This window comes from Nerophis lumbriciformis, linkage group LG24 (assembly GCF_033978685.3).
Source record: "Nerophis lumbriciformis linkage group LG24, RoL_Nlum_v2.1, whole genome shotgun sequence".
Taxonomy (NCBI): Eukaryota; Metazoa; Chordata; class Actinopteri; order Syngnathiformes; family Syngnathidae; genus Nerophis; species Nerophis lumbriciformis.
Genome location: NC_084571.2, coordinates 29,099,165 through 29,171,253, shown reverse-complemented (window position 1 = coordinate 29,171,253; position 72,089 = coordinate 29,099,165). Strand labels below are relative to the sequence as shown.

The window sequence follows — 72,089 nt, the reverse complement described above, 5'->3', positions numbered from 1 at the left end:
CAGGAGAGAGATTGAACCCTTCTGATTAAAAGTTGAATTGAAAGAGTTTTAATTACTGCTCCGGTTTGGATTTTATGAGCTCTCAAAGTCGATTTAATACTTCTATTCTTTTTACACTGAATTTTTACACATTGAATTTCAAAACACTCTGTTGTAACAAACTGCATTTCTAAACACATATTTTGTTTTATTCAATTACATTTGATGTAAAAATTCAGTTACATAAATTCAGTGTAAAAAAAAAAAAGCTTTCATAATAAAGACACAAATTAGTTTCCATAATTTTACGGGGGTTTTTTTTGTTTGTTTTGTTATTAAAATGCAATTGCCTCTTGCTCAAGCTGAAAATAAACCGAAACTCATGCACTGAAAATTTCCCTACCCACTCATTGCAGCAAAACAATATTGTTTATTGGTTCTACTTCATTGTGTCATTTCCTCTAACCTGTACTAATATAACCGGCATGAGATTGTATTCTGCAGGTTCTGTGAGGTATTGGAATGGTAATAGCAGAAAAACAACCTGCACGTCGGCCATTTCTCAGTGACAAAGCTTACGTTTACTGCAAACTCCATCTAAAAATCATGGCTTTATTGTCAGTAAATGTAATAATTGTCTTTCCTGCCTGTTGCCAGACGACAGAATAGGCCGTGTTATGAAACCAAAGGGCGGCTGGCCCTATAGTCCACTGTCAATCACTCGGAGAAGGCCTGTGTTTCCATGGCGATGCGAAAGGCTGGAGATGACTTGCCTTTATAAAGTGATATGACCACTTGTAGACTCACTGGCTCCTTGCGGCGTGTACGTGTGTGTGTGTGTGTGTGTGTGTGTGTGTGTGTGTGTGTGTGTGTGTGTGTGTGTGTGTGTGTGTGTGTGTGTGTGTGTGTGTGTGTGTACGGGGGAGTTTGGACAAGCACACCGCTGTGCACCTTCTGTGCTTTTCTGCTCGCCAAGACATGCAAGAAGCCCGAGAATGTTGCGCCGAGCAGAATTACAACCAGCTCTTTTCTTGTTTCCCAACAGCCACCACTCCACCCTAAATAATTCACCGCCAATATCTGCTGATCGATCTTTGTGTATTGATCACGCGGCAAACAATGGTGCAACGCTTCCTTCCAGCAGGATGCTGTACTGGACAGGACATATGGGCAGAGATGTATGGCTGTGTGGATGTGAAGATATATTGTAGGATAACATAGACAAATGTAATAAATGTCTCCCTATTAAGCACAGATGTCAATGTGGCCCGCAACATCATTTATTGTGGCTCGCCATGTCATTTTATGGTGGCCCGCTACTTAATTTAATTGTGGAAAGCCACTTAATTTTACATGGTCTGCCGTTACAATTTAATGACGACCACCAGTTAATTTAATGTGGCCCACAACATCATTTAATGTGGCCCACCACTTAATTTATTGTGGTCCACAACATCATTTAAGGTGGCCCACAATATCATCTAATGTGGCCCACCACATCATCTAATTTGGCCCACCACATCATCTAATGTGGCCCACAACGTCATTTAATGTGGCCCACCACATCATCTAATGTGGCCCACCACATAATTTTATGTGCCCCACCACATCATTTAACTTGGCCCACATCATTTAATGTGGCCTGCCACATAATTAATTGTGGCCCACCACATCATGTAATGTGGTTCGCCACTTCATTTAACTTGGCCCACAACATCATTTAATGTGGCCCACAACATCATTTAAGTGCCCCACAAGGTAATTTAATGTGGCCCACCACGTCATCTAATGTGTCCCACCACATCTTTTATTGTGGCCCACAACATCATTTAATGTGGCTCACCACATCATCTAATGTGGTACATCATTTTATGTGCCCCACCAACTCATTTAACTTGGCCCAACATCATTTAATGTGGTCCACCACATCGTTTAATGTGGCCCATCACATCATTTAATGTGGCCTACCACATCTTTTATCCTGGTTCACAACATCATTTAATGTGGTCCGCCACTTCATTTAACTTGGCCCACAACATCATCTAATGTGGCCCACCACATCGTTTAATGTGGCCCGCCACATAATTAATTGTGGCCCATATCATTTAATGTGGACCACCACATCATGGACATCGTTTAAGTGGCCCGCAACATAATTTATTGTGGCCCATCACATCATCTAATGTGGCCCACCACATCTTTTATCCTGGTTCACAACATCATTTAACGTGGTCCGTCACTTCATTTAACTTGGCCAACAACATCATTTAATGTGGGCCACCACATCGTTAATGTGGCCCGCCACAAATTTATTGTGGCCCACCATATCATCTAATGTGGCCCACCACGTCTTTTATTGTGGCCCACAACATCATTTAAAATGGCCCGCCACATTAGATGATGTGGTAGGCCAAATAAAATGATGTGGCGGTCGTCATTAAATTGAAGGAGCAGACCACGTAAAATCAAGTGTCTGTTCACAATTACATTAAGCCCACCACGTTATTTTATGTGGTCCGCCACTTCATTTATTGTGGCCCACAACATCATTTAAATTGGCCCACCACATCATCTAATGTGGCCCACCACATCGTTTAATGTGGCCCGCCACATAATTTATCATGGCCTACAACATTATTTATTTTGGCCCACCACATGTTTTATTGTGGCCCACAACATCATTTAAAATGGCCCACCACATAATTGTATGTGGTCCCCTACTCCATTTAACTTGGCCCAAAACATCATTTAATTTGGCCCACCACATCATCTAATGTGGCCCACCACATCATCTAACATGGCCCACCACATCATCTAACGTGGCCGACCACATTGTTTATTGTGGCCAACCACATAGTTTATTGTGGCCCACGTCATTTAATGTGGCCCACCACATCCTCTAATGTGGTCCACCACATCCTCTAATGTGGTCCACCACATTGTTTAAGTGGACCGCCACATAATTTACTGTGGCCCATCATATTAGCTAATGTGCCCCACCACATCTTTTATTGTGGCCCACAACATCATTTAATGTGGTCCGCCATTTCATTTAACTTGGCCCACAACATCATTTAATGTGGCCCACAACGTCATCTAATGTGGCCCACCACATCATCTAATGTGGCCCACAACATCATTTATTGTGGCCCACAATATCATTTAAAGTGGTCCTAAACTTCATTTAACTTGGCCCACAACATCATTTAATGTGGCCCACAATGTCATCTATGTGGTCCACCACATCATCTAATGTGGCCCACCACATCATCTAATGTGGCCCACAACATCATTTATTGTGGCCCACAATATCATTTAAAGTGGTCCTAAACTTCATTTAACTTGGCCCACAACATCATTTAATGTGGCCCACAATGTCATCTATGTGGTCCACCACATCATCTAATGTGGTCCACCACATCATCTAATGTGGCCCACCACATCTTTTATTGTGGCCCACAACATCATTTAATGTGACCCACCACATAATTTATTTTGGCCCACAACATCACTTATTCTGGCCCAATATATCATCTAATGTGGCCGGCCCACCACATCTTTTATCGTGGCCCACAATATCATTTAAAATGGCCCGCCACATTAGATGAAAAATCAAATGGCTGTTCACATTTAAATTAAGCCCACCACATCATTTTATGTGGTTCGCCACTTCATTTAACTTGGCCCACAACATCATTTAATGTGGTCCGCCACTTAATTTAACTTGGCCCACAACATAATTTATATGGCCCACAACGTCATTTAATGTGGCCCACAACGTCATTTAATGTGGCCCACAACGTCATTTAATGTGGCCCACAACATCATTTAATGTGGTCCACCACATCATCTATTGTGGCCCACCACATCGTTTAACGTGGCCTGCCACATAATTAATTGTGGCCCATATCATTTAACGTGGCCCACCACATCATCTAATGTGGTCTACCAGATCATTTAAGTGGCCCGCAACATCATTTATGCTGGCCCATCACATCATCTCATGTGGCCCACCACATCTGTTATACTGGTTCACAACATCATTTAATGTGGTCCGTCACTTCATTTAACTTGGCCCACAACATCATTTAATGTGGGCCACCACATCGTTTAAGTGGCCCGCCACAACATTTTATTTGGTCCGCCACTTCCTTTAACTTGGCCCACCACATCATCTAATTTGGCCCACCACATCGTTTAAGGTGGCCCGCCACATAATTTTTTGAGGCACACCACATCTTTTATCCTCGTTCACATCATTTAACGTGGTCCGCCACTTCATTTTACTTGGCCCACAACATCATTTAATGTGGCCAACCACATCACCTAATGTGGCCCACCACATCTTTTATCCTGGTTCACAACATAATTTAATGTGGTCCGTCACTTCATTTAACTTGGCCCACAACATCATTTAATGTGGGCCACCACATCGTTTAAGTGGCCCGCCACATAATTTATCGTGGCCCACAACATCATTTAATGTGGCTCACCACATCATCTAATGTGGCACACCACGTTAAGTTAAAATGGCCCACCGCATCATTTTATTTGGTCCGCCACTTCCTTCAACTTGGTCCACAACATCATCTAATGTGGCCCGCCACATAATTCATAGTGGCCCACGACATCATTAATATGGCCTGCAAATGGCTGGAAATTTAAAGAAAGCACTTTCTGGCTGAATGTATTTTTTCTTTCAATTTTGACAGAAAAATGATGCACATGCAATTGCATATGTTTTACATTTAAATATTATACGATCACACAACTAAATGTTCAAAGCATTTTTTTTGTTTTAAAAAATAAACACTTAAATATTTTGTCATGATCTTGACTTACAATTTCAAAGCAAGTTATCCATCAATCTGTTAGTAAAAATATATAATAATCAAAAACAAATTCCTTTGCAAATTGTATAACAAGGCTATCATATGTTTATAGTCATATATATTTTCTGACACATGTGACCCTCTGAGGGCAGCCAGTATTGCAATACAGTAAGAAGAATGAACTTTTGCAGCATATTCATGAGTACATACTAGTGACTATTTTTTTAAGCCAAAAAATAAAAAAAATACATCAAAATATGTTTTGGAAAGAAACATGTGGGCATGTGTGGAAGTCGCTTCCGAACGGTCCCACTGACAGACACTTCACAGGAGCCAAGCGTGCCGTTTTAACAAAGTTTTAATGCACATAGGTTTTTATCAAAGTCTTTCTCTTCAGTAGAACGTGACCTTTCAGTCACGCCCGTATCCTCTCCCTCTCTCTGCTCCCGGCTGCTCACTGTTAAAGACAACAGATGAATAGATTACCACGTACCACCTGTGAAATCTGATCACCTGCCAGCTGTGTCTCGCCGTCAACACATACCCCGCCCCTATCCGATGGTGCACCTTCACCATTTTGATCAACATTTTCTCTATGACTTAAGCTCCGGACTTCTATTGTTTGTTGGAGATTGTCATTACTGCTACGAGTGGTGGAAAAGTGACCATAGCTGAGAAACAAAAATTTTTGGGCGACCCTCTTGGGAGCGCGTGCAACCCAACAATGGTTAAGGCCATGTCTACACTAAGCCGGATAACCCCTTAAACAAATCATTATTTAGCTTAAGCCCCGTTTCAGCCACACTAAACCATCGTTTAAGGTCCCCCTCCTCGAACAATTTTTTACACGAGTAAGTGCGCCGTGTATTTCTTGAATTTCCGGCTCTTAGCTTTGTATGGACTCATCGATCGTTTACAAACTGAGTTCGGAGAGGAAGTGACGTCAGAAAGAACGCGCCACGGCCAGCCTCATAATAAAGCGGTTTCGTAACTCAGAGGTAACCACTGGAAATATGAAGGCGAGTCATCCAGACAAGCCCGTGTTTCTCCTTCCGTCTGTACAGACACTTGTGGAAATCACACATGAATACCTTAAGAGAAAGCGATTGCAGCTATTTGGGATACAACACTTCTCAGACGGCAAGAGAACATTCCAATGTCCGGGTCAGCTGTGATTCTACTTACCAAAAAACTTAGTCCATTTGTCGAAGGAGAGACAACGAGAATGCGGGTTCCCGTGGATGTGATAAAAAAAAGGGGGGCGTGCTTTGTATTACCTGGCCGTCTAAGGAAGATTACGGAAAACGGCAAATTCTTTTGGACTGGCAAAGCAGACTGTATCAGTTGTGTCAGGTTCTCTCGTCAGACGTGTTGGAATCCGGCTCGAAGGACCAAGAAGATGTCAGGTTCAAACACTGATGACATCTATTAAACAAGACAAGAAGCAAGGAATTAAACACAGACAGAATTAAATTTGGCTCAATGAGAACCGCGTACACCTGTACCCTTGCATAGTGTTCCACGATCTGATGAAAGATTGTACGCCTCCTCTTTTATTTGGACTTTCCCTGATTACATGGCAACAGCTGTTTCTAAAGGAGGGGGTCGTAAACAGCCACTGCCTTTGGTTACAAAACAGTTCAAAGAAAAGGTCGTAAAACAGTTTAAAGAAAAGGTCCCGGAGGGGAGTCAGGTCCTGCTTCCTCTCCGCTTTGTAGCTCTCGGGTCAAGACAAAATCTTTCTGTGAATTACAATACATCAAAGAAACAGAACACCTTCATGTTGCTTCCCATCCTACACAGTAGGAGTTTTAGGAGAACTCATGGCAACACAAAGTTTTGTGATAACTTAGATACAATTATTCTGACAAATTGGGTATCAGGTGGGATTAGGGTTGTACGATATACCGGTATTAGTATAGTACCGCAATACTAATGAATCATTTTCGGTACTATACCGCCTCTGAAACGTGCCAGTCCCACACAATATCGGACTGCCGATATTATCGGCCGATAAATGCTTTAAAATGTAATATTGGAAATTATCGGTATCGGTTTCAGAATTATCAGTATCGGTTTCAATATGTAAAATGTATGACTTTTTAAAACGCCGCTGTGTACACGGACGTAGGGAGAAGTACAGAGCGCCAATAAACCTTAAAGGCACTGCCTTTGCGTGCCGGGCCAGTCACATAATATCTACGGCTTTTCACACACACAAGTGAATGCAAGCATACTTGGTCAACAGCCATACAGGTCACACTGAGAGTGGCCGTATAAACAACTTTAACACTGTTACAAATATGCGCCACACTGTGAACACACACCAAACAAGAATGACAAACACATTTCGGGAGAACATCCGCACCGTAACACAACATAAACACAACAGGACAAATACCCAGAACCCCTTGCAGCACTAACTCTTCCGGGACACTACAATATACACCCCCCGCAACCCCCCACCCCCACCTCAACCCCGCCCCCCTCAACCTCCTCATGCTCTCTCACGGAAAGCATGTCCCAAATTCCAAGATGCTGTTTTGAGGCATGTTAAAAAAAATAATGCACTTTGTGACTTCAATAATAAATATGGCAGTGCCATGTTGGTATTTTTTTTCCCATAACTTGAGTTGATTTATTTTGGAAAAACCTTGTTACATTGTTTAATGCATCCAGCGGGGCATCACAACAAAATTAGGCATAATAATGTGTTAATTCCACGACTGTATATATCGGTATCGGTTGATATCGGTATCGGTAATTAAGAGTTGGACAATGTCGGAATATCGGATACCGGCAAAAAAGCCATTATCGGACATCTCTATTGAAAACTAGTTCTGAAAATTGCAAGGTGATTCAAAATTATTGAAAAAAACAAAAAAGCCTCAAAACATTGAACTTTTGCCGCAACTTTCTTAAAAAGCTGCCATGGATTTAGGCATTTTAGGCCTAAATTTAGGCATTTTAGGCCTAAATAAATGCCCCTTTTTTCCGCTTCTTAAACAAAACTATAACTGGTGTTTCCATTAAGTAACCTTTACTATGAAATGTAAGGAAACGCCTTACGTCTTATAATCGCTTGCTCAAACAAAGGCCTTGCTTTTTCCCGCCACTTTAAAACAAACAATAACCGGTGGTGCTACTTAGTATTGCTTTCACTATGACATGTGTGTTGTGGCAATAAACACCTTACCTCTAATAATCACCCGCTCAAACTGGTGCCTCTGTCAAGGCAACAACAACAAATACCAGATGGTGCCCCTTGAAAAAAATTTGGCATAATAATGTGTTAATTCCACGACTGTATACATCGGTGTCGGTTGATAGCGGTATCGGTAATTAAGAGTTGGACAATATCGGGATATCGACAAAAAAGCCATTATCGGACATCCCTAATGTTTAATGTACACTAAGATTTTTTGTTAAAGGGGAACATTATCACCAGACCTATGTAAGCGTCAATATATACCTTGATGTTGCAGAAAAAATACCTTTTTTTTAACCGATTTCCGAACTCTAAATGGGTGAATTTTGGCGAATTAAACGCCTTTCTATTATTCGCTCTCGGAACGATGACGTCACGACGTGACGTCACATCGGGAAGCAATCCGCCATTTTCTCACTTTCGTCGGTGTGTTGTCGGAGGGTGTAACGACACGAACAGGGACGGATTCAAGTTGCACCAGTGGCCCAAAGATGCGAATGTGGCAAGAAATTGGACGAAATTTGTTCAAAATACGAGGCTGTGGGGAAAGCCGACGAAATGGTCAGTCGTTTGTTCCGCACACTTTACCGACGAAAGCTATGCTACGACAGAGATGGCAAGAATGTGTGGATATCCTGCGACACTCAAAGCCGACGCTGACATCAACTCCAAAACTGGACAGATCAGCTTTCAGGAAAAGAGAGCGGATGAGGGTATGTCTACGGAATATATTAATTGATGAAAACTTTATTCATTACTCGCGGTTTTACGTAAATTATTATACATAAACTGTGTTTACCAGTAATTTAGCTTAAAAACATTTATTTTTTTCAATCATTCGAGTACATTCGGGTAGTCTTGTGTAATGCAGTATTTTGTGTCTATTTAGGTATGGTTAACCTGAGTGCTGAAATCGTGGAAAAATATATGTTCTTAGCGCGCCTGAAATGAGCTGTCTGCACTCTCAAAGTGCATGTTGTTGCCAAATGTATTTCATATGCTGTAAACCTAGTTCATAGTTGTTAGTTTCCTTTAATGCCAAACAAACACATACCAATCGTTGGTTAGAAGGCGATCGCCGAATTCGTCCTCGCTTCCTCTCGTGTCGTTTTCGTCGGTTTCGCTTGCATACGGTTCAAACCGATATGGCTCAATAGCTTCAGTTTCTTCTTCAATTTCGTTTTTGCTACCTGCCTCCACACTACCACCATCCGTTTCAATACATGCGTAATCTGTTGAATCGCTTAAGCCGCTGAAATCCGGGTCTGAATCCGAGCTATCCATCCATCCATTTTCTACCGCTTATTCCCTTTTGGGGTCGCGGGGGGCGCTGGAGCCTATCTCAGCTACAATCGGGCGGAAGGCGGGGTACACCCTGGACAAGTCACCACCTCATCGCAGGGCCAACACAGATAGACAGACAACATTCACACTCACATCCACACACTAGGGCCAATTTAGTGTTGCCAATCAACCTGTCGCTATATCTTGCTGTTCTATGCGCCATGTTTGTTTGTGTTGGCATCACTATGTGACGTCACAGGAAAATGGACGGGTGTATATAACGATGGTTAAATTCAGGCACTTTGAAGCTTTTTTTTAGGGATATTGCGTGATGGGTAAAATTTTGAAAAAAACTTTGAAAAATAAAATAAGCCACTGGGAACTGATTTGTAATGGTTTTAACCCTTCTGAAATTGTGATAATGTTCCCCTTTAAAATACAGCCAAAACTGCCATTTTTTTGTGGTCCCCCTTTATTTATAAAAGTACCGAAAAGTATCGAAATAATTTTGGTACCGGTACCAATATATTGGTGTCGGGACAACACTAGGTGGGATTTACCCTGTGTGGAAGGGGCCTAAGAAACACTGTATCAGACGTCATTATCGTGCGCAGGTGTGCCGCATGTTGTGACCTACAAGTCTGCGTCTACATCAGCACGCAGAGTGCGAGTGAAATTTGCACTCCTGAGCTGCATGGCGACAACGTTGCTGTCAAAGTCGTTGACGGGAGGCGTGCAAGGTGAATATCTGCCACGTCTCGCACAGACAAAAAGTTCTCGCCGAAAGGTCAGGCGCGCCTGCCCAACGTGACGTTGCATATATCATCGGAATTATTTCCGTTGATCTTATAAGACAGTGCGGTGATCACGTCACGGTGCAGGAAAAGTCTCGGATGAAGCGCCGGTCGCATCCGCCATGTCTACCTGCAGCCAAAGCTCAGCAAAGCACACTTGAAAGCACTCTGCCTTCATCCCTACCTTCCTCTCTCTCTCTCTCTCTCTCTCTCTCTCTCTCTCCCCCCATTGCGCTCTATAAATACATAGGGTGCTGTTTCCAAGGTAACAACTCTTTGGAGGATTGGCCACCTGAAATCCAGATGGAGTGAGAGGAGGAGGGTGAGTGGTCTGCAGGAAAATGGCCCCCACACTGCACCATCTGCCTCCACGTCAGGCTTTGTTGGCGCAACAGGCCGTGTTGATTCCATGCCTAGTGTGTACTGTACATGTTAGCCACTGTACTTAGTGATGCCTCAAACGCTGACTCAGCTGCTTTGCATGAGCACCTTTCTGTGCTGCGTCACCCTTACTGATCAACCCAACACCTGTTTTAACAGTAGAAAGGCGCTTACATGAGGTTGCAGGTGTTCTGGCGCCCTCTAGTGCCTCCAAAGAGAAACTGCAACAAATTGTCTGCATACATATGGCAGGATCCTGAAAATAAAATAAATTAGTTTATTCTTTCTGTGTGTATTTCAACATAATTATCTTCATTAAATAAATAATCATTCTTTTTGCAAAAGTCATGCTTTTGTTCTTTGGACCAAAAACCTTGGTAAACAGCGCCTATCTTGGGTGAGAGTAAGTACTGCACCCAGTTTTGCCTCTATTGCACAGTTCAAAACAATTATTTTAACTTAATGAAAATATTCCATCCATCCATCCATCCATTTTCTACCGCTTATTCCCTTTTGGGGTCGCGGGGGGCGCTGGAGCCTATCTCAGCTACAATCGGGCGGAAGGCGGGGTACACCCTGGACAAGTCGCACTAGAGGGGGCACTTTCAGCTCATGAGAAATGGAGAATTGTTTGTGTTGGGCGTTTTCCCAGAAATAAAAACTGTTGAAGGTTCCATTTATTTATTTATTTATTTGTGTCTTATTATATTTTGGTGTACATAATCATGTGGGGTTTTGAAGTATTGCATATTTTGTGCGTTTGCCATTAAAAAAAAAGTTTTCTTTGACAAAAAAGGGCATAATACAAACAAACAAACAAAAGGCAGCACGGTGGAAGAGGGGTTAGTGCGTCTGCCTTACAATACGAAGGTCCTGAGTAGTCGTGAGTTCAATCCCGGCCTCGGGATCTTTCTGTGTGGAGTTTGCATGTTCTCCCCGTGACTGCGTGGGTTCCCTCCGGGTACTCCGGCTTCCTCCCACTTCCAAAGACATGCACCTGGGGATAAGTTGATTGGCAACACTAAATTGGCCCTAGTGTGTGGATGTGAGTGTGAATGTTGTCTGTCTATCTGTGTTGGCCCTGCGATGAGGTGGCGACTTGTCCTGGGTGTACCCCGCCTTCCGCCCGATTGTAGCTGAGATAGGCTCCAGCGCCCCCTGCGACCCCGAAGGGAATAAGCGGTAGAAAATGGATGGATGGACAAACAAACAAAAAATTATTAAAAAAGTAAGCAAAAAAAAAAAAAACAAGAACAAAATAAATGACTTGTTTTTATCAGTTTTATAGGTCAGGCGTTTTTGGACCACCAATAATTTTAGTGCTCCAGAAATAATAATCAATTAAAATGAATTAAAATCAATAGTGTTATGAATGGGGAATATTGCACATTTGGTGTTTTTGCCATAAAAAAAAACAGTTTTGACAAAAAGGGCATAAAACATTAAAAAAACAAACAAACAAATAATAATGAATGGCTTATTTTTAACATTAAACTTAAGGGGAGCCCTATATATATATATATATATATATATATATATATATATATATATATATATATATATATATATATATATATATATATATATATATATATCAATGGACATATATTTATATTAATCCATTGGATATATATAATGTAAATATATATGTATGTATATATATATATATATATATATATATATATATATATATATATATATATATATATATATATATATATATATATATATATATATATATATATATGTATATATATATATATATCAATGGATATATATTTTATTATTAAATCAACATAAAAAAACACAAAATACACTCACAATTAGTGCACCAACCCAAAAAAAACCTCCCTCCCCCATTTACACTCATTGGGTCACACAAAAGGGTTGTTTCCTTCTGTTATTAATATTCTGGTTCCTAAAATATATATTGATACAGTCTGCAATCATGTGGGGTATATCTTACATTTGTAAACTGATATCACTAGACGACGTGATTTGCATTGTTGTCAATTTCAGAGTTTTCCGAACCATTTAACTCCTAAAACTGAAATACATTTGTATTTTATATTCGTTCTTACTTTACCTATTTCAAAAATCAATATCCCCCGTAAATTATAGTTTTCTCCTCTTAATTGAAATAACGTAAGAATACAAGCTGGAAGGCTGTTGGTTCTTCACTCGAAACATAATTTCCATTGTTTTTAAAAACACAATATCTGAACATTTTAACACATTAGAACTTATAAATAATGGATTGGTAGGTTCATAGTAGCACGCTTTGTGTAATATTCTAATAACCCTTTTTTGAAGTTTAATTATTGGTCTATGTTTGTTTTATAAACATTTCCCCAAACTTCAACACAGGATGTTAAATATGGGAAAATAAAAGAATAATATAACATATGCAAACATTTCTTATTCAGCATGGGTCTTACTTTATAAAGAATAGCAATGGATTTGGATATTTTTCCCTTTATTTATTCAATATGCGGTTTCCAACATAAGTCATGATCAAGTATTATTCCCAGGAATTTAGTTCCATATACTCTATCAATTTCCACTTGATTTCATTTTAATTTTGCTTCACAGTTTGTCCTTGCACCACTAAACACGTTATTTTAAATTGTATTGTATACGCTGTTACGTTTGATAACATCTTTAATGTCAAATGTTTATACTAACTGACTGAAGAATAAAAACACTATATACAGTATTTTAAAACATTTGGCAATTTTCTGAACTCAATAGATTCCAGTGTGCCATATAAAAGGCATAGCAATAAACATCCATCCACCCATCAATTTTCTACACCAAAAATGTAAACTTGTGTAAAAAGACACAAAAGAGCATTTGGTCTTTAAGTAGTGCAATTCTTTGCACCTGTGTACTAAAATACAGCCTGAAAGAACTTTAGATAAAACTGTTAGCAAGTTTGGGACAAATGAATGACATGCATTCAAGTAAAACTTTTAAAAACGTTCCTGAATGACATTCTGACAATAAATTGCATTTGAGTATAAATATTAGGGTTTTCTTAAGCTAATTTTAATTATGCAGACAGGCATATATGAGGGGGCAGTCCGAATTGTGAAGGGGGTAACACCTGTTCTGTCATGCTGCAGCACTTTTTTCTAGCCTATACAGTAGTAACATTGCTGCCTTCTTCGTTTAATTTGATGTTTAGCTCCAGTGTGTGTCCAACTCTGACCTGGAGAAGTGGACTTCCTCAGCTATATCCTTCATTCACCTTTTATCAACCATCACAACGTTTATCTTAACTTGATGGCATAATTCTTCAATTGAATTTAACCTTAAGTATGACTCCACACACAATAGTCAATATTTGTCAAACTGAAAAGTGCAGTAGTCGTATGAATAATACAAAAACATTCTTCTTAAACTAGTTTATCATCAGGTCAGCTGCCTCGTGCGTCATCTTTGTTGTAGCGGTGTAGCGTGCAAGGACGGGAGTGGAAGAAGTGTCAGAAGATGGAGCTAACTGTTTTAATGACATTCAGACTTTACTCCAATCAATAACGGAGCAGCATCTTCTCATCCGTGGCTCACTAGTGCAATAACAACGGCGGAAATATGTCCCGTGAAAAACCGTCTAATAACTAAAGTTCCTTGGGTGAATAATGTAAACTCACTACACCGGTATGTTTTAGCGCTTTCATGGCGGGTTTACTGACAGATATAAGTAAGAACTTTACACTACTTTATATTAGAAATGGCAACAGCGGAGGATGAATGTCCCATAACAAGAAGATAGAGAAAAAGAAGAAGCTAATCCACTACGGTGTCGCTACGGACTACAAAGGCGGACGCACGCAAATTATCAGGACTTATGCAGATCCCAAATACAGATCAGCAGGTACCAGAAGGTAAGAAAAGTTTTTTTGCATAATATTACAAAACAAAACGCCAGATAATATGTCTTACCTTATATATTGTACTCGTTTTTAAATCCTTACGTGGTCTTGCCCCACCTTACCTCTCTGAGCTGCTCCACCTCTATGCCCCGACCCGGTCCCTCAGGTCAGCTGATCAGCTGCTCCTGGAGGTACCCAAATCAAAGCGCAGGCTTAGAGGGGACAGGGCCTTCTCTGTTGCGGGTCCCAAACTCTGGAACGATCTCCCTCTCAATGGGAGACATGCTCCATCTTTGGCTACTTTTAAGACTCTTCTTAAAACCCATTTTTATTCACTGGCTTTTAACCCAACATGAGACTTTAAACTGTTTTTAACTTTTTTAACTGTTTTTAACTTTTTAACTGCTTTTATCTCACAAATTATTCTTAAGATAATTTGTATTTGCTTTTTCAATGTGTATTTTACCTCTGTTTTAAATGTTATTTTTTAGTCTGTCCTTTGCCTGTATTTATTTGTGGTGTACAGCCCGTTGTTCTTCAACTGTGCTTGTTTTTAAAGGGCTTTATGAATAAAGTTGGTACGGTATGGTATGGTATGGTATGGTATACACTATACACACACCATAATAATACTGGTATGTTGAAGCACAGTACAATCCGTCAAGCGGTGCGGCTTCTTAGCTTACCAAAGTCGTACTTAAACATTTTGATAGATTTTTGAGCGCCGTGTGTAATGTTCTATATTTTCAATGGAACATATACAATTTTGGGGTTGTTTACTTGAGTCATATTCCAGTCTACACATATCTCTTATGTGTGACCGCCATCTACTGGTCACACTTATCATTCCACCATGTACCAAATAAAATAGCTTTCGAGGTCGATCAGCACAACCAAAATTATTCCGTACATTAGGCGCACCGGGTTATAAGGCGCACTGTCCAGTTTTGAGAACATTTTAAGTGCGCCTTATACATACTTGCCAACCTTGAGAACTCCGATTTCGGGAGGTGGGGGGCGTGGTTGGGGGCGTGGTTAAGAGGGGAGGAGTATATTGACAGCTAGAATTCACCAAGTCAAGCATTCCATACATATATATATATATATATATATATATATATATATATATATATATATATATATATATATATATATACACATATATATATATATATATACATACATATATATATATACATATATACATATATATATATATATATATATATATATATATATATATATATATATATATGTATATATATATATATATATATATATATATATATATATACCGTATTTTCCGCACTATTAGCCGCACCTAAAAACCACAAATTTACTCAAAAGCTGACAGTGCGGCTTATAACCCGGTGCGCTTTATATATGTATTAATATTAAGATTCATTTTCATAAAGTTTCGGTCTCGCAACTACGGTAAACAGCCGCCATCTTTTTTCCCCGTAGAAGAGGAAGTGCTTCTTCTTCTACGCAAGCAACCGCCAAGGTAAGCACCCGCCCCCATAGAACAGAAAGCGCTTCTTCTTCTACTGTAAGCAACCACCCGCCCGCGTAGAAGAAGAAGAAGAAGCGCGCGGATATTACGTTTCATTTCCTTTGTGTGTTTACATCTGTAAAGACCACAAAATGGCTCCTACTAAGCGACAGGTTTCCGGTTCATGAAAAGACGCAATCTCTCCATCCGCACACGGACTACTATTTCACAGCAACTGCCTAAAGACTTTCAAGAAAAGCTGGCTACTTTCCGTGCATATTGTAAAAACAAGATAGCTGAAAAAAAGATCCGGCCAGAGAACATTATCAACATGGACGAGGTTCCACTGACTTTTGATATTCCTGTGAACCGCACTGTGGATACAACGGGAGCACGTACGGTGAATATTCGCACCACAGGGAATGAGAAGTCATCCTTCACTGTGGTTCTAGCTTGCCATGCTAATGGCCAGAAACTTCCACCCATGGTGATATTCAAAAGGAAGACCTTGCCAAAAGAGACCTTTCCAGCCGGCGTCATCATAAAAGCTAACTCGAAGGGATGGATGGATGAAGAAAAGATGAGCGAGTGGTTAAGGTAAGTTTACGCGAAGAGGCCGGGTGGCTTTTTTCACGCAGCTCCGTCCATGTTGATATACGACTCCATGCGCGCCCACATCACGCTGGTTTTTAATATATTATTAAAGTTTGACTGACCTATCTGACTGTTTTTTTGACATTCCTTTAGCGCAGTTAGATGCGGCTTATAACACGGGGCGGCTTATAGGTGGACAAAGTTTTGAAATATGCCGTTCATTGAAGGCGCGGCTTATAACCCAGGGCGGCTTATGGTGCGGAAAATACGGTATACACATCCTGAAAATATGCAACTGTGTTTAGATAATTGATACTTCAAACTTGCATAAATAAATCTTAAGGAATATAACATAACTTGGCTTCTGAGAGCTTCAAAATGTAATGAATAAAATGCTAAAGTTGTTGATAAACAAGCAATTACATTAATAATTAGATATGGTCATTTTAAATGAATTACTATGATCATTTAAAATTAATTATTTCAAACATGTTTATTTTAATGTATAATTCTATGGCTGGATGTAATAAGGAGTCAGAAAAAATACAAATAAAAATACAATTAATTTTGATGTTTTTATCAAAATATAGTAAACATTTATTTAGTTGTTTTTTTATTTTTAATTAATAAATATATTTATTTGTAGGTAAGATAAACATAATAATACAATTTATCTCTAGTCTGGATGATTTAGTTCTTGTCACCCTGTTGTCCTCCCGTCGTGAAAAAAGGCTGTCCTCACTCTGGTCCGCATGGAGCTGGAGGGGGCGTGGCCTCCAGCTCCGGCTGAAAATCGGGAGATTTTCGGGAGAATATTCGTCCCGGGAGGTTTTCGGGAGAGGCGCTGAATTTCGGGAGTCTCCCGGAAAATTCGGGAGGGTTGGCAAGTATGGCCTTATAGTCCGAAAAATACGGTAATTTGTTTATGAATGCGGTAGAAGCAGCAAGTACACTTGGTTAACTTACAGTTATGTAGATGTCTTGATCGATTGCTGGCCTGCTGATGGCATCATATAGCGTCAAATATAAAAGGTGTCCTCTTCACTATTCACATGTTACCACGTGGAACATGTTCAATCCACACATTTGTGTTTTCAACGTACTCATCTGACAAGGAAAAGCATCTGATTGGTTCTACTTCGTCACTTTTAAAGAACTGTGATTGGATATATTCCCAATTTGTCCCACCCATCGACAAGAATAAATTAAATATGATTTGGATTTTGTTTTGTGGCCAAAACTATTACTGAGAAATGTGTGATTGTACTTTGCTCTTCGGTCAACAAAAACTGTAGTAATGTGTCACTTCACATTCTCAGTAACGGCAACAGTGTTGCAACAAAGGGAACAGTAATTAATTAGATTACTCGTTCCTGAAAAAAAGAATGGCTATTTGTGGGGAGGCGTGGCCGGCAGACCAACAGCGAGGCAGGGCACGCCGGGGCCGAGGAGGCGTGGCCGGCGAGGCGGGGGGCGCGCCGGGATCGACGCCGTAATGAACCTCAGGTGTGTGAATCGCCCGGCTGGGCACAATTGTGTAATCCCCCCTCAGTGTGTAAAAGTGCGGCAGCCGAGAACGAGGGGAGAGAAGAAGTTGGAGAGCCAGCAACGGATGCAGCGCGGAAGAGAGCGAGAGGCAGACGGAGACGACGAGGGCGGCTGAAAATCAACCGGAAGAGCGAGCAGTGGGAAGAGGAAGGAGCTGAGAAGCGACCCGACCTGCACTAACGTTTTATTGAAATAATAAAAGAACGTCAAAACTGCTCCAGTCATGTCAGTCCTTGGTGGTCCATGGAACCCCGACAGTGAGAGACTGTCACACTGTTATAACCAACATTGGCAGTAACTCGCTTATGCAGCAAATTGACATACTGAGCTGCTGCATCACCTCCGAGTTGGTAAAAGTTCATTCATGATTATAAATCATGCCTCATATAGTTCAAGGTTGTGACCATAAACAGAGAAGTTGGTCAACTTGGGCATTCATCTTAAACCTGGAGACGGTGAGAAAGACAAAAAAAAAACTCTGGTAGATTATGATTAATTCTTTATCTAAACGGGACGATATAAACATACCATCAGCTGGCATCCCAGGTGAGAGCTGACATTGTACAGTAAGTGATTGTTTTGTTATGTTCATAGTTTATATGTCTTGTTTAGCACTTAGAAATACAGCTACTTTCTGGATCTGCTTATCGCTCAGCTTCTAAAACTTGTTGCGTATCCTCCTTATATTCAGGCTAAAAAAATATAAAGTTCTGATTCATAATTTTCCCCATGCATAATTTTTCCCCTCAGTAAATCGTTTATGATTAGTAATTGTTCTTGTTGACGGAAATAGAGAACATTGTGACGTGGCTGTGAAATTAATATGGCGCAATATACTTAAAATTTGCAAAATATGTAAATATTACATGTTAATATGAATTTGCCTGTTACTAAATTGCATATATATGTACAGCATGTACAAAACCCAAAACCAGTGACCTTGACACGTTGTGTAAGTGGTAAATAAAAACAGAATACAATGATTTGCAAATCCTTTTCAACCTATATTCAATTGAATAGACTGCAAAGACAAGATACTTAATGTTCGAACTAGAAAACGTTATATTTTGCAAATATTAGCTCATTTTGAATTTGATGCCTGCAACATGTTTAAAAAAAACTGGTACAAGTGGCAAAAAAAGACTGATAAAGTTGAGGAATGCTCATCAAACACTTATTTGGAACATCCCACAGGTGAACAGGCTAGTTGGGAACAGGTGGGTGCCATGATTGGGTATAAAAGCAGCTTCTATGAAATGCTCAGCCATTCACAAACAAGGATGGGGCGAGGGTCACCACTTTGTCAACAAATGCGTGAGCAAATTGTCGAACAGTTTAAGAACAACATTTCTCAACGAGCTATTGCAAGGAATTTAGGGATTTCACCATCTACGGTCCGTAATATCATCAAAATGTTCAAAGAATCTGGAGAAATCACTGCACGTAAGCGATGATATTATGGACCTACGATCCCTCAGGCGGTACTGCATCAAAAAGCGACATCAGTGTGTAAAGGATATCACCACATGGGCTCAGGAACACTTCAGAAAACCACAGTCAGTAACTACAGTTGGTCCCTAAATCTGTAAGTGCAAGTTAAAACTCTACTATGCAAAGCCAAAGCCGTTTATCAACAACACCCAGAAACGCCACCAGCTTTGCTGGGCACTAGCTCATCTGAGATGTACTGATGCAAAATGAAAAAGTGTTCTGTGGTCTGATGAGTCCACATTTCAAATTGTTTTTGGAAGCTGTGGGCGTTGTGTCCTCTGGAACAATGAGGAAAAGAACCATCCGGATTGTTATGGGCGCAAAGTTGAAAAGCCAGCATCTGTGATGGTATGGGGTGTATTAGTGCCCAAGGCATGGGTAACTTACACATCTGTGAAGGCACCATTAATGCTGAAAGATACATACAGGTTTTGGAGCAACATATGTTGCCATTCAAGCAACGTTATCATGGACGCCCCTGCTTATTTCAGCAAGACAATGCCACGCCACGTGTTAAAACAGCGTGGCTTCATAGTAAAAGAGTGCGTGTACTACACTGGCCTGCCTGTAGTCCAGACCTGTCTCCCATGTGTGGCGCATAATGAAGCCTAAAATACCACAACGGAGACCCCCGGACTGTTGAACAACTTAAGCTGTACATCAAGCAAGAATGGGAAAGAATTCCACCTGAAAAGCTTCAAAAATGTGTCTCCTCAGTTCCCAAATGTTTACTGAGTGTTGTTAAAAGGAAAGGCCATGTAACACAGTGGTGAAAATGCCCCTGTGCCAACTTTTATGCAATGTGTTGCTGCCATTAAATTGTAAGTTAATGATTATTTTCAAAAATATATATAGTTTCTCATTTTGAACATTAAATATCTTGTCTTTGCAGTCTATTCAATTGAATATAAGTTGAAAAGGATTTGCAAATCATTGTATTCTGTTTTATTTACAAATTAGACAAAGTGCCAACTTCACTGGTTTTGGGTTTTGTACATAAAACAATGGAGGTTTTTGTATGTTTTTAGAACGCCCTATAGGCGGAGCAGAGAGACTCTATTTACCTCCATTGTTGGCTGACTTTTGCTAATGTTTATTTACAAGTTAGAATTAGAGATGTCCGATAATATCAGACTGACGATATTATCGGCCGATAAATACTTTAAAATGTAATATCGGAAATTATCGGTATCGGTTTCAAAAAGTAAAATGTATGACTTTTTAAAACGCCGCTGTACGGAGTGGTACACGGACGTAGGGAGAAGTACAGAGCGCCAATAAACCTTAAAGGCACTGCCTTTGCGTGCCGGGCCAGTCACATAATATCTTTGGCTTTTCACACACACAAGTGAATGCAACGCGTACTTGGTCAACAGCCATATAGGTCACACTGAGGGTGGCCATATAAACAACTTTAACACTGTTACAAATATGCGCCACACTGTGAACCCACACCAAACGAGAATGACAAACACATTTCGGGAGAACATCCGCACCGTAACACAACATAAACACAACAGAACAAATACCCAGAACCCCTTGCAGCACTAACTCTTCCGGGAGGCTACAATATACACCCCCGCTACCCTACCCCCCCCCCCCCCCCAACCCCCCAACCTCCTCATGCTCTCTCAGGGAGAGCATGTCCCAAATTCCAAGCTGCTGTTTTGAGGCATGTTAAAAAAAATAATGCACTTTGTGACTTCAATAATAAATATGGCAGTGCCATGTTGGCATTTGTTTTCCATAACTTGAGTTGATTTATTTTGGAAAACCTTGTTACATTGTTTAATGCATCCAGCGGGGGATCACAACAAAATTAGGCATAATAATGTGTTAATTCCACGACTGTATATATCGGTATCGGTTGATATCGGAATCGGTAATTAAGAGTTGGACGATATCGGAATATCGGCAAAAAAATCCATTATCGGACATCTCTAGTTAGAATGCATAAAAAACAGATGTTTTTCTGTCTCACATAAGGATTGTGAATTATAGGCAATATTCTAAAATAAAAATAAAAATTTAAAAAGTGCAGTTCCTCTTTAAGTTGAGGTTAAACGTGATCAAGAAGTGTCTTCAGTCTGGCAGTCATTGACGCTGTTGGCCACCAGAGGGCGGCAAAGCTCCAATTCCAAAGTAATGAAATGGTCTTTTTAGTTCGCAGTCAAATTCGGAGTTCGCAGACTGACACGACAGAAAATAATATTTTGGGGTTAAAAGTGGAGATTTCGGAGCATAAAGGGTGCAAGCTGGGTGGTATCGTCCCGTGGGAGGGAAATACAAGCAATACAAGCGCAGGAGGATGCGTCACCCTAAAAAAAAACTCCCTCCCTCCTTGACTCCTCGCCTTCTCTCGTCGCCCTTCACCTTTAAAGAGGTGCGCCGACCAACACGGCTCGGACTTTCTCCTCCGGCAGGAATCAGCGCGATGACGAGCAGAACCGAGCCGGCACCATGCGCTCCAGGCTCCCTCGGACCGCCTGCCTCCTGCGGCTCGCTGCACTCTGCATCCTGCTCCCGCACGCCGCAGCCTACTTCGGGTCAGCAACTTCTTCTGTTTTTGAAATGTTGAAAAAAAAAAAAAAAAAGACTTTTTTATGCTTAAGTGTAGTTTGGACGCTAATTAATTGCTGTTGTGGTAACTTAAGTTAAAAAAAAAATTCATCTTTTAATGTTTTTTTTTTTTTTCTAAGGCTGACGGGACGGGAGCCGTTGGTCTTTCTGCCGGGTCCCTTCTCCAACGAGGCTTCCACGGGCAAGGCCTACCTGAAGCAGTGCGAGCAGATGGTGCTGTCCCGCCGCCAGAAGAGGCTGTGCCGCCGGGAGCCCGGCCTGGCCGAGACGCTGCGGGAGTCGGTGCGCCTCAGCCTGCTGGAGTGCCGGTACCAGTTCCGGAACGAGCGCTGGAACTGCAGCCTGGATGGCCGGGGGAGCCTGCTAAAGAGAGGTACCCCCCGGGGGGAAGTGGGGTTCGAACCTCGAACCAGCATCTGTCACTATTCCACTCACTCACCAGGCGAAAACAAAACATCAATGAAAGTTACATTTGAAATAAGCAATATGACAAAATATTTTTTTTTTTTAATGGAGGAAACAAAACATATTTAGGAATGAATATGATATTTTAATGTTTAATTCTTATACATGCAGGCCTCAATATCAGGTACACTCATTATGATGCAGGGTCTATTCCCCTCCCAAAACTCCTATCAGGCACTGTGCACATGCAAAAAGTCAATTAATGAAAATATTCCTAGCCTCTTCCTGCTCTGTCATTGACCCCCAAAAAATATGATGGCAAATTTGTTTGCGGTTATTGTTATTGTCCCCCATGGTGTGTACAAATAAATTATTCGCATCCAAATCGTGATTCGTATTTCTCCCGATTCTAAATCGATTCATAATTTGTTTTAAATCGATGCAAAGAAACATTTTATTTTTGTAAGAATTTTTTTTTTTTTTAAATTGAGGAAACAAAACAAATTTAGGAATAAATATGAAATATTCATAATTTTTTTTAAATCGATTAAAATATATATATTTTTTTGTAAGAATTTTTTTTTTTTTTGAGGTTTCAAAACAAATTTAGGAATAAATATGGTATTTTAATGTGTAATTCTTTTATTTTTGCATTCTATCTTATACATGCAGGTCTCAATATTAGGTACACTCATTATGATGCAGGGTCTGCCCCTCCCAAAACTCCTATCAGGCACTGTGCACATGCAAAAAGTCAATTAATGAAAATGAAAATGAAACCAAAAAATATGATGGTGAATTTTTTTGCGGTTATTTTTATTGTCCCCCGTGGTGCGCACAAAAAATTATTCTCATCCAAATTGTGATTCGTATTTCTCCTGATTCTAAATCCATTCATAATTTTTAAAAAATCTATGAAAATATATTTTTTTTTGTAAGAATCTTTTCTTTTTTTTTTGTAATTGAGGTAACAAAATAAATTTAGGAATAGATATATTTTAATATGTAATTCTTTTTTTTTTTTTTATTCTATCTTATACATGCAGGTCTCAATATTAGGTACACTCATTATGATGCAGGGTCTGCCCCTCCCAAAACTTATATCAGGCACTGTGCACATGCAAAAAGTCAATTAATGAAAATATTCCTAGCCCCTTCCTGCTCTGTCATTGACCCAAAAAAATATGTTTTTTTATTGTCCCCCATGGTGTGCACATTTCTCCTGATTTTAAATCGATTCATAATGTTTTTTAAATCGATTAAAAGAAACTTGTTTTTGTAAGAATCCATTTTTAAAAAGGCCCTCTCCATGCAAACGCAAGGAGTTTTTTTTCTAACCTATAAGCGGTCTGAAATTTTCCATATATATTTACTCTGTCTGATATGCAAAATTGTTATTTTGCACAAAAAAATATATTATTTAACTATTTATTTTTCATTAATTTATTTCCGTAAAAAACATGCATTCAAGTTTGATTAAAAAAAATAATTTCAAAATAAAATACAATTTTCTTTAGGGCCAGAATTTAGCCAGAGGAAGGGCCTGTTTATGGGCATTGGAACTCCCAAATTTTGGTGCTAATTTGTAAATATGATATTTCAATGTTTAATTTTTATATTTAAAATTATATTATATATTTAAAGCTTCTGTGAAAGGATTGCAGTCTACCATGTCTGTATGCACATGTGTCATATGAGCACGTTTTAATGTTGTAAATTTGATGTTTTATGTGTTGTTTACTGTTTTTAATGTAACCTTGCTGCTGCCCTCTTGGCCAGGTCTCCCTTGGAAAAGAGATCTTTGATCTCAATGGGATTTTACCTGGTTAAATAAAGGCTAAATTAAAAAAATAAACATTTTTTTTTATTCTATCTTATACATGCAGGTCTCAATATTAGGTACACTCATTATGATGCAGGGTCTGCCCCTCCCAAAACTCATATCAGGCACAAAAGTCAATTAATGAATGACAGGGTGCTTCCTTTGAAAATATTCCTAGCCCCTTCCTGCTCTGTCATTGACCCAAAAAAATGTGATGGCAAATTTTTTCGCAGTTTTTGTTATTGTCCCCCACGGTGCGCACAAAAAATGATTTGCATCCAAATCGTGATTTGTATTTCTCCTGATTGTAAATCGATTCATAATTTTTTTTAAATCGATGAAAAGAAATACATTTTTTCGTAAGAATCTTCTTTTTTTTTTAAATTGAGGAAACAACAAATTTAGGAATAAATATGATATTTTAATGTGTAATTCTTATATTGTTTTATTCTATCTTATACATGCAGGCCTCAATATTAGGTACACTCATTATGATGCAGGGTCTGCCCCTCCCAAAACTCCTATGAGGCACTGTGCACATGCAAAAAGTCAATTAATGAAAATATTCCTAGCCCTTTCCTGCTCTGTCATTGACCCCCAAAAAATATGATGGCAAATTTGTTTGCGGTTATTGTTATTGTCCCCCATGGTGTGTACAAAAAAAGTATTCGCATCCAAATCGTGATTCGTATTTCTCCCGATTCTAAATCGATTCATAATTTTTTTTAAATCGATGCAAAGAAACATTTTATTTTTGTAAGAATTTTTTTTTTTTTTAAATTGAGGTGACAAAACAAATTTAGGAATAAATATGAAATATTCATAATTTTTTTTAAATCGATTAAAATATATATATTTTTTGTAAGAATATTTAAAAAAAAAAATTTTTAATTTGAGGTAACAAAACAAATTTAGGAATAAATATGATATTTTAATGTGTAATTCTTATATTTTTGTATTCTATCTTATACATGCAGGCCTAAATATTAGGTACACTCATTATGATGCAGGGTCTGCCACTCCCAAAACTTACTTCAGGAACTGTGCACATGCAAAAAGTCAATTAATGCAAATATTCCTAGCCCCTTCCTGCTCTGTCATTGACCCCAAAAAATATTATGGCAATTTTTAATTTTTTTTAATTGTCCCCATGGTGCTCAGTGTTAGGTGTGCACATTTCTCCTGATTCTGAATCGATTTATAATGTTTTTTAAATCGATTAAAATAAACTTTTTTTTGTAAGAATCAATTTTTAAAAAGGCCCTCTCCATGCAAACACAAGGAGTTTTTTTTCCAACCTATAAACAGTCTGAAATTTGCCACAGATATATTCACTCTGTCTGATATGCAAAATTGTTATTTTGCACAAAAAAATATATTATTTAATTATTTATTTTTCATTAATTTCTTTCCGTACAAAACATGCATTCAAGTTTGATAAAAAAAAAAAAAAAAAAATCTAAATAAAATACAATTTTCTTTAGAGCCAGAATTTAGCCAGAAGGAGGCCCTGCTTATGGGTATTGGAGCACCCAAATTTTGGTGCTAATTTGTAAATAAGATATTTTAATGTTTAATTCTTATATTTTTTTCATTCTATCTTATACATGCAGGCCTCAATATTAGGTACACTCATTATGATGCAGGGTCTGCCCCACCCAAAAACTCGTATCAGGCATCATGTGCATGCAAAAAGTCAATTAATGAAAATATTCCTAGCCCCTTCCTGCTCTGTCATTGACCCCCAAAAAATATGATGTTAATTTTTTTAGGTTATTTTTATTGTCCCCCATGGTGCACAGTGTTAGGGGTTGCACAAAAAAATTATTCACATCCAAATCGTGATTTGTATTTCTCCTAATTCTAAATCGATTTGTAGTTTTAAAAAATCGATTAAAAGATATTTTTTTTTGTAAGAATCAATTTTTAAAAATATGTTTTACGTTTTAGTTTTTTCTAACCTATAACCGGTCTGAGATTTGCCTGGGATATATTTAAACTGTCTGATATGCAAAATTGATATTTTGCACACACAAAAATATTATTTACCAATTTATTTTTCATGAATTATTTTCAGTACAAAACATGCATTCAAGTTTGATAAAAAAAAAAAAAAAATTCTAAATAAAATTACATTTTCTTTAGGGCCCGAATTTAGCCAGAGGAGGCCCTGCTTATGGGTATTGCGGCTCTCAAATTTTGGTGCTAAATTGTTTTTTGTTTTTTAATATTTCTTAAGTTTGTGAATCTTAGGACAACTCCCAGTTCAATTCGATTCTGATTCTTGGGGTGATGATTCTGAATCGATTCTCGATTCAACACGATTCCCGAAACATATTATTTAGTATATAAATTATGATCAAATAAGCTTGTCTTGGCTGCTGACAAGGCATTGAAGCTTAAGGAAGGCTATGCAGAACTAAACTAAAACTTAACTGGCTACAAAGTAAACAAAAACAGAATGCTGGACAACAGCAAAGACTTACTGTGGAGCAAAGACGGCGTCCACAAAGTACATCCGAACATGACATGACAATCAACAATGTCCCCACAAAGAAGGATAAAAACAACTGAAATATTCTTGATTGCTAAAACAAAGTAGATGCGGGAAATATCGCTCAAAGGAAGACATGAAACTGCTACAGGAAAATACCAAAAAAAAAGAAAAAAGCCACCAAAATAGGAGCGCAAGACAAGAACTAAAACACTACACACAGGAAAACAGCAAAAAACTCCAAATAAGTTAGGGCGTGATGTGACAGGTGGTGACAGTACACCTACTTTGAGACAAGAGCTATATTGATGCATGCTTTTTTTTTTTTTTTTTGCAACGCAAAAAATGTGCCTCAGCTCAAAAAAGGTTGAAAAACACTGACTTACACGTTGCGGTTAATAGGATTCTATCTTCATTTGTTGTTATTTATACTTTCTAAATAAACTACGTGACAATGTGGTGACATTGGTGTTAATTTTCAATCCATCAAGATAAAAAAATAATATCAAAATCAAATTACAGTATGTTATTTATGTTTGTTTTTTTTTGTTTTTTTACATATGTAGCATAATCTACAAAGAATTGCTATTGCGACATCTAGTGGACATATTTAGAACAGCAGTTTCTTTCATTCAAAAATTTCGGCTTATTTTTATACTAAGCAAACTCATCCCGCGGGCCGGATAAAACCTGTTCGCGGGCCATACATTTGACACTAGAGATGTCCGATAATGGCTTTTTTGCCGATGTCCGATATTGTCCAACTCTTAATTACCGATTCCGATATCAACCGATACCGATATATACAGTCGTGGAATCAACACATTATTATTGCTAATTTTGTTGTGATGCGCCGCTGGATGCATTAAACAATGTAACAAGGTTTTCCAAAATAAATCAACTCAAGTTTTGGAAAAAAAAAAATGCCAACATGGCACTGCCATATTTATTATTGAAGTCACAAAGTGCATTATTTTTTTTGAACATGCCTCAAAACAGCAGCTTGGAATTTGGGACATGCTCTCTCTGAGAGAGCATTAGGAGGTTGAGGTGGGCGGGGTTTGGGGGGAGGGGGGTGTATATTGTAGCGTCCCGGAAGAGTTAGTGCTGCAAGGGGTTCTGGGTATTTGTTCTGTTGTGTTTATGTTGTGTTACGGTGCGGATGTTCTCCCGAAATGTGTTTGTCATTCTTGTTTGGTGTGGGTTCACAGTGTAGCGCATATTTGTAACAGTGTTAAAGTTGTTTATACGGCCACCCTCATTGTGACCTGTATGACTGTTGACCAAGTATGCTTGCATTCACTTGTATGTGTGAAAAGCCGTAGATATTATGTGATTGGGCCGGCACGCAAAAGGCAGTGCCTTTAAGGTTTATTGGCGCTCTGTACTTCTCCTGACTTTTTGAAACCGATACCGATAATTTCCGATATTACATTTTAAAGCATTTATCGGCCGATAATATCGGCATTATGCTCTATTTGACACCCCCGGTATAAGCAATCAATAATGTTGTTTTGCATGACGCAGAGCTGAAGTGCAGCTGCTGGGTACGTAGAAACAAACAGCACTCATGCGTACGGCTATCAACATGCGGCCTAAAAAGACGAACAGGTCAGCACAGAAGTAATGAGGGAGTGAGGATGCCAAGACATGGTGGCCAGCGGAGACTTCTTAAGGCACCGCAGTGGTTTATTTTTATCTGCAGAAAGGAAAGCGCCCAATTCCCCAGAGGAAAAGGGTGGTGCGATTGCCCGCTTTCATGTGGGAGAATACAGAAGAAAAAAAAATCCTTCCTAGTCAAAATAATAATTAATTGGATCAAAACAAGGCGAATAACAGCGTGTGACCTGGAAGGAGGGTCAGAGAGAGCGGAATCGTGACACAACACTGGCGGAAAAATAAAAACAAGACAACCTGGTGCGCGTTTTGCAAACATCCAGTCTTACAAGCTCCTTCAGGGGCATTAGGATGCTTGTAAATGTCACTATCTGCTAACACGGTGACCTTCTACATGTCAACTAAGCTCACAGCTGTAGGAAAATGTTAGCTGGCTTGCAGAATACAATTGCTCGGATTATTTCTCCTGGTCAGGTCAAATGTATTTTTTTTTTTTGGTGCTATAGGCAGACTATGAAAAAGTGCTCCCTAACCCAATTATTGATCACTAGAAATGTCCGATAATATCGGACTGCCGATATTATCGGCCGATAAATGCTTTAACATGTAATATCGGAAATTATCGGTATCGGTTTCAAAAAGTAAAATGTATGACTTTTTAAAACGCCGCTGTACGGAGTGAATGCAACTCATACTTGGTCAACAGCCATACAGGTCACACTGAGGATGGCCGTTTAAACAACTTTAACACTGATACAAATATGCGCCACATTGTGAACCCACACCAAACAAGAATGACAAACACATTTCGGGAGAACATCCGCACCGTAACACAACATAAACACAACAGAACAAATACCCAGAACCCCTTGCAGCACTAACTCTTCCGGGACGCTACAATATACACCCCCCGCTACCCCCTACCCCTCAATACTCCGCCCCCAACCTCCCCACCTCAACCTCCTCAAATTCCAAGCTGCTGTTTTGAGGCATGTTAAAAAAAATAATGCACTTTGTGACTTCAATAATAAATATGGCAGTGCCATGTTGGCATTTTTTTCCATAACCTTGTTACATTGTTTAATGCAGTGTTTTTCAACCATTTTTGAGCCAAGGAACATTTTTTGTGTTGAAAAAATCCAGAGGCACACCACCAGCAGAAATCATAAACTCAGTTGACAGTAAAAAGTCGTTGTGGCAATTGTTGGATATGACTTTAAAGTATAACCAAGCATGCATCACTATAGCTCTTGTCTCAAAGTAGGTGTACTGTCACCACCTGTCACATCACCCCCTGACTTATTTGGAGTTTTCTTGCTGTTTTCCTGTGTGTAGTGTTTTAGTCCTTGTCTTGCGCTCCTATTTTGGTGACTTTTTCTCTTTATTTGGTATTTTCCTGTAGCAGTTTCATGTGTTATATTTCCAGCATCTACTTTGTTTTAGCAATCAAGAATATTTCAGTTGTTTTTATCCTTCTTTGTGGGGACATTGTTGATAGTCATGTCATGTTCGGATGTACATTGTGGACGCCGTCTTTGCTCCACAGTAAGTCTTTGCTGTCGTCCAGCATTCTGTTTTTGTTTACTTTGTAGCCAGTTCAGTTTTACTTTCGTTCTGCATAGCCTTCCCTAAGCTTCAATGCTTTTTCTTAAAGGGCACTCACCTTTTGTTTATTTTTGGTTTAAGCATAAGACACCTTTTTACCTGACTTTACAAAGCAATTAGCTACCAGCTGCCACCTACTAACCTGGGTTCGATCGAACACTAGGGGGTTCGGTGAGTCGGGCTCAGGGGTTCGGCGGAGGTCAAAACACACCCGACTCATCGTGTAAATAAAAACTTCTCCCTATCGGCGTATTACGGATACGGCAACAGCAGAAGTCGCACTGATTTGCAGGTGTGTCATTTGTTGTGAGTTTATGCACTGTGTTGGTTTTGTTCTTTGAACAAGGTGATGTTCATGCACGGTTCATTTTATGCACCAGTAATAAAACATGGTTACACTTTAGTATGGGGAATATATTCACCATTAATTAGTTGCTTATTAACATGCAAATTAGTAACATATTGGCTCTTAACTAGTCATTATTAAGTACTTATTAATGCCTTATTCGGCATGGCCTAATTATAACCCTAATCCTCTAACCCTGGCCCTAACCCTCTAACCCTAACCCTAACCAAATAACTCTAAATTAAGTCTTTGTTACTTAGAATTTGTTCCCCATACTAAAGTGTTACCAAAAACATATAACTTTGTCTTGAATTTGAAAAAAAAAAACCATTTTATTTTTCACTAAAGAAGGGTTCGGTGAATGCGCATATGAAACTGGTGGGGTTCGGTACCTCCAACAAGGTTAAGAACCACTGGTCTAGTCTCTTACGTGAATGAACTAAATAATATTATTTGATATTTTACGGTAATGTGTTAATAATTTCACACATAAGTCGCTCCTGAGTATAAGTCGCACCCCCTAACCATGAAAGAAATTGCGATTTATAGTCCGAAAAATACGGTAATCCAGACTGGATGATTGCAAAATGTTATTCACCACTTTCTGTGGCAAAATTCCAGGGGCTCTGTTGTACCTGCCACGCCAGATTGTTAATCGCAGCGCTTGTCTCGTTTGTTCCAGCCTTCAAGAAAATGGTCATTTGTGTGTGGTGCTTAGTTGCAAGAAATAACTCATGGGGCGCCGACTGTCTTGCCCCTAGCCTCGAATCTCGACTGGATGATTACAAAATGTAGCGATACTAGATATTTACCACTTTCTGTGGCTTAATTCCAGTGCAGTGGTTCTTAACCTGGGTTCGATCGAACTCTAGGGGTTCGGTGAGTCGGGCTCAGGGGTTCGGCGGAGGTCAAAACACACCCGACTCATCGTGTAAGTAATAACTTCTCCCTATCGGCATATTACGGATACGGCAACGGCAGAAGTCAGACTGATTTGCAGGTGTGTCATTTGTTGTGAGTTCATGCACTGTGTTGGTTTTGTTCTTTGAACAAGGTGATGTTCATGCACGGTTCATTTTATGCACCAGTAATAAAACATGGTAACACTTTAGTATGGGGAATATATTCACCATTAATTAGTTGCTTATTAACATGCAAATTAGTAACATATTGGCTCTTAACTTGTCATTATTAAGTACTTATCAGCATGGGCTTATTATTACCCTAACCCTCTAACCCTGGCCCTAACCCTCTAACCCTAACCAAAAAACTCTAAATTAAGTCTTTGTTACTTAGAATTTGTTCCCCATACTAAAGTGTTACCAAAAACATATAACTTTGTCTTGAATTTGAAAAAAAAAAAAGTTTTTATTTTTCACTAAAGAAGGGTTCGGTCAATGCGCATATGAAACTGGTGGGGTTCGGTACCTCCAACATGGTTAAGAACCACTGCTCTAGTCTCTTACGTGAATGAACTAAATAATATTATTTGATATTTTACGGTAATGTGTTCATCATTTCACACATAAATCGCTCCTGAGTATAAGTCGCACCCCCAAACCATGAAAAAAATTGCGATTTATAGTCCAAAAAATACGGTAATCCAGACTGGATGATTGCAAAATGTAGCGATACAAGATATTCACCACTTTCTGTGGCAAAATTCCAGGGGTTCTGTTGTACCTGCCATGCCAGATTGTTAATCCCAGCGCTTGTCTCGTTTGTTCCAGCCTTCAAGAAAATGGTAATTTGTGTGTGGTGCTTAGTTGCAAGAAATAACTCATGGGGCGCCGACTGTCTTGCCCCTAGCCTCGAATCCCGACTGGATGATTGCAAAATGTCGCGATACTAGATATTTACCACTTTCTGTGGCTTAATTCCAGTGCAGTGGTTCTTAACCTGGGTTCGATCGAACCCTAGGGGTTCGGTGAGTCGGGCTCAGGGGTTCGGCGGAGGTCAAAACACACCCGACTCATCGTGTGAATAAAAACTTTCCCCTATCGGCGTATTACGGATACGACAACAGCAGAAGTCAGACTGATTTGCAGGTGTGTAATTTGTTGTGAGTTTATGCACTGTGTTGGTTTTGTTCTTTGAACAAGGTGATGTTCATGCACGGTTCATTTTATGCACCAGTAATAAAACATGGTAACACTTTAGTATGGGGAACATATTCACCATTAATTAGTTGCTTATTAACATGCAACTTAGTAACATATTGGCTCTTAACTAGTCATTATTAAGTACTTATTAATGCCTTATTTGGCATGGGCTTATTATAACCCTAACCCTCTAACCCAGGGGTCTCAGACACGCGGCCCGCGGGCCAATTGCCCGCACCTTAATATGAAAATTTAATGTTAGTGCGGCCCGCGAGTTTTATATGAATGGCGCTTGACAGCGTCATACTTGCCAACCCTCCTGATTTTTCCGGGAGTCTCCCGAATTTCAGGGCAACCATTCTCTCGAATGTCTGCCGATTTTCACCCAAACAACAATATTAAGGGCGTGCCGGTATGGCACTGCCTTTAGCGCCCTCTACAACCTGTACAAGTCACATGTTGAATTTGGTTTCTGTACACACACGTAAGTGACTGCAAGACATACTTGATCAACAGCCATACAGGTCACACTGAGGGTGGCCGTATAAACAACTTTAACACTGTTACAAATATGCGCCACACTGTGAACCCACACCAAACAAGAATGACAAACACATTTCGGGAGAACATCCGCACCGTAACACAACATAAACCAGGCATGTGATTTGACCACAATGAAAAAGACTGAAAAAATTTCCGAGGGTCTGGGGGACAAAGCTCCTGGTTTTTCCCCAATTTAACATGCTAAAATTAACAAAGACAGCACCATTTGAAGAAAATATTTTAGTGTTTAAAGACATGAAAACATCATTAATAGAACATACCTTGCTTCAAGTTGTTTCATATGTTTTTGGCGCTTTGCATGTACTTCCAAAGCCTTTAAACCTCGTGATCCATAGTCAATATTATCATGACACCACGTGCACAAAACCTTTCCGGGACAATCGATTTTCCGAATAAAATCACCGAACAATGTCAAAACTTCCTTCTTCCCAACAGTATCAGTGATTTCCCTTTCCATCCAGTCCCATCGAAACTTATTTTTGACATGTTTATCAATTTCTTTTACTCGTAAAGTCCTTTCTCTGGAGAACCGACATCGTTTACATATGGAAAATGGCGGTAATAACCATTATGAATGATGACGTTATTAACGTCATCATTCATAACAGATGTCCTGATTGGTCACAAGGAACATATCGACCAATCAACTACGGCGTAATATAAACTACGTCTCGAATCTTGATTTAGGGTCGGAAAAAAAAACGGAAAAACGGGAGATAATTTATTTTTTTCCCCCCGAGATTAAAAAAAGACGGAATTCCGACATTAGACGGAAAAATCACATGCCTGATAAACACAACAGAACAAATACCCAGAACCCCATGCAGCCCTAACTCTTCCGGGCTAGAATATACACCCCCGCTACCACCAAACCCCCCCCCCCCCCCCCCCCCCACACACACATCAACGACAACGTTAAAGGCAGTTCCATCACGGCACGCCCTTAATATTGTTGTCCGGGTTAAAATCGGGACAAATTCGAGAGAATGGTTGTCCCAGGAGATTGTCGGGAGGAGTACTGAAATTCGGGAGTCTCCCGGAAAAATCGGGAGGGTTGGCAAATATGTTGCTAGGGCGAGATAGCCATTCAAACAAGGTGAATTCATTAAAAAGTGCATGTTAGATTTTTTTAAGAAATATTTTCTTGCGGCCCAGCCTCACCCAGTTTCTGCATCCAGTGGCCCCCAGGTAAAGAATGACAAACACATTTCGGGAGAACATCTGCACAGTAACACAACATAAACACAACAGGACAAATACCCAGAATCCCATGTAGCCCTAACTCTTCCGGGATACATTATACAACCCCGCTACCAAACACCGCCCACCTCAACCGACGCACAGGGGGGGGGGGTTGATGTGTGAGGGAGCAGGGTTGGGGTGGGGGCGCGGTTTGGTGGTAGCAGGGGTGTGTATAATGTAGCCCGGAAGAGTCAGGGCTGCATGGGATTCTGGGTGTTTGTGCTGTTGTGTTTATGTTGTGTTAAGGTGCAGATGTTCTCCCGAAATGTGTTTGTCATTCTTGTTTGGTTTTGGTTCAAAGTGTGGCGCATTATTAGTAAGAGTGTTAAAGTTGTTTTATATGGTCACCGTCAGTGTAACCTGTGTGGCTGTTGACAAAGTATGCCTTGCTGTAACGTGCGTGTGCAAGCAGAAGATGTATATTGTATAACAAGTGTTGGGCTGGCACGCTGTTAATACAGATTGTAGAGAGCGCCAAATGCTGTACCATCATGGCACGCACTTATTATAGCTGTAAGGGTGAAAATCGGTGAATATTAATCCCGGGAGTTTTCTGCGAGAGGCACTGAAATCCGGAAGTCTCACGGGAAAATTGGGGGGTTCAGCAAGTAAGCTGCTGAGCCGCATCAGAGTGATCAAAGAGCCGCATGCGGCTCCGGAGCCGCGGGTTGCCGACCCCTGCCCTAACCCTACCCGAACCCTAACCCTAACCAAAAAACTCTAAATTAATTATTTGTTACTTAGAATATGTTCCCCATACTAAAGTGTTACCAAAAACATATGATAACTTTGTCTTGAATTTGAAAAAAAAAGGAGGGTTCGGTGAATGCGCATATGAAACTGGTGGGGTTCGGTACCTCCGACAAGGTTAAGAACCACTGTTCCAGTGGCTCTGTTGTACCTGCCACGCCAGATTGTAAATCCCAGCGCTTGTCTCATTTCTTCCAGCCTTCAAGGAGACAGCCTTCCTTCTGGCGGTGTCGTCGGCGGCGCTGACCCATGCCCTGGCCAAGGCGTGCAGCTCGGGCCGCATGGAGCGCTGCACCTGCGACGACTCCCCCGGCATCCAGCACCGGGAGGCATGGCAGTGGGGGGTGTGCGGCGACAACCTCAAGTACAGCACCAAGTTCCTCAAGCGGTTCCTGAGCCAGAAGAGGATCAGCAAGGACCTGAGGGCTCAGGTGGACGGCCACAACATCAACGTGGGGATTAGGGTGAGTCGGAATCGAATGAAATTGCTGGTCTTGTTTTGTTTTCTTCACCATGCCAGACAGAGAAAGAGAGGCAGCAAAGACTGCGAGACGAAGACTGGAGCCAGGTGTGCTCAGGCATGATAAAGCTTGCTGTGCGGGCGGACTGCAAATTAAAGGTCTCATATCGTCGAGCGGGAGCGATTATAACCGTGGCCTCTTTTTAATATACGAGCGAGCATTTTTTTGCACTTACTAAATCACTATCCTCGCCATAAATCCACCTAACGTTCCTAACCACCACTGTGGCGTCCCCAGTGCCCCCCAGCTGTCTTTCACCCTACAGACAAAAAAAACAGGAAGAAGAAGCGAGGGTCGCTATCTTATCTTTCCCCACTGAAATGTTTTCTCCACTTTACGCCGAGAAGAGAGCAGGAGCGACAACAACAACACCCACACATCTCTCAGTAATAGTACTCTGAAGCCCCCCGAGGGGTTCATACCTGCAAAGGGAGGAACTTTTCAACCCTCAAGTCCCCTCTAGGCACGGACTAAGCCCCCCGTGCTATCTGACCTGTCTCTGGCCCTCACCGAGACTGACTGATGGTGCGCTCATCTCCTGCTTGTTGACCAGCTACCTTAAACCAAATCAGGCATGATACTATTACTTTTTCTTGGGGGGGGTTGAAGTTTTGGATTGCAGGCGGGAAATGGGCGGATAGATTCCAGTGTTAGGTCCCCCATGCCTTAGGCTTCAGGAGGCAGACAGTACTCGTTGCAACAGAGCCTGAGCTGTTAGAGTGAGAGATGTGAGCCACATGAAATATGACAGTTGCCCTCGATCCATTATGTTAAAGTTTCAACTCAGCAGACGCAGAAGGATTCGAAAAAGGCGTTTTCGACTCCCGGCCTGCTCCGTGCAGATAGACCTCCCAGATAAGAGGCAAGGTAATGAATCAAAGCCAGAGTCCTGACATCTCCTCTTCTTTCCAAGGCGGTAAAGAGCGGCCTCAAGACCACCTGCAAGTGTCACGGGGTTTCCGGCTCCTGCGCCGTACGGACTTGCTGGAAGCAGCTGGCTCCTTTCCACGACACGGGCCGGCTGCTCAAGTATCGCTACGACACGGCCATGAGGGTGCTCAGCGTCACCAACACCGCCACCGGGGAGAGCGAGCTAGCCGGGCCGCGCCGCCACAGCCTCCGCACCACCGACCTGGTCTACCTGGAGGACTCGCCGAGCTTCTGTCGGCCCTCGCGGTACTCGCCGGGCACCGGCGGACGCACATGCGCCAAGGACACCAGCTGCCAGAACCTGTGCTGCGGACGGGGCTACAACACGGCCATGCGTCTCACCAGCCTGTCGTGCCACTGCCAGGTGCGCTGGTGCTGCCATGTGGAGTGTCAAACCTGTGTCCGGGAAGAGGAGGTCTACACTTGCAAGAGCACGTAGGCCTGAAAATAAGACGGAACTCCAAGAGCCACTGAGATTGCGCAGGGAACTAATCACCACACTCGCATTTGGCCGAACTGTGCACAAGGACCACAAATGACTACCTAGGAGGCGCACATCATAACATCTCCTCGTGTCCGATGGTACAAGTCTGAACAAGCTCCATCCTTGTCTGTGGCTAGCTGTGCTATGCTCGCAATAGCCATCACTAGTGCTTTAAGTTGGGTTGAACAAGAATTCAAGACGTGTTTCAACCGAGTTAAGTTCGGTTCACGAGCTGCGCCAGCTATGTAAATAGCATCACGTCATAGCGTAAGGTGCCAGAGAATTCCACAAGATGTCTTCAAGATGGGGGACAGTAACGGAAGACATTTGGTGGTCTTTCTTGGGAGGTTTTGTAGCCTAACTATAAAGTACAAACTAAGGGTTCGAGGCTAGGTGGATCCTATGTAAAAAGCTTGAGAGACTTCTGTTGTTCTTTGTCAAGACTACTACGAATGTTCTTTTACGGAAAAGTTTGCCACTCGTTACTTTGTCGTACAGGTTCTTCGCACACCTTCAGTCATAACTATAAATGACAAAATATCTGCCAATGCTGCTCTCAGTCTGCTATAGCTAACATTATCACTGTCCACAAAGTCCGTACTTTTCCCAGACACAAATTATTTGGTTTTCTAGATAGTACATCTTACGATGTTTTTGGCAATTTACATCAAAAACCGAAGTTTGGTCAACTATTTGTAAGCAATGTGTGTATTTGTGATGCACCACTTAACCACTAGGGGGAGCACAGAGTCCCCAACCGATTTGCCACACCATAAACAACAGCAGTAGTCAATCGCATAGATAGCCCCTTTTGCAAATTAGTTTGACGTATACAAACACATATACATTACAAAAAAAACCTGGTTATTTGACGTTTTTGTTTAGCACAATTCTACGCATTGGTCATTCTAACCGAAAATATCAAATTGATGTTTAATAATAATAATAATAATCCATCCATCCATTTTCTACCGCTTATTCCCTTCGGGGTCGCGGGGGGCGCTGGAGCCTATCTCAGCTACAATCGGGCGGAAGGCGGGGTACACCCTGGACAAGTAATGATAGATTTTATTTGTAAAGAGCACTTTACATTGAGCAAACAACCTCAAAGTGCTACAGTGTATTAAAAAAAAATTAAAAGATAATTAAAAGAAAATTAGAACAGCCGAATAGCTAGAACTAGTATGCATATATCTAAAAAAAAAAGATTTTTTAAAAAGAAGGGTTTTAAAGCCTTTTTTAAAAGCATCCACAGTCTGTGGTGCCCTCAGGTGGTCAGGGAGAGCGTTCCACAAACGGGGCGGTCTGTGGAAGTTGTGAGTTGAACTAACTACCGGTAAATACAATGTAAGTCAAAACACGCAGTAAAGACAGTGTTTTTAATTGCACCGCTACACCACTATGGGGTAAACATTGCTTCTCACTCACTCGTGACAATATGAAACAAAAAAAATATCGCACAGACCTCTAGCTCATGACTTTCACAATTTACTCCGAAACGCTGAAAGTCAATGTTACTCAACGTTTTCACGTGGGAGAGTTCCTCATAATTGTGTTTTGTTCGAAATGCAATTATCAAACGAGTTAGTATAATCTTTGCTGTTTAAAAATCATAATACAATGGCAGGGTATGGCTCAAAATATGGCGTAAAGCAGGGGTGTGAATCTTTGGGCACCTAACGATTCGATTCGATTTCTGGGGTTACGATTCGATTCATTATCGATTCACAATCGAACACCATTGTCCATTTTACCAATTTTTGCAATGTATTATTTGTTGTAATATTTATAATGAACATTTTTCAAAACCAGTTACAGGTTAGAAAAGCTCCCCCTGGTTGCATTGAGATAGCCTAAAAACATATTTTTTAAAATGGAACACAAAAAAAATATTTTTTAAATTATGAATCGATTAGAATCGAGAATAGGGGGGGGACCCGAGAATCAAGGGACTTCCAGTATTAGCGTTTTTTTATCTTTTATTCTTGAATGATACCCAACCCTCCAGCTAGGTATATTAGTTGCCTTCAATTAGTTGTGCTAAAACATGCTTGCATACATTAAGAGATCCTTTGAAGCAGGTGTGTCCAAAGTGAGGCCCTGGGGCAAATTTCGTCCCGCAGCTCGTTTTTTTATTGGCCGTTGACAGATTGCAAAAAATGTATTTATGTTATCACTAGAGCTGTCGAACGATTCAATTTTTAAGTTAGATTAATCACGATTATCGTAATCAAAAGTATCACTAGTTGTATTACGTGCTTCCATAATTTAAAATGTAACTGTAGTTTTGATTTAACTTAAAGACCCCAATATTTGGACACAAATGCATTGTTAATGTTAAAATATTTTAGAACTAGAGATGTCCGATAATATCGGAAATTATCGGTATTGGTTTTTTTATTATCAGTATCTGCTTTTTTTTTTTTAATTATTTTTTTTTTTTTTATTAAATCAACATAAAAAACACAAGATACACTTACAATTAGTGCACCAACCCAAAAAAACCTTCCTCCCCCATTTACACTCAATCACACAAAAGGGTTGTTTCTTTCTGTTATTAATATTCTGGTTCCTACATTATATATCAATATATATCAATACAGTCTGCAAGGGATACAGTCCGTAAGCACACATGATTGTGTGTGCTTCTGGTCCATTAATAGTACTAACCTTTAACAGTTAATTTTACTAATTTTCATTAGTTTCAATGTAACTGTTTTTATGTTGTTTTACTTTCTTTTTTATTCAAGAAAATTTTTTTTTTTTTTTTTTTTTAAAGTACCTTATCTTCACCATACCTGGTTGTCCAAATTAGGCATAATAATGTGTTAATTCCACGACTGTATATATCGGTTGATATCGGTATCGGTTGATATCGGTATCGGTTGATATCGGTATCGGTAATTAAAGAGTTGGACAATATCGGAATATCGGATATGGGCAAAAAGCCATTATCGGACATCCCTATTTAGAACCTATGTGTCAAAGTCAATTATCTATGGCCCCCGGGATGATATTTGATTAGTATTAGAACCGGCCCGCAGGCCACAGCCGCCTGCTGCTGTTTTGCACGCACCAATACTCCATCAGTGTTGGCGCTAGGAATTTTCCAAATGGGTTCCCAGGGGACCCCATCAAGTCATAACAATGGGGTTCCACAGTAAATTTTTGGGGTTCCACTTTTTTAGTAACCATTTTGAAACCAAATGATAAATGTATGCATTATCCTGGTATATCTCACATTCTATATTGTGTTTTGGAAAAAGGTTGTCATGAACATTACTTAATTCATTTTTTTTTTAAATACACAAAAGAAAACACATTTTTATGCATATGTAAATTCATTCAGTTATAAGCATTCATTCACTTTCTTCTTTCCTACATAGATCTAAACTTTACCACTGTCGGTATTTTTTTCCATATTTTTATTGTAATATTTTCAGAATGTGTTTGTTCTATTTTTTTGGCCAAAGTAAGACAAAGACAACAATCTGAAGTTGTCTTTATTTTTTATTTTTAATGCCATGATTTTAATAGTCCGGGCCGCGTGTGCACAGATCTTAATGCAATATTTTTTGTGATTAATTGCATGAGTCAACTTGTTTTTGGCAGCCCCAGTTTTTACACATTTTCGTTGTTACCTAGAAAACAAAGCAAACGTGGACGTTTTTTGAGGTAGCCTACATTAATTTGCTTTAAGCATTTTTACTAGAGATGTCCGATAATGGCTTTTTTGCCGATATCCGATATTCCTATATTGTCCAACTCTTAATTACCGATACCGATATCAACCGATACCGATATATACAGTCGTGGAATTAACACATTATTATGCCTAATTTCGTTGTGATGCCCCGCTGGATGCATTAAACAATGTAACTATACCATGAATTGATTAACCCCGACTTAAACAAGTTGAAAAACTTATTCGGGTGTTACCATTTAGTGGTCAAGTGTACGGAATATGTACTGTACTGTGCAATCTACTAATACAAGTTTCAATCAATCAATCAAAAACAAGGTTTTCCAAAATAAGAGAACAACTTCAACTCCAGTTATGGAAAAAAAGTGGCAACATGGCACTGCCATATTTATTATTGAAGTCACAAAGTGCATTATTTTTTTTAACATGCCTCAAAACAGCAGCTTGGAATTTGGGACATGCTCTCCCTGAAATAATCCTAATACTAGGGGTGTAACAGTACGTGTATTTGTATTGAACCGTTTCGGTACGGGGTTCCGGTTCGGTTCGGAGGTGTACCGAACGAGTTTCCACACGGACATATTAAGTAGCGTAACACACGGCATGCCAGCAGCTAACGGGCTACGATAGACTGACCATACGTCCTCTTTTCACCGGACATGTCCTCTTTTGCGGAGCTGTCAGGGCGGAGTTTCTTAAATGCCTCAAATGTCCGGCATTTTGAGTTAGGGTTGCGTGTATTTTCAATGTACGTTCAGGGTTAAGAAGGGGTTGAAAACAAAACAAATTGTTGGAGCAGCAGCATTGGTGAGGGAGGGGCAGAGACAGAGAGAGAAAGAGAGTTATGATAAACTGCTTTTTATCCATAGATTTATCAGATTTAATTTTTTATTATCTATAGCAGGGGTGTCAAAAGTGTGCCCCGGAGGCCATTTGCGGCTCACAGCTAATGTTTCAAAGGCCCACGGCACATTCTAAAAATACTATTAAAATAAACAAAACATGACAAAAGTGAAATAAAAAAGCTTAAAGGTGAAATGTAATTTAGAAAAAGTTGCAATGTTGACTAATAAAACAAAGCTGTTTTTTTTTTTCTTTCAAACTGTCATTGCTCAAAACATAATATTGAATCAAAATCAATGTTATTATGAATTATTGACCTATCCAAGGTTTTGATTACTTCACATCAAATATTCCACTAAGAAAAATATTTTTAGTGGAAGGTTTTGCAAATTTGGTAAATAAATAACCCAAAAATGTATATTTTGTTGTTTTCTTACTGTACCGAAAATGAACCGAACAGTGACCTCTAAACCGAGGTACGTACCGAACGGAAATTTTTGTGTACAGTTACACCCCTACCTAATACCCACTACAACTATGGGAAATACTATACTTTGACTTTCACAAAGTGCGTTATTTTTTTATTTTTTTTAAAACATTCCTCAACACAACAGCTATAAAAACAATGAAGGCACACAGCTTCAGTCCAGAATATACTTGACCTACGTCCGTGTTTTACCGGCGTTTTAAAAAGTCATTAATTTTACTTCTTGAAACCGATACCGATCATTTCCGATATTACATTTTAAAGCATTTATCGGCCGATAATACCAGCATGCCGATATTATCGGACATCTCTAATTTTTACTGTACAAAAAGTATTGGACACCCCTTGCTTTAAATTAGACCAGTACCGTATTTTTCGGAGTATAAGTCGCACCTGCCGAAAATGCATAATAAAGAAGGAAAAAAACATACATAAGTCGCATTTTTGGGGGAAATTTATTTGATAAAAGCCAACACCAAGAATAGACATTTGAAAGGCAATTTAAAATAAATAAAGAATAGTGAACAACAGGCTGAATAAGTGTACGTTATATGAGGCATAAATAACCAACTGAGAACGTGCCTGGTATGTTAACGTAACATATTATGGTAAGAGTCATTCAAATAACTATAACATATAGAACATGCTATACGTTTACCAAACAATCTGTCACTCCTAATCGCTAAATCCCATGAAATCTTATACGTCTAGTCTCTTACGTGAATGAGCTAAATAATATTATTTGATATTTTACGCTAATGTGTTAATAATTTCACACATAAGTCGCTCCTGAGTATAAGTCGCACCCCCCGCCAAACTATGAAATAAACTGCAACTTATAGTCCGAAAAATACGGTACTTCTTATATAGCGAGGCGAGCGTGATAGCAATACACTTCAGCTGGGTGGTTTGTGCAGATAATTAAAACCGATATTATCAGGTTTTCAATGATATTTCAATTTAAGGGGGTCGTGAGAAAAAAGTAGTTAAAAAGCACTGCCCTAAAGATATGTAAAAAAAAAATGCAATGTTTCATTTGTTTGGGTGTATTCAGTCCAAAAAGGTACTAAACTGGAAGGACGCTATTTTATTTATTAATAAATTGTATATGATTCTACTTTCTACTACTGTTGCTGCTGCTTTTGTGCTTGATGGCGCTCTGAACGACACTCGCTGTCTGTCTCTTCGTCTGCTGTATTTCGATGTTTTTTTTAAAAATTCCGATTAAGGGTGAAAAAAAAAGCACTTATGTGTTTAAAAAAAAAAAAAAAAAAAAGAACAGAATGATTGGAGCCCCGCGGGATATTGTACTGTAGCTGCGTGCATGTACAGGATGATTATGGCTTTTCAGTTGCTCTTATGGAAATGTTTATGGAAATCTGCGTGGAGTCAACAAAGAGGGGCTAACATCAGAGTCACGTGTTGGGCTTTTATTGTGTACAAACCCCGTTTCCATATGAGTTGGGAAATGGTGTTAGATGTAAATATAAACGGAATACAATGATTTGCAAATCCTTTTCAACCCATATTCAGTTGAATATGCTACAAAGACAACATATTTGATGTTCAAACTCATAAACTTTTTTTTTTTTTTTTGCAAATAATTAACTTAGAATTTCATGGCTGCAACACGTGCCAAAGTAGTTGGGAAAGGGCATGTTCACCACTGTGTTACATGGCCTTTCCTTTTAACAACACTCAGTAAACGTTTGGGAACTGAGAAGACACATTTTTTGAGCTTCTCAGGTGGAATTCTTTCCCATTCTTGCTTGATGTACAGCTTAAGTTGTTCAACAGTCCGGGGGTCCCCGTTGTGGTATTTTAGGCTTCATAATGCGCCACATATTTTCAATGGGAGACAGGTCTGGACTACAGGCAGGCCAGTCTAGTACCCGCACTCTTTTACTATGAAGCCACGTTGATGTAACACATGGCTTGGCATTGTCTTGCTGAAATAAGCAGGGGCGTCCATGGTAACGTTGCTTGGATGGCAACATATGTTGCTCCAAAACCTGTATGTACCTTTCAGCATTAATGGCGCCTTCACAGATGTGTAAGTTACCCATGTCTTGGGCACTAATACACCCCCATACCATCACAGATGCTGGCTTTTCAGCTTTGCACCTATAACAATCCGGATTGTTCTTTTCCTCTTTGGTCCGGAGGACACGACGTCCACAGTTTCCAAAAACAATTTGAAATGTGGACTCGTCAGACCACAGAACACTTTTCCACTTTGTATCAGTCCATCTTAGATGAGCTCAGGCCCAGCAAAGCCGACGGCGTTTCTGGGTGTTGTTGATAAACGGTTTTCGCCTTGCATAGTAGAGTTTTAACTTGCACTTACAGATGTAGCGACCAACTGTAGTTACTGACAGTGGGTTTCTGAAGTGTTCCTGAGCCCATGTGGTGATATCCTTTACACACTGATGTCGCTTGTTGATGCAGTACAGCCTGAGGGATCGAAGGTCACGGGCTTAGCTGCTTACGTGCAGTGATTTCTCCAGATTCTCTGAACCCTTTGATGATATTACGGATCGTAGATGGTGAAATCCCTCAATTCCTTGTAATAGCTGGTTGAGAAAGGTTTTTCTTAAACTGTTCAACAATTTGCTCACTCATTTGTTGACAAAGCGGTGACCCTCGCCCCATCCTTGTTTGTGAATGACTGAGCATTTCATGGAATCTACTTTTATACCCAATCATGGCACCCACCTGTTCCCAATTTGCCTGTTCACCTGTGGGATGTTCCAAATAAGTGTTTGATGAGCATTCCTCAATTTTATCAGTATTTTTTGCCACCTTTCCCAACTTCTTTGTCACGTGTTGCTGGCATCAAATTCTAAAGTTAATGATTATTTGCAACAAAAAAAAATGTTTATCAGTTTGAACATCAAATATGTTGTCTTTGTAGCATATTCAACTGAATATGGGTTGAAAATGATTTGCAAATCATTGTGTTTCGTTTATATTTACATCTAACACAATTTCCCAACTCATATGGAAACGGGGTTTGTAATTCAAGCTGTGTCTTCACTGTAAAAGTGGCTCCATAATTGACTGCCCCCTTCGCTTGCAGCGTGGAGCCCCTCGTTTCTAAAAAGCCAAGTGGAGGTCCAAAACAGGGCCCGAATGTTTGGCCCCAAATTCACATCCGGGCTCCATTAATGACATATAGTTTTCTACCTCACCTGTTCCATTTTTTTTATGGTCATTCTGCTCCTTTTATGTAGATACATGTTTGTAAAGATCTTTTGTATCTGGTAATATATCTCCACATGTCAAAAGTGAGTGTTCTATATATTTACAGCCTTATTTAAAAGAAATAAAATGAATAAATGTGTCAAAATGAACATGTCGTCAATGAATCCACACCCACGCCCACACAAGTGAACACGTTATAGTTTTGGAAAGCACTTAGCGGCCATTTTGCCAGGCGACCGCAACCCACCGCCCCCTGCAGGTGTTACGCCTCCGGCTACATGGAATCAATCGTAACGAGGATGATGACGAGGAGGAATGTCGTGTACAAACGCACAGATGAGGCAATGGACCCTGACGTTGACGTGCGATTAAGCGAGAATCAGAAAGTCGTTGACGAGGAAACTACAGAATGTGTTTTTTTATGAGCGCCGGCTTTTGATGCTGTGTTATAATTGCGGCGTTTAAGCGCCATTATTCCTCGTTAGGCATCATCTGCAGGATATTGTGGGGACTAGTAGGACGATATCTTTTTAACTCTTAGCAGGCTTATATGGTAACATATAGAGATGTCCGATAATATCTGCCTTTGCGTGCCGGCCCAATCACATATGTACGGCTTTTCACACACACAAGTGAATGCAATCCATACTTGGTCAACAGCCATACAGGTCACACTGAGGGTGGCCGTATAAACAACTTTAACACTGTTACAAATATGCGCCACACTGTGAACCCACACCAAACAAGAATGACAAACACATTTCGGGAGAACATCCGCACCGTAACACAACATAAACACAACAGAACAAATACCCAGAACCCCTTGCAGCACTAACTCTTCCGGGACACTACAATATACACCCCCCGCTACCCCCCTACCCCCCACCTCAACCCTGCCTCCCCAAACCCACCCACCTCAACCTCCTCATGCTCTCTCGGGGAGAGCATGTCCCAAATTCCAAGCTGCTGTTTTGAGGCATGTTCAAAAAAGAATGCACTTTGTGACTTCAATAATAAATATGGCATTTTTTTCCATAACTTGAGTTGATTTATTTTGGAAAACCTTGTTACATTGTTTAATGCATCCAGCGGGGCATCACAACAAAATTAGGCATAATAATGTGTTAATTCCACGACTGTATATATCGGTATCGGTTGATATCGGAATCGGTAATTAAGAGTTGGACAATATCGGAATATCGGCAAAAAAGCCATTATCGGACATCTCTAGTAACATAGATAGAAAGTGATTTCTATGAATCTATGACAAAGTAATCGTACAGAGGGGGCATTAGGGCCAGACTTTATGACTGTTTATCATGTTTCTTCACTGATTGGTTGGAAGAAATCACATTGTTCTAATGCAGGGGTGTACAAAGTGTGGCCCACAGCATAATCGCTAACATTCTAATATTAGTAGAGATGTCCGTTAATGGCTTTTTTGACGATATTCCGATATTGTCCAACTCTTAATACCGATTCCGATATCAACCGATACCGATATATACAGTCGTGGAATTAACACATTATTATGCCTAATTTTGTTGTGATGCCCCGCTGAATGCATTAAACAATGTAACAAGGTTTTCCAAAATAAATCAACACAAGTTATGGGAAAAAAGTGCCAACATGGCACTGCCATATTTATTATTGAAGTCACAAAGTGCTTTTTTTTTTAACATGCCTCAAAACAGCAGCTTGGAATTTGGGACATGCTCTCCCTGAGAGAGCATGAGGAGGTTGAGGTGGGCGGGGTAGCGGGGGGTGTATATTGTCGCGTCCTGGAAGAGTTAGTGCTGCAAGGGGTTCTGGGTATTTGTTCTGTTGTGTTTATTTACAGTGTGGCGCATATTTGTAACAGTGTTATAGTTGTTTATACGGCCACCCTCAGTGTGACCTGTATGGCTGTTGACCAAGTATGCCTTGCATTCACTTGTGTGTGTGAAAAGCCGTAGATATTATGTGATTGGGCCGGCACGCAAAAGCAGTGCCTTTAAGGTTTATTGGCGCTCTGTACTTCTCCCTACGTCCGTGTACCACTCCGTACAGCGGCATTTTAAAAAGTCATAAATTGGACTTTTTGAAACCGATACCGATAATTTCCGATTATCATATTTTAAAGCATTTATCTCTAAATATTAGCATGCAAGCTTTTTTTGCTTATTTTGCAGGTATACACAACAATGTAAAATATTTTGTTACCTGACGAATTATGTTAACGTTAAGTTTGCTAGGTTTTTTTTTTTAGCTAATTTTGTCATATTCTGGTACTTAACATGTTACAGTTAGCATTTTAGCCTGCAATCATTAGCATGCTAGCTTTTTTTCTTTAGCTAATTTAGCAGGTTACGCCTCAGTGTAATATCATGTTTTGGTATTTCACTATTGCTATCTGTAAGCATGCTATTGTTAGCATGTTAACATGGCACTGTTAGCATGCTAGCTTTTTTAGCTCCTTTTGCGCATATTTTTTGTTACTTGACGCTATCTGGCCAGCGTGCTAACCATACTTGCCAACCCTCCCGATTTTACAGAGAGACTCCCAAATTTCAGTGCCCCTCCTGAAAATCTCCCTGGGCAACCATTCTCCCGATTTCCACCCGGACAACAATATTGGGGGCGTGCCTTAAAGGCACTGCCTTTAGCGTCCTCTCTCACCTGAAAAGGAGACTATTATATATATCTCCGTTATCCATAGGTTTATCTATAACCCATAAAGTAGGCAGGCACGGAGCTATTTCTCAGCGTGTGTTTATTCCAGCCGCCACGTTAAAACACTGACACACAACATCCGGATTCCCATCATGCATTGCTTCAAAACTACGGCAAGTAGTAATGTCCAAAAACATAACAGAGACGAAGCAGAAGAACGAAGAAGAAAATATATACAACCACCGCTACACCCCCCAGCCCCCATCTCCCGAATTCGGAGGTGTCAAGGTTGGCAAGTATGCAGTATCGGCTTGAAAGATAATATATTGTTCATCCCTTATACAAAACCCAAAACCAGTGAATAAATAAAAACAGAATACAATGATTTGCAAATCCTTTTCAACCTATATTCACTTGAATAGACTGCAAAGACAAGATACTTTAACGATCGAACTGTAAAACTTTATATTTTGCAAATATTAGCTCATTTGGAATTTGACGCCTGCAACATGTTTAAAAAAAACTGGCACAAGTGGCAAAAAAGACTGAGAAAGTTGAGGAATGCTCATCAAACAGTCATGGCGTGGACTTTGGGGGGTTTGTTTTCCCGAGATGCAAGAAAGGTTGGATCGGACATGGCGTGAAGGTAAGGATATTATTTATTTTAACACTAAACTACAAAAGGGGTTCAAACAAAAGGCACGCTCACAGCGGAAATAAACTTGGCTAAGAAACAAAACTACCACAAAGGCAAAACTATGCACAATAAACAAACTTACTTGGAAAGCAGGGAACTATGGCATGGATTACAGAGGTATCATCAGGTAACAGAAGCAATGTCGCCAGGACGACCAACTGAAAATGACAGGCTTAAATAGTAGTTTCTGATGAGAAACAGGTGCGCAAAAAGGCAGGTGAAAATCATAAGTAACCATGGTGACTAAACTCAGGAAGTGCATAACCAGGAACTAAAAGGAGTCCAAAACAAACCGATAACACAAAACATGATCCGACCACGGATCATGACACCCACAGGTGAACAGGCTAATTGGGAACAGGTGGGTGCCATGATTGGTCATGGCACCCAGTCATTCACAAACAAGGATGGGGCGAGGGTCACCACTAAAGTACAATATTTGGGCAAACACTTCGATACATTCCTAAAATCCATATTTACGCTATTGTCAAATGTAGTTTTTGTTCTGCTGGAGAGGTCACTTCCTTGTTCCTCAAAGCTAAAAAGTCCTACGTCAATTAAACGCATCAGAGGTCAGACAAGTTCAGAGACCAGACGACTGGATCACCGTATGATCACATCGCAGATCAATATTTAACTTGATCCGACGTGACCGCTGGATAAGGAAGGAGACGAGGGCGAGGGGCGGGGGTTTGGTTGTTTGCGATGTTGTTGGACATCAAGAGGAAGATGGAGGGACGGTGAGACCCCCGGGAGGCCCTCCCCCCCTCCTGCTGCTTGTTGTTGTTTTATAATGAACTCCTAAAGCCTTCATTTCCCTTCGCTGCCCTGTGCAGGGAGGGCGCAGCCATGAGGGCTAAGGAGGACATCGCTAGATTCGCACGCACAAGCCCCCCAGGGTGGCGGCTACCAAGCGAGCTCGGGTGCAATATGTGTGTGTGTGTGTGTGTGTTTGACATCATGCAGGTGAAGGCTGTAAAGAAAGGATTTTGCATAGGAGTGTGCGCACACCTGTGGTCACCTCGCTGTGTGGGTGATATGTGAGAGGGTGTGTTTGTGTTTTGGGCTCTCTTCTGCGGGTGTGACGCTATGCTAAAAATAGTGGCTATAGGCTAGGCCAGGGGTCGGCAACCCAAAATGTTCAAAGAGCCATATTGGACCAAAAATACAAAAAAAAAAATCTGTCTGGAGCCGCAAAAAATTAAAAGCCATATTACATACAGATAGTGTGTCATGGGATATACATTGAATTAAGAGGACTTAAAGGAAACTAAATGAGCTCAAATATAGCTACAAATGAGGCATAATGATGCAATATGTACATATAGCTAGCCTAAATAGCATGTTAGCATCGATTAGCTTGCAGTCATGCAGTGACCAAATATGTCTGATTAGCACTCCACACAAGTCAATAACATCAACAAAACTCACCTTTCATGCACAACCTTAAAAGTTTGGTGGACAAAATGAGACAGAAAAAGAAGTGGCATAAAACACGTCCTAGAAAGTCGGAGAAAGTTATACATGTAAACAAACTACGGTGAGTTCAAGGACCGCCAAAATTAGTAGGACAAAACGGCGCTCGCCAAATACTCGAATCAGTGAAGCATGTTTAATATAAACAGTGTGCTTTATAACAATTAGGGAGGTTTGTGTCATGTTTGTCCTCCTACAGAAACCATATTTAAACCAAAAAAAGATTTTTTTCTCCTCATCTTTTTCCATTTTTCATACATTTCTGAAAAAGCTCCAGAGAGCCACTAGGGCGGCGCTAGAGCCGCGGGTTGCCGACCCCTGGGCTAGGCTATGTTAGGCTGCTGTCTGCCACTGCCACTAAAATGGAGGGTGACCCTTAAAAAAAAAAAAGGGTTAGACCGCCATCATAAAACTTTCATTAACTGAACATCAATCTTAAAAAGTGTATTATGGAGTTAACTGCACTTAATAGGAATAAGTGCAGTTAATTGTGTGGTGTTCGGGTCTGTGGGACCCGTTTTCATTTTTTATTAAAAGAAAAATTATACAATTAATTAATTTTTCAAACTGAGACTGACTGACTTTGGCTCATTTTCTGTGAAGAACATATATCAGAATACATATTTAATGACCACACACCATACACCCCCCCTACACATTTCTATTACATATAACAGTGTTTTTCAACCACTGTGCCGCGGCACACTAGTGTGCCGTGGGATACAGTCTGGTGTGCAAATATTTTTTGCAAAGTAGTAATTATAGTCTGCAAATGATGTGTTGTTGTTGAGTGGTCGGTGCTGTCTAGAGCTCGGCAGAGTAACCGTGTAATACTCTTCCATATCAGTAGGTGGCAGCCGGTAGCTAATTGCTTTGTAGATGTCGGAAACAGCGGGAGGCAGCGTGCAGGTAAAAAAGATGTCTAATGCTTAAACCAAAAATAAACAAAAGGTGAGTGCCCCTAAGAAAAGGCATTTAAGCTTAGGGAAGGCTATGCAGAACAAAACTAAAACTAAACTGGCTACAAAGTAAACAAAAACAGAATGCTGGACGACAGCAAAGACTTACTGTGGAGCAAAGACAATGTACATCCGAACATGACATGACAATCAACAATGTCCCCACAAAGAAGGATGAAAACAACTGAAATATTCTTGATTGCTAAAACAAAGTAGATGCGGGAAATATCGCTCAAAGGAAGACATGAAACTGCTACAGGGAAAATACCAAAAAAAGAGAAAAAGCCACCAAATAGGAGCGCAAAACAAGAACTAAAACACTACAAACAGGAAAAAAAATAAAAAATTTTAAATAAGTCAGGGCGTGATGTGACAGGTGGTGACAGTACACCTACTTTGAGACAAGAGCTATATTGATGCATGCTTGGTTATGGTTTAAAGTCATATCCAACAATTGTGACAACGACTCTTTGCTGTCAACTGAGTTTCGTTTTTTAATGATTTCTGCTGATGATATGCCTTCGGATTTTTTTCAACACAAAAAAATGTGCCTTGGCTCAAAAAAGGTTGAAAAACACTGACATATAAGATGTCCGGGTCCACTGGAAATTGATGTTCTGTGTACCACACACACACACACACACACACACACACACACACACACGCAGCAGGCCTTGACAGGAGGAGGACAGAGTGTAGGTACACAGAACATCCGAGGGTCAAATGTGCGAGAAAATGAGAGCAGACAGTGTTGACAAACAATGTTGCAACCTTGTGGGAACCCCAGGTGCAGAAACACAAAAGAAGAAACCCTGTGGGATGCAGAAACTGGCAGAGAAATTTTCCATGCAACGTTCATATTGTTGTTACTCAGCCAGCGTTTGTGGGTCTGATGGACCCGTTGCATTTTGTGGCTTTTAATGCCTCACTATCAAACACTTGTATGTTAAAATACTAAACAGATGTTTACCTTATCCCAATAAACATCTGTTCAGTACACTTGTATGTTAAAATACTAAACAGATGTTTACCTTATCCCAATAAACATCTGTTCAGGTATTTTAACATAAAAGTGTTTGATTGTGAGGCATTAAAAGCCACAAAATGCAACGGGTCCATCAGACCCACAAACGCTGGCTGAGTAACAACAATATGAACATTACACAAGGGTTAATAATTATTTTCCCCAGAAGCGCCTTCATGCAGAAGCAACCATATTTGGTAACGAAGAAGCATGTGCAAAATGCAGAAAAAATAACAACGTTGGAAAAAAACTCTTTACCTGAAATATTTTTTTACTGACAGGTGTAAAAATAATCACCCCTCTTTATAACATATAGCGTATTTTTCTCAGGCAGGGACCCAATTCTGCCTTGGAGACTTTGTTTCTGTAGGTAATATGCAAATATAATTATTTGACACTTGTTTATATTGAAAAATGTTGTGTTTTATTATTTAATTGAGGAGACTTATTACGTACCGTATTTTCCGGGCCATAGGGCGCACCGGATTATAAGGCGCGAAACCGTCCGACCGGGACTCTCTGATAACTAAAGTTCCTTGGGTGAATAATGTAAACTCACTACACAGGTATGTTTTAGCCATACTTGCCAACCCTCCCGGATTTTCCGGGAGACTCCCGAAATTCAGCGCCTCTCCCAAAAACCTCCCGGGACAAATTTTCTCCCGAAAATCTACCGAAATTCAGGCGGAGCTGGAGGCCACGCCCCCTCCAGCTCCATGCGGACCTGAGTCCGCTTTCCCACAATATAAACAACGTGCCTGCCCAATCATTATAACTGTAGAATGATCGAGGACGAGTTCTTGGTTTCTTATGTGGGTTTATTGTTAGGCAGTTTCATTAATGTCCTCCCAGCGCGGTAACAACACATAACAACAGCAGTCACGTTTTCGTCTACCGTAAAGCAGTTCGTCTGCCGTAAACAGCAATGTTGTGACACTCTTAAACAGGACAATACTGCCATCTAGTGCATTTGATGAAAGCACTTTTGTGCGTGCCACACAGCAATGCATCATCAGAGAGGGTGTTCAGCATGGTTAGAAAAATAGTGACAGAGAATAGAACAAGGATGGACAATTCAACCCTTAACTCAACAATGAGTAGATGAGTGTTATGTGTGTGTATATGTGTAAATAAATGAACACTGAAATTCAAGTATTTATTTTATTTATATATATATATATATATATATATATATATATATATATATATATATATATACATATAAAATAAAATAAATATATATTTATAGCTATAATTCACTGAAAGTCAAGTATTTCTTATATATATATAGACTGTATATCCATCCATCCATCCATCCATTTCCTACCGCTTATTCCCTTCGGGGTCGCGGGGGATATATATATATATATATATATATATATATATATATATATATATATATATATATATATATATATATATGAAATACTTGACGTTGTGAATTCTAGCTGTAAATATACTCCTCCCCTCTTGGATTTTTGAGCGCCGTGTTTAATGTTCAATATTTTCAATGGAACATATACAATGTTGGTGTTGTTTACTTGAGTCATACTGCCATCATCTTGCAGTCTACACGCATCTTTTATGTTTGACTGCCATCTACTGGTCACACTTATCATTACACCATGAACCAAATAAAATAGCTTCGAGGCCGGTAAGCAAAACCAGAATTATTCCACACATTAGGCGCACCGAGTTATAAGGCGCACCGTCGAGTTTTGAGGAGGAAAAAAAGGATTTTAAGTGCGCCGTATAGTCCGGAAAATACGGTATGTCAAGCAATGTTCCCTCTAACACAAAAACTCCCTGAGCATTCAGTGGAGCACATGTGAGCAACATCACACGTGGCAATACCAGCAGCACACCTGTCTCAAACCAATCTTTTATTATAACACTCAAATGAGAGGAGTCATTTTCATGAGATTATTTTCTAATATTAGTGATTTGGCCTACTTGTAATGAAAGTAAAAGAAATCTTGTTTTTCATAAGCTATGGATTAGTATTGTACAATATGTCTGGGTGGGGGTCCTGCTTTGGAAATCATTTGTACCCCTTCAGAGATCACATTTAGTTGCCCTTAAACATCCTCATGTTGCACAATGAAATGTAAGCATAGGATGAAGTGTGCATTCCTGTAGCTTTCTCTAGTAACAGCATTCCATGATTAATATCAATAAATTAACATTAATAATAAATGACAGTAGAATAAGCACACGTATGACTGAGGAGTCATCGTGTAACTTTGTGTGGTGTTTGAGTTGTCCGACTTTTTGTGTGGGCATAAACGCACCAGTGGTTTAGTGGTATGCGTGTTGGTGACAGATGACAAGTTGCTTTTGGCCTGGTTTGTACGGCAGAAAATGACTAGTTTTTCGAGATAGAAGTTTTTTACTCATGTTTTTGGTGTGGTTATGGCCGAATATAAACAGTTTTGCTCAATAAAGTGATCGATATAATTCCTGTCCTCGAAGCATCTTGATAGATGTTACAATAATTGAACGGTGTTCAATTGAACGGTGTTGACGAACACCGTTAGGGCCGCTTGTTGTCACTGTCACTCACACAAAATTCCACAGAATAAATGTGTTTATTTTGTTTAGAATTCAGATGGGATTTGATTTGGTGCGCGGCATATATTTGCTGTGCGCAGAGGACGCTTGAGCAGTGCGCAATTGCGCAGACGCGCACCTTAGAGGGAACGTTGCCTACCATGTTTATTGTTTACCCAATATCGATTATGGCCAATACCAATATTGATCCGATACTACACATTTGCTACTGGACACTTTCTACAAACCCTGTTTCCATATGAGTTGGGAAATTGTGTTAGATGTAAATATAAACGGAATACAATGATTTGCAAATCATTTTCAACCCATATTCAGTTGAATATGCTACAAAGACAACATATTTGATGTTCAAACTGATAAACTTTTTTTTTTTTGCAAATAATCATTAACTTTAGAATTTGATGCCAGCAACACGTGACAAAGAAGTTGGGAAAGGTGGCAATAAATACTGATAAAATTGGGGAATGCTCATCAAACACTTATTTGGAACATCCCACAGGTGAACAGGCAAATTGGGAACAGGTGGGTGCCATGATTGGGTATAAAAGTAGATTCCATGAAATGCTCAGTCATTCACAAACAAGGATGGGGCAAGGGTCACCACTTTGTCAACAAATGCATGAGCAAATTGTTGAACAGTTTAAGAAAAACCTTTCTCAACCAGCTATTGCAAGGAATTGAGGGATTTCACCATCTACGGTCCGTAATATCATCAAAGGGTTCCGAGAATCTGGAGAAATCACTGCACGTAAGCAGCTAAGCCCGTGACCTTCGATCCCTCAGGCTGTACTGCATCAACAAGCGACATCAGTGTGTAAAGGATATCACCACATGGGCTCAGGAACACTTCAGAAACCCACTGTCAGTAACTACAGTTGGTCGCTACATCTGTAAGTGCAAGTTAAAACTCTCCTATGCAAGGCGAAAACCGTTTATCAACAACACCCGGAAACGCCGTCGTCTTCGCTGGGCCTGAGCTCATCTAAAATGGACTGTTGCAAAGTGGAAAAGTGTTCTGTGGTCTGACGAGTTAACATTTCAAATTGTTTTTGGAAACTGTGGACGTCGTGTCCTCCGGACCAAAGAGGAAAAGAACCATCCGGATTGTTATAGGCGCAAAGTTGAAAAGCCAGCATCTGTGATGGTATGGGGGTGTATTAGTGCCCAAGACATGGGTAACTTACACATCTGTAAAGGCGCCATTAATGCTGAAAGGTACATACAGGTTTTGGAGCAACATATGTTGCCATCCAAGCAACGTTACCATGAACGCCCCTGCTTATTTCAGCAAGACAATGCCAAGCCACGTGTTACATCAACGTGGCTTCATAGTAAAAGAGTGCGGGTACTAGACTGGCCTGCCTGTAGTCCAAACCTGTCTCCCATTGAAAATGTGTGGCGCATTATGAAGCCTAAAATACCACAACGGAGACCCCCGGACTGTTGAACAACTTAAGCTGTACATCAAGCAAGAATGGGAAAGAATTCCACCTGAGAAGCTTAAAAAATGTGTCTCCTCAGTTCCCAAACGTTTACTGAGTGTTGTTAAAAGGAAAGGCCATGTAACACAGTGGTGAACATGCCCTTTCCCAACTACTTTGGCATGTGTTGCAGCCATGAAATTCTAAGTTAATTATTATTTGCAAAAAAAAAATAAAGTTTATGAGTTTGAACATCAAATATCTTGTCTTTGTAGTGCATTCAACTGAATATGGGTTGAAAAGGATTTGCAAATCATTGTATTCCGTTTATATTTACATCTAACACAATTTCCCAACTCATATGGAAACGGTCTGTAATTAGCTTCTGTCTTGGAGATTTTGTAAGTCTACGTAATCCGCCTTATAATTCGGTGAGCCCTATGATCCAGAAATGACAGTAATTTTTTGGAAAAAGTATCAGCCATGAATTGTTAAACTTTTCAATGCTGGCTGATCTTAAGTCTGTTGGAGGTTTTGTGCGACTTGAGCGTCGTAGTTATCCTGCAAACTTTCGGTCAAATTCCAAATAGTGCAATCTCATCGGCTACTAATAATAAAAGTGTACTATCCAGTAATCCAACATACCTGTGAGCGACTTTATACATTACTTATTTGATTTCATTTTGTCGTAGGAAGCTCAGCGAGGCGTGCCGAGGTTTGTTTTCGATGCTTTGCTCAAGGACACAAAGCGTCGGTTCCTCATCTGTAATCGGAACCCGGGAGCCCCGGGTCAAAAGAACGCCTGAACCCAACCGAGACTTCCGCCTCTTGAGGAGCTTGATAGCATCAGCGGCGGCGCTATAATCCGCACATAGATGGCGGCGAGAGAGTTGGACCGGGAAGAGGGAATAAATGACGGATTCCGTGCGCAAAGACAGTGACAATTACAGTACACTTATACAAGACAGCATTGGGCAGGAATTTGGGAATGAGGAATGAGTAATGCAATTGCTCAACCCACAACAAGAACATGCACCGCCTCAGGCCGTGACAAGGTTGAGTGCATACCTCTATGGCGGGGGGGGTGAAGGGGGTAGTTTGGACTGTGAGGTCGTGCACTGATGAAAATGACATGATGATGAAGATGAAGATGGGGCGAAACTTTTCAAGAATATGATCACAGCGTGGTAGAATTCCATCCCTGACATTTAATTATTGACTTCAAACGCTCTCCTGTAGGCTTGGCTCGCGTGTTTAGGGGGTCGCAGGTTCGAGACCTCAAATTACGGAGGGGATGTTGGCTGTTGGGAATCAATAAAGTTAATTATTGTTATTATTACAGCGTTTCCCACAGGACTGGGAATGGGATGCAGGGACACTCGATGACATCATTTTCTAATTTGCATAAGTAGCCATGACGTACAGGCGCCTTATAGACACTGTGGGAAAGAAAAAGGCCTTGTTCAATTCCGATATTTTTGCCTATTTGTGACAGTTTTAGATACAAAACCAAAACCAGTGAAGTTGGCACGTTGTGTAAATGGTAAATAAAAACAGAATACAAATCCTTTTCAACCTATATTCAATTGATTACACTGCAAAGACAAGATATTTAATGTTGGAACTGAGAAACTTAATTTTTGGAATTTGATGCCTGCCACATGTTTCAAAAAAGCTGGCACAAGTGGCAAAACAGACTGAGAAAGTTGAGGAATGCTCATCAAACACTTATTTGGAACATCCCACAGGCTAATTGGGAACAGGTGGGTGCCATGATTGGGTATAAAAGCAGCTTCCATGAAATGCTCAGTCATTCAAAAACAAGGATGGGGCGAGGGTCACCACTTTGTGAACAAATGCGTGAGCAACAGTTTAAAAACAACATTTCTTAACGAGTTATTGCAAGGAATTTAGGGATTTCACCATCTACGGTCCGTAATATCATCCAAGGGTTCATAGAATCTGGAGAAATCACTGCACGTAAGCGATGATATTATGGACGTTCGATCCCTCAGGCGGTACTGCATCAAATAGCGACATCAGTGTGTAAAGGATATCACCACATGGGCTCAGGAACACTTCAGAAACCCACTGTCAGTAACTACAGTTGGTCACTACACCTGTAAGTGCAAGTTAAAACTCTACTATGCAAAGCAAAAGCCACTTATCAACAACACCCAGAAATGCCGCCGGCTTCGCAGGGCCCGAGCTCATCTAAAATGGACTGATGCAAAGTGGAAAAGTGTTCTGTGGTCTGACGAGTTCACATATCAAATTGTTTTTGAAAACTGTGGACGTCAGAGAGGATGAGAACCATCCGGATTGTTAGACGCGCAAAGTTCAAAAGCCAGCATCTGTGATGGTATGGGGGGTGTATTAGTGCCCAAGGCATTGGGTAACTTGCACATCTGTGAAGGCACCATTAAGGCTGAAAGGTACATACAGGTTTTGGAGCAACATATGTTGCCATCCAAGCAACGTTATCATGGATGCCCCTGCTTATTTCAGCGAGACAATGCCAACAGCATGGCTTCATAGTAAAAGAGTGTGGATACTAGACTAGCCTGTTGAACAACTTCAGCTGTACATCAAGCAAGAATGGGAAATAATTCCACCTGAAAAGCTTAAAAATTTGGTCTCATCAGTTCCCAAACGTTTACTGAGTGTTGTTAAAAGGAAAGGCCATGTAACACAGTGGTAAAAATGCCCCTTTTTTGCAATGTGTTGCTGCCATTAAATTCTAAGTTCTAAGTTAATGATTATTTGCAACAACAAAAAAAAAGTTTCTCAGTTCGAACATTAAATATCTTGTCTTTGCAGTCTATTCAATTGAATATAGGTTGAAAAGGATTTGCAAATCATTGTATTCTGTTTTTATTTACCATTTACACAACGTGCCAACTTCACTGGTTTTGGGTTTTGTAGAAAAAATCATTGTGTCCCTTTTAATACGTGGATGGTCGGTATCGGAATCGGCAGCTCAAAACCCTGAATAAGAACATCCCTAATTTGGAATACATCTAACAATGACGTCACTAACGTTACCATGAATTGATTAACGTGGACCCCGACTTAAACAAGTTGAAAAACTTATTCGGGTGTTGCCATTTAGTGGTCAATTGTACGGAATATGTACTGTACTGTGCAATCTACTAAAAAAAGTTTCAATCAATCAATCAATCAACCCTCCCCCGACAAATAACCCGCAGTCCTGCAGGAAATGCTGCAATATTTCTTCATCTCTCAGTAAATAATGTGCAAATATTAATGCTGAAATGCAGACATACTGCATGCAAGAAGATGAGGACTGGTAAAGGTCCGAATTAGGTGAATTAGTGACTGCTAGTGGATTCCACTCACAAAATTCATCCACTGTGTTAGTTTCACGAAGCACAGATGCCCTGCAACTCTTTCTTGACCACACACACGCACACACACACACACACACACACACACACACACACACAGTATATGTATCCACAGGGAACTGCATGGAGACGACGTTCCCATGCTGCACACCTGCAACAGCCAGTAGGTTCATATCATGGGACGTGATAACACCTCATGCACTTGCGGAACTTACTCCTTCTCTCCTTGTGCTCAATGCATCCTTGCACACACACACACACACACACACACACACACACACACACACACACGCACACACACACACACACACACACACACACACACACCTCCATTACAACCAATACCAACATTTCCCAGCATCAACATTGTCCGAGAAGCTGAAAACAAGGTGATAACGCCAGAGGAAGACCTTGTGTGAGGAATGTTAGCGTCTGTGATTATAACATAATCACTAATGCACATTTCAGGTAAACCGGCACACATCTCATGACATCCAGTACAAAAATGTGACGCTCATAATGCTTCATTTTGGTTGGAAAAATGAGTTGTTATAAATAATTTGTTTGAGTGGTTCACTGAACCGCACATGGGGAATGTTTCCAGATTTTTGAACCCACTGGTGTGGCTTAATAGGGTAACCATACCTTTACAAACAATGATTATATGCTATTAGAACTAGCAATATTTGCTGCTGTACATCATATTAGCTGTAATATGATGTACAGGATATATTTAGCACAACACTAAAAACTAGAGATGTCCAATAATATCGGCCTGCCGATATCATCGGCCGATAAATGCTTTAAAATGTAATATCGGAAATTATCGGTATCGGTTTAAAGAAGTAAAATTAATGACTTTTTAAAACGCCGCTGTACGGAGCGGTACATATCCGGTAAAACACGGACGTAGGGCATACTTGCCTCCCGATTTTCCCGGGAGACTCCCGAATTTCAGTGCCCCTCCCGAAAATCTCCCGGGGCAACCATTTTCCCGAATTTCTCCCGATTTCCACCCGGACAACAATATTGGGGGCGTGCCTTAAAGGCACTGCCTTTAGCGTCCTCTACAACCTGTCGTCACGTCCACCTTTCCTCCATACAAACAGCGTGCCGATCCAGTCACATAATATATGCGGCTTTTATACACACATAAGTGAATGCAAGGCATACTTGATCAATAGCCATACAGGTCACACTGAGGGTGGCCGTATAAACAACTTTAACACTGTTACAAATATGCGCCACACTGTGAACCCACACCAAACAAGAATGACAAACACATTTCGGGAGAACATCCGCACCGTAACACAACATAAACACAACAGAACAAATACCCAGAACCCCTTGCAGCACTAACTCTTCCGGGACGCTACAATATACACCCCCGCTACCACCAAACCCCCTCCCCATCTCCCGAATTCGGAGGTCTCAAGGTTGGCAAGTATGCTTCTAATACAGTGGTTCTCAAATGGGGGTACGCGTACCCCTGGGGGTACTTGAATGTATGCCAAGGGGTACGTGAGATTTTTTTTAAATATTCTAAAAATAGCAACAATTCAAAAATCCTTTATAAATATAAATAAAAACCTATTTTTTTTCCAAATAGTTCAAGAAAGACCACTACAAATGAGCAATATTTTGCACTGTTATACAATTTAATAAATCAGAAACTGATGACATAGTGCTTTTTTAAAACGCCGCTGTACGGAGTGGTACACGGACGTAGGGAGAAGTACAGAGCGCCAATAAACCTTGAAGGCACTGCCTTTGCGTGCCGGCCCAATCACATAATACCTACGGCTTTTCACACACACAAGTGAATGCAAGTCATACTTGGTCAACAGCCATACAGGTCACACTGAGGGTGGCCGTATAAACAACTTTAACACTGTTATAAATATGCGCCACACTGTGAACCCACACCAAACAAGAATGACAAACACATTTCGGGAGAACATCCGCACCGTAACACAACATAAACACAACAGAACAAATACCCAGAACCCCTTGCAGAACTAACTCTTCCGGGATGCTACAATATATAGCCCCCGCTACCCCCTATCCCCCCACCTCAACCCCGCCCACCTCAACCTCCTCATTCTCTCTCGGGGAGAGCATGTCCCAAATTCCAAGCTGCTGTTTTGAGGCATGTTAAAAAAAATTATGCACTTTGTGACTTCAATAACAAATATGTTGGCATTTTTTTCCATAACTTGAGTTGATTTATTTTGGAAAACCTTGTTACATTGTTTAATGCATCTAGCGGGGCATCGCAACAAAATTAGGCATAATATTGTGTTAATTCCACGACTGTATATATCGGTATCGGTTGATATCGGAATCGGTAATTAAGAGTTGGACAATATCGGATATCGGCAAAAAAGCCATTATCGGACATCTCTCCTAAAAACCTTTAGCATATCGATATGCGCAGTAAAATTATGGAACAGATTAACATGGTACTTAATGTACTGTAATAATATGAGCTATTTTTTTTAAAAACAGTATCAATCAATCAATCAATCAATGTTTATTTATATAGCCCTAAATCACAAGTGTCTCAAAGGGCTGCACAAGCCACAACGACATCCTCGGTATAGCCCACATAACACTAAAACAGTAAAATAAATGTATCCTCAATTCCATTCCATTATTACTAAAAGGTAACCTGACTCTCGCCAGATCCTTGTGCAATGGACGTCGAGTGGATCTAACATAATATTGTGAGAGTCCAGTCCATAGTGGATCTAACATAATAGTGAGAGTCCAGTCCATAGTGGATCAAACATAATATTGTGAGAGTCCAGTCCATAGTGGATCTAACATAATAGTGAGAGTCCAGTCCATAGTGGATCTAACATAATAGTGAGAGTCCAGTCCATAGTGGATCAAACATAATATTGTGAGAGTCCAGTCCATAGTGGATCTAACATAATAGTGAGAGTCCAGTCCATAGTGGATTTAACATAATAGTGAGAGTCCAGTCCATAGTGGATCTAACATAATAGTGTGAGAGTCCAGTCCATAGTGGATCTAACATAATAGTGAGAGTCCAGTCCATAGTAGATCTAACATAATATTGTGAGAGTCCAGTCCATAGTGGATCTAACATAATAGTGAGAGTCCAGTCCATAATGGATCTAACATAATAGTGCAAGTCCAGTCCATAGTGCATCTAACATAATAGTGAGAGTCCAATCCATAGTGGATCTAACATAATAGTGAGAGTCCAGTCCATAGTGGATCTAACATAATAGTGAGAGTCCAGTCCATAGTGGATCTAACATAATATTGTGAGAGTCCAGTCCATAGTGGATCTAACATAATAGTGAGAGTCCATTCCATAGTAGATCTAACATAATATTGTGAGAGTCCAGTCCATAGTGGATCTAACATAACAGTGAGAGTCCAGTCCATAGTGGATCTAACATAATAGTGAGAGTCCAGTCCATAGTGGATCTAACATAATAGTGAGAGTCCCGTTCATAGTGGATCTAACATAATAGTGAGAGTCCAGTCCATAGTGGATCTAACATAATATTGTGAGAGTCCAGTCCATAGTGGATCTAACATAATAGTGAGCGTCCAGTCCATAGTGGATCTAACATAATAGTGAGAATCCAGTCCATAGTGGATCTAACATAATAGTGAGAGTCCAGTCCATAGTGGATCTAACATAATAGTGAGAGTCCAGTCCATAGTAGATCTAACATAATATTGTGAGAGTCCAGTCCATAGTGGATCTAACATAATAGTGAGAGTCCAGTCCATAGTGTATCTAACATAATAGTGAGAGTCCAGTCCATAGTGGATCTAACATAATAGTGAGAGTCCAGTCCATAGTGGATCTAACATAATAGTGAGAGTCCAGTCCATAGTGGATCTAACATAATAGTGAGAGTCCAGTCCATAGTGGATCTAACATAATAGTGAGAGTCCAGTCCATAGTGGATCTAACATAATAGTGAGAGTCCAGTCCATAGTAGATCTAACATAATATTGTGAGAGTCCAGTCCATAGTGGATCTAACATAATAGTGAGAGTCCAGTCCATAGTGGATCTAACATAATAGTGAGAGTCCAGTCCATAGTGTATCTAACATAATAGTGAGAGTCCAGTCCATAGTGGATCTAACATAATATTGTGAGAGTCCAGTCCATAGTGGATCTAACATAATAGTGAGAGTCCAGTCCATAGTGGATCTAACATAATAGTGAAAGTCCAGTCCATAGTGGATCTAACATAATAGTGAGAGTCCAGTCCATAGTGGCAGTCCATAGTGGATCTAACATAATAGTGAGAGTCCAGTCCATAGTGGATCTAACATAATAGTGAGAGTCCAGTCCATAGTGGACGTAGGGACGGCGTGGCGCAGTGGAAGAATGGCCGTGCGCGACCCGAGGGTCCCTGGTTCAATTCCCACCAAGTACCAACCTCGTCATGTCCGTTGTGTCCTGAGCAAGACACTTCACCCTTGCTCCTGATGGGTGCTGGTTAGCGCCTTGCATGGCAGCTCCCTCCATCAGTGTGTGAATGGGTGTGTGAATGGGTAAATGTGGAAGTAGTGTCAAAGCGCTTTGAGTACCTTGAAGGTAGAAAAGCGCTATACAAATACAAGTACAACCCATTTAGTGGATCTAACATAATAGGGAGAGTCCAGTCCATAGTGGATCTAACATAATATTGTGAGAGTCCAGTCCATAGATGGGGACATCTCTGCGCTGCTGACCCGTCTCCGCTCAGGATGGTCTCCTGCTGGCCCCACTATGGACTGGACTCTCACTATTATGTTAGATCCACTATGGACTGGACTCTCACTATTATGTTAGATCCACTATGGACTGGACTCTCACAATTTTATGCTAGACCCCCTCGACGTCCATTGCATTCGGTCTCCCCTAGAGGGGGGGGGGGGGGGGGGTCACCCACATCTGCGGTCCTCTCCAAGGTTTCTCATAGTCATTCATATTGACATCCCACTGGGTTGTGAGTTTTTCCTTGCCCTTATGCGGGCTCTGTACCGAGGATGTCGTTGTGGCTTGTGCAGCCCTTTGAGACACTTGTGATTTAGGGCTATATAAATAAACATTGATTGATTGATCGTATGTTCACTATCTTATTTATTGCCAAATGTGTTCTTTATTGTCATAACAAACGTCTGTTTAATGTATCATAACATTGTCTGTAAAAGACAGCCAATAATTACATTTTTTGTAGACTCCCCCTTTATTTTGAAAAGTATCTAAATACATTAAAATATTGGTATTGGGACCACACTGGTGTCCAGTGAGTGTTATAGGTAGGGAAAGCACTGAGACGGAGCCGTCAAGCAAGCATCTCTCATCCTGCAAGGCCTTGGTGTCACAGGTGGTGTAGCCACAGGGCTGTGTGTGTGTGTGTGTGTGTGTGTGTGTGTGTGTGTGTGTGTGTGTGTGTGTGTGTGTGTGTGTGTGTGTGTGTGTGTGTGTGTGTGATTGACAGCTCTATGCGAAGAAGTAGCAAGTCTGTCGGAAGGAGGGAAAAGCCGATCACGTCAATCAGAAAAATGACTCACTCGCAGACTTTAACAAACCCAGTTTTTTCACAGCCAGAACCTCAAGGACCAGGCAGGCAAGGCGGGCGAGGTCCTGACGAGTTCCTCCTGTGGGCGCTGACAGGCTCTATTTTTGCTTTCATTCAGCGTCTCGTCACGGCCTCAAAGTGAGGAGAGGACGCTCTCCCTCGGGGGGGAAATGAGAAGAAGATCAGTGTGCTTTCCAAAGAAATGAGCGGTATCCAAAAAATTGTGCAGCCAAAGGGCTTTTTTTTTTCTTTTTTGATCCGCTCTAGTCTGCTTTGGCAAATAATTGTTGACTTATGATCTATTAGAAGGGTAAAAAAACAAAGATAGCAATCATTGGTTGACATCCTTTTCCATCTTCCATCCCTCACTTATTGTGTGAATGCTATATGGTTTTCTACACCAAAATTAATCTATTTATTCAACCTATTAGTATTATTCTTCTCCAGATTTTGGCGCGCTCTACCTTCCACATTTTTCACCCGATTCAAACCGTTCCAACTTCAAACTGTTCAGCCTATTCGTAAATCGCGGGTTTTTTCTTGACAAATTCCAAAAATTCCCAGATTTCCCAGAATTCAAGGTTCAATTCAGGTTTTCCGGGACATTTTTTCCATTCAAAATTAATTGGCCATTTTTCAAACTTCCACCATTTCCACATATTTCAACCGATTCAAACCGATCCACCTTCAACATATTCCACCAGTCTGGAAATTAAAACTATAAATTTTCCAAGTTAAAAAAATTCCAGGATTTTCAAGAATTCCTGCTTTTCCAAAGCCCTGTTTCCACTCCTCCCATATTTTTCAACCCACTTCAACCGTTCCACCGTCAAAACATTCCTCCTAATCAGGACAAAAAACGAAGTTGTTTTTTTAACTGGAAAAATTCCTGGTTTTCCCGAAAATAGGACATGCATAAAATAATTTTTGTCATTTTTTTTTTGGAGTGATGGATGGATGGATGGTACTCTGTATGGGTTGGGTGAATTGCACAATTGCATTCTTACATCACATTGTTTTTTAAGGTCTTACCTTATATTTAATACATAAAAATTGAAGGATACAGGAGCAAAACTTTGATACATTTTGTACATTTTAAACATTCTAAAACCAAAACAATGTAAATCTGTGTAAATGTGCTTATCATTGTGTTACGGGTCTTAAAGCAAATTAGTGTAACATCTAATCCAGGTGTAATTAATGTTTTCCAAGCCAAGGACGCCCAAACTGATGTAGAGAAGGAGCAGCGACCCTTACTTATACAGTATATCTTGAATGCAATTATTACAGATGTCCGATAATGGCTTTTTTGCTGATATCCGATATTCCGATATTGTCCAACTCTTAATTACCGATTCCGATATCAACCGATACTGATGTATACAGTTGTGGAATTAACACATTATTATGCCTAATTTTGTTGTGATGCCCCGCTGGATGCATTAAACAATGTAACAAGGTTTTCCAAAATAAATCAACTCAAGGCACTGCCATATTTATTATTGAAGTCACAAAGTGCATTATTTTTTTTAACATGCCTCAAAACAGCAGCTTGGAATTAGGGACATGCTCTTCCTGAGAGAGCATGAGGAGGTTGAGGTGGGCGGGGTTAGGGGGACGGGGTTCAGGTGTGGGGGGTTTATATTGTAGCGTCCCGGAAGAGTTAGTGCTGCAAGGGGTTCTGGGTATTTGTTCTGTTGTGTTTATGTTGTGTTACGTCATTTGTTTGTGTTTGTCATTCTTGTTTTGAAGCATTTATCGGCCGATATCATCGGACATCTCTAGCAATTATGATTGAGTTTTGCATTAAACTGGTCCTGAAGGTACCTTGTTATTGTACAATACTAAAGATATTCATATAATAACAGTATTGGGCCGCTAATCACTAATTGCCAGCTGGCAACTAGTGCGCTAATCAGTAGCTGGAAACTGGTGCGTTAATCGCTAGCTCAAAACTAGCACGCTGATCGCTAGCGGAAACTAGCGCACTAATCACGAGTTGTAAACTATCATGCTAATCTCTAGCTTACAACTAACATGCTAATGCATACCTGCCAACTTTTGAAATCAGAAAAACCTAGTAGCCAGGGTCCAGGGGCCGCAGGCCCCGGTAGGTCCAGGACAAAGTCCTGGTGGGGGGTTCAGCTTCGCCCCCCGACGCAAAATGATTATTAGCATTCAGACAGGTTAAAATGTTGCTAAAACCATCACTTTTCTATCAGTCACAGTGACTTTTCAAAACAAAAATATATATGGGTTGATTGACATGTTTATTCTGTAAGCTAACTTCAATAGTTTGAAATTATTTTGACAGTTAATGCCAGTTATCCTGTCAACCTTTCACAAGACTTCAATTTGTTACTTGAAAGTATAAACAGTATAAACACTTTTTACAGTAAACAAATGGTAAAACAGTACTAAACAATTCCATTAAAAAAAAAATTGGTGTCATTATTAACTTTCTGTCCAAGCTTGTATAATCTACTGCCTTGTTCAATTGTAAAAAATATTCTGTGCCTAAAATTCACATTTCTATCACAATTATCATACTGTAAACATGGTAAGCTAACTTCATTAAAATTAATAGTCCTGTCAATAGCATGGAATTACAATTCAAATGTAGTTTTTTTGTAAGCCTTTCAAAAGAATTCAAAACATGAAAAATTAATGAAAATTAATTTAAGCCATCAGACACTTGAAAAGTGGCACATCACATCTCTAATGTAATCATTTTAACTTTTCAACAGAAATAGCACTGCAAAAATATTAAGGACATACTTCTGTATTTTGGTAGTTATGCTGTCAACATTTAACAAGATTTCTTCAACTTGGACTTGAAAGCATAAACAGTATAAACACTTTTAACAGTATAACAGTACAAAACAATTCCAATAGATAACATTGGTGTCATTACCTTTTTGTGGCTAAAATCCGAAAAACGTTGAAAGTTTTCCACTTGTATCGCTAGCAAAGGCATTAGACTTGTGTTTTTTTGTCCCAACGTGGTCTTTTACATCGCTAATTCCTCCGTGTCCGATCGAAAAATCTTGTCTGCACAAGGTGCAATTCGCGTAGTTTTCACCCTTTTTCGAACGGATCATTATTCCCGGATAGGCTTTTGAATATTCTTCACGGAATGACTGCAGTTTTCTTTTCGGTTTAAGACTCTTTTGCGATTTTTCTCTGGCTGATTCCATGATCGTTCGCTCGTTTGGAAACAATGGCAACAGGTGCCTCGTGCTTGGCAGCGGTGCTATAAATAGCCTCGCGCATGGCATTCGGAATGGCTCGATAGGAAGTTACGGGAAGCAGTGTCGATTGTCATTGTTGTTACGCGATTTCGTGAATAAAACTTAAAAAAAAAAAAATTTTAATTAATGAAAAACCGTATTTTTTATCACTGCAACCGTAACCCGGAATAGGTTGATGAAAACCGTACTAATTACGGGAAAACCGGAGTAGTTGGCAGGTATGCTAATGCGCTAATTGCTAGCTAGCACCTAGAGTGCTAATCGCTTGCTGGCAACCAACCGCGCCAATAGCTAGCTGACAACTAGGGGGTTAATCGCTAGCTGACAACTAGGGCGCTAATAGTTAGCTATCTTAAATGCCAACACGAATATAATAATAGTCATAATAAAAATATATAATACTTCACCAGGGCAGCACGGTAAAATAGGGGTTAGCTCTGGTGCCTCACAATACTAAGGTCCAGGGTTCGATCCCCGGGCTCGGGGTCTTTCTGTGTGGAGTTTGCATGTTTTCCCCGTGAGTGCGTGGGTTCCCTCCGGGTACTCCGGCTTCCTCCCACCTACAAAGACATGCACCTGGGGATAAGTTGATTGGCAACACTAAATTGGCCCTAGTGTGTGAATGTGAGTGTGAATGTTGTTTGTCTGTGTTGGTCCTGCGATGAGTTGGCGACTTGTCCAGGGTGTACCCCGCCTTCCGCCCGAATGCAGCTGGGATAGGCTCCAGTACACACCGGGACCCCGAGAGGAACACGTGGTAGAAAATGGGTGGATGAATGAATATTTCAGCAACTAAAACCTTTTTGAGGTCTTAACTTACCATATAATGCAATACATTTTAGACATTTTCATAGAAATAGGACACAGGGAAAACATCAAAACCATATACTGTAAGAGACACAGGTTGTCTGCCATTTTGGTTGTTCTGACCCATTTTTTTTATCTAATATAATGTTGTAATCCGTGATGTGTTTATTCAGCCCGTAGAATGTGTCGCGGGCCAAAATAAAACAAGCCACACTTTGGTTGGACACCTTGATATACATTAAAAATGAATTGTGATTCATCCAAATTCACAGCAACTCTCCGATTAATCGGATTAGAAATGTTAATAGTTATTCCACACACAGCGGATCGTTGACGCGATGATAGCGCCGCTCAGACAGTATCAGTAGCGTTGGTGTCGGTGCTTGAGAATAGATTAGACCAGGGGTAACCCAAATATTGCCCGAGTCCAATAAGCAACTTGGCCCGGGCATGAACAGCAGATATCTGCCATGTTGTCGTCATCTGGCGCCAACGGAAGCAAATCAAGTAAGTGGCTATTGATCGTGTGTCATGCGCAGCATTTACTTATATGACCTAATCCAAACACCCTTCCCGAGTCATTGTGCCAAAAAAAAATAAATCAACCAATGCAAAACTTCAACAAACATGGTCACACATAACACAACCTGCTCATTGAACATTGTGTATATTATAAAACAACATCTAATTAGTATAAAAAAAATTTAAATTAGACAAATTTAAGTCAATTTCAAGGGATGATGGGAACACTGCAAAACACTCTCCCCACCCACGTTTGGCGCATTTAATTAATTTCATTTAATTAATAAAGTGTTTCTGATTCTGATTTTAGCCGTTTGATATTTCTGATTGATTAAAAAACTTAAAGGAGGTCGCCATGAAAGTAAACAAGGTAGAAGTCGGATTTTCACATACTCTTGATAACTAATTAAAATAATCATCAATAAACATCCCACAGGTAATAATTGGGAACAGGTGGGTGCCATGGTTGGGTATAAAAGCATCTTCCATGAAATGCTCAGTCATTCACAAACAAGGATGGGGCGAGGGTCACCACTTTGTGAACATATGCGTGAGCAAATTGTCGAACAGTTTAAGAACAACATTTCTCAACGAGCTATTGCAAGGAATTTAGGGATTTCGCCAACTACGGTCCGTAAAATCATCAAAAGCTTCAGAGAATCTGGAGAAATCACTGCACGTGAGCGATGATGTTACGGACCTCCGATGCGGTACTGCATCAAAAAGCGACATCGGTGTATAAAGGATATCACCACATGGGCTCATGAACACTTCAGAAAACCACTGTCAGTAACTACAGTTGGTCGCTACATCTGTAAGTGCAAGTTAAAACTCAACTATGCAACGCGAAAGCCATTTATCAACAACACCCAGAAACGCCGCCGTCTTTGCTGGGCCCGAGCTCATCTAAGATGGACTGATGCAAAGTCTATTTGCGGTCTATTCAATTGAATATAAGTTGAAAATAATTTGCGAATCATTGTATTCTGTTTTTGTTTACCAATTACACAACGTGCCAACTTCACTGGTTTCGGTATATATGTATATATATTTGGTAACACTTTAGTATGGGGAACATATTCTAAGTAACAAAGACTTAATTAAGAGTTATTTGGACACTAGAGGAACATATTGTAAGTAACAAAGACTTAATTTATAGTTATTTGGTTAGGGGTAGGGGTGGCGGTTGGGGTTAGGGTTAGGGTTGGGGTTGGGGTTAGGGTTGTTGTATAATAAGGCCATGCAGAATAAGGCATTAATAAGTACTTAATAAGGACTAATTAAGAGCCAATATGTTACTAATTTGCATGTTAATAAGCAACTAATTAATGGTGAATATGTTCCCCATACTAAAGTGTTACCATATATATATATATTTATATCCATTTTCTACCGCTTGTCCCGTTCGGGGTCGCGGGGTGTGCTGGAGCCTATCTCAGCTGCATTCGGGCGGAAGGTGGGGTACACCCTGGACAAGTCGCCACCTCATCACAGGGCCAACACAGATAGACGTATATATATATACTTATTGTTGCTTTGCAAGCAGTCGGCTTTCGGGCCCCCGGACACATTTTTTAAGCCCAATGCAGCCCTCCAGTCAAAAAGTTTGGACACCCCCGGATTAGACAGAGAAAATGTACCTAATGGTATGCCCGCTAAATGATCTGCGTGTCAGCGGGCGGTGTGATGCGTCGGGATTTAAACACCTGCAGTCTGGACAGCGGCTTGTGCCCGTGGTGCTCAGGTGTGGAGGAAGAGTGGTAAGCTCATCTCATCCTTTCCTCAGGGCTGAAAGATAAAGGAGGACAGACAGACAGAAAGATAGAAAGAAAAAGGAAAGAAAGAACCCTTCGACCTTGAGACGAGGGGGGTGTGGGGGATAGGCGGACCTCTACGAGTTGACAGGGGCCTTCATTTTGGTGCCTCCACCCGCCGGCCCCCCGGGGGTATGTGTTATGACAACCGGGGAGGGGAAAAAAACATTGAGCGGCAAGAAGTGGCATGAACGCATCTGAAGGTTTCTGACATGTTTGTAGCCTGGAGATACACGCAGACGTCAAGTCAAGGAGCATCTGTCTGGCTCCGCTTGTTGATGGCTGCGCCTCCATGAGGTAAACAAATGTTACTGGAAAAGCCTGGAACGGCTCCACGGACTAATTAAATTCCCTCCTTTTGAATCAGACGACAACGTCGGGTGATTGAGGTGTTTGGCTTGGAATCGTTTCCAGGTTTCCACCTCAGAAGTCTGTTGCTTCATCTGCACAATCCCATGGTGCACTTTGGTGCTTGTACTCCAGTTTGGTGGTAGTGTTGCAACATACAGGCAGTGGTGGGCCGCCTAACATAACCAGAAATCATGATCCTACGAAGTCAGACCTACACTGTTTCAATGTCCATTTCTCAGATGAAATAATTGTTGATGACTGAAGTATGCTGATAGCAACCAAACCTAAACCCCTCCACATCCCACACCCCGGATAATAAATAATGTAAATAATTAAATAATGATAAATGGGTTGTACTTGTATAGCGCTTTTCTACCTTCAAGGTACTCAAAGCGCTTTGACACTACTTCCACATTTACCCATTCACACACACA

The 72,089-nt window shown here is 40.4% G+C and overlaps 1 protein-coding gene across 1 annotated transcript; it reads left to right on the top strand.

The window, feature by feature from the left end:
• Nucleotides 1-21,905: 21,905 nt before the first annotated feature.
• Nucleotides 21,906-39,291, top strand: wnt9b (wingless-type MMTV integration site family, member 9B). The gene is made up of 4 exons (XM_061981933.2): nucleotides 21,906-22,024; nucleotides 22,178-22,431; nucleotides 35,204-35,469; nucleotides 36,440-39,291. Exons 1-4 carry the CDS (start codon nucleotides 21,939-21,941, stop codon nucleotides 36,893-36,895), a joined length of 1,062 nt encoding a protein of 353 aa, XP_061837917.1. The 5' UTR covers nucleotides 21,906-21,938; the 3' UTR covers nucleotides 36,896-39,291.
• The last annotated feature ends 32,798 nt before the right edge of the window (nucleotides 39,292-72,089 follow it).

What these genes read in the sequence shown, in the direction of transcription:
- wnt9b (XM_061981933.2), top strand. Translation starts at nt 21,939, where the DNA reads ATGCGCTCCAGGCTCCCTCGGACCGCCTGCCTCCTGCGGCTCGCTGCA. An exon ending in CACGCCGCAGCCTACTTCGG is followed by an intron (nt 22,025 to 22,177) that starts GTCAGCAACTTC and finishes TTTTTTTCTAAG; the next exon opens with GCTGACGGGACGGGAGCCGT. An exon ending in ACATCAACGTGGGGATTAGG is followed by an intron (nt 35,470 to 36,439) that starts GTGAGTCGGAAT and finishes CTTCTTTCCAAG; the next exon opens with GCGGTAAAGAGCGGCCTCAA.